This window comes from Tachyglossus aculeatus, unplaced genomic scaffold (genome assembly GCF_015852505.1).
Source record: "Tachyglossus aculeatus isolate mTacAcu1 unplaced genomic scaffold, mTacAcu1.pri scaffold_168_arrow_ctg1, whole genome shotgun sequence".
Classification (NCBI taxonomy): domain Eukaryota; kingdom Metazoa; phylum Chordata; class Mammalia; order Monotremata; family Tachyglossidae; genus Tachyglossus; species Tachyglossus aculeatus.
This window is the reverse complement of record NW_024044890.1, coordinates 57,798-129,886: the sequence shown is the minus strand read 5'-3', so window position 1 is coordinate 129,886 and position 72,089 is coordinate 57,798. Positions and strand designations below refer to the sequence as shown.

At 47.4% G+C, this 72,089-nt stretch overlaps 4 protein-coding genes and 1 non-coding gene across 5 annotated transcripts; all 5 read right to left on the bottom strand.

The window, feature by feature from the left end:
* Nucleotides 1–17,502: 17,502 nt before the first annotated feature.
* LOC119923279 (olfactory receptor 14A2-like) lies at nucleotides 17,503–18,435 on the bottom strand (the record flags this gene model as incomplete). Its single annotated transcript, XM_038742735.1, has 1 exon — nucleotides 17,503–18,435. A coding segment is annotated over one exon (933 nt), but the record flags the coding sequence as incomplete, so codon positions are not given.
* Nucleotides 18,436–21,312: 2,877 nt separating this feature from the next.
* Nucleotides 21,313–36,028, bottom strand: LOC119923277 (olfactory receptor 14A16-like). The gene is given in 5 exon segments (XM_038742734.1): nucleotides 21,313–21,383; nucleotides 28,953–29,030; nucleotides 32,446–32,608; nucleotides 32,610–33,537; nucleotides 36,003–36,028. Coding segments are annotated over 5 exon segments (1,266 nt in total).
* LOC119923288 lies at nucleotides 21,567–21,704 on the bottom strand. Its single transcript, XR_005448807.1, has one exon. It is a non-coding gene; the product is annotated as a small nucleolar RNA SNORA7 (small nucleolar RNA).
* Nucleotides 36,029–43,708: 7,680 nt separating the features above from the next.
* Nucleotides 43,709–46,393, bottom strand: LOC119923276 (olfactory receptor 14A2-like). Its single transcript, XM_038742733.1, has 4 exons — nucleotides 46,136–46,393; nucleotides 45,752–45,994; nucleotides 45,472–45,565; nucleotides 43,709–43,818 (listed from the first exon to the last, which is right to left on the bottom strand). Exons 1-4 carry the CDS (start codon nucleotides 46,391–46,393, stop codon nucleotides 43,709–43,711), a joined length of 705 nt encoding a protein of 234 aa, XP_038598661.1.
* Nucleotides 46,394–60,550: 14,157 nt separating this feature from the next.
* LOC119923287 (olfactory receptor class A-like protein 1) lies at nucleotides 60,551–61,480 on the bottom strand. Its single transcript, XM_038742740.1, has one exon. It carries the CDS (start codon nucleotides 61,478–61,480, stop codon nucleotides 60,551–60,553), a length of 930 nt encoding a protein of 309 aa, XP_038598668.1.
* Between the last annotated feature and the right edge of the window lie 10,609 nt (nucleotides 61,481–72,089).

Sequence of the window (72,089 nt, the reverse complement as noted above, 5' to 3'; positions counted from 1 at the left end):
TTGCCTTCCCTCTTCACCAACTCCATTCCAGCCTTTGGAAACAGATCTGCTCCCTGTGCCTTGCCAAGGACATTCCCTTCTCCAACAAATGGCTCAGATCCTTCGTTCTGCCCGAATCTCCCTCTTCCTCCAAACTTGCCCAGATTAATGTTTCTTCTCTCCATGCTGAATCAGCCCAGATGCCACCTCTGCATTTACACTTTAACAGCTGCTCATACCTCTTCCCTACGGATAGATTCGCATTACTATGGAAGAGGTAATTAAGCTGTGCATTCACATTTTCATGCGTATTTCCCCCAGCTGTAAATTAGTTTGCCTCAGTCTAGCCCAGCAGACTGGTAAGTCCAAGGTGGGGAAGGGAATGAATCACTTACCTCCATTGTGTTCACCTGACATTTCTGTATGGAGGAGTTGATGATAGTGCTGGTGGTCTAGAATCAATCAAACTCTCTCATTCCCTCCCTATCGTTTCCCAACAGAAACATTTTCTGACATCCAGGATCCACTTCTGGCTGATGTGACCACAGCATAATGCTGACGCTATGGCTGCAGGGCCCCAGCCAGCTGCTCAGACACACACACACACACACACACACACACACGCACGTGCACATACACACACACACACACGCTTCAACTGACTGTGGTTACTTACACATAAAAAACACACAGTCACACAAACCCACACCTATTTAGCCACTCTTTTATTTATTTAACTATTTGCTAAAACATCACTCCCCTAAATTAGTATCGTATCTGGAGGGTATCCAGTACTCTACCAGTCTCAGCTACCAGATGGCCCGTTAAGCAGAGGCATACCTTTTCCATTCCCAGCTTGGACAGTGGCTAGCGGGTGGAAGGTAATCTGCTGCAATTCAAAACTCACCTCCACCAGGGAGCAGTGTCATGGGAAAGAGTTGAGGAGGAGACTCAAGCTTACTGCAGGGAAGAAGGCAATGGTAAACCACTTCTGTATTTTTACCGAGAAAACTCTATGGATAATCTACCAGAACATTTGCAGTTGGAGAATGGGGCGTTCCAAGAGAGATGTGTCCATTCATTTGCTGCGGGTCAGAGACAACACAATAGCCTAAGAAAAGATGAAGAAGTGCAAAAACATCTCTCCTCCAAACCCTTCACTGGCACCATGTATCTTTTCACATGAAACAAAACACCTCACAATTATCTTTAAGGCTTTCTACCATGTGAGACTCACTCTTAGTGCCCATTGTACAGATGCAGTATCCGAGACACAGAGAAGCAAAATGACTTGCCCGACATCACACAGCAGACAAGAAGCAGAGCCAGGATTAGAAACTAGGTCCCCGAGCCGGTTGTTGGGTAGGGATTGTCCCGATCTGTTGCCAAATGGTACTTTCCAAGTGCTTAGTACAGTGCTCTGCACACAGGAAGTTCTCAATCAATACAACTGTAAGAATGAATGAAAGAATGAATGGCAGAGTCAGGATTAGAACCCAGGTCCCCTTACTATTACCACTACCATTTGCCTCTCCCTGGGCCCAGACTCACTTTTTCCCTGCAAGGTGATGGGAGAAGATTCCCTTCTCCTCCTCCCTTCCAGACTTTTTCCAGCCAAGGTTTGTTCACTGCCTCCCCTGCCCCACCTTGGATACACATACAGCCGCCGACACAACCAATCTGATTGTGGTTTTCAGAGGAAAATGAAACAGACTGAAGTCTGGTTGACTCCAATCAATTTCTTGCCACTAGCTTCAAGGCTTTTGACCGGTGTTCTCCTCTGTGTTTCCCTTTCCCTCTTTACCAACTACCCTGCAGCCCTTGGAAATAGATCTCCCTTTTCCTCTCCTCTTCTCCCCACTCCCCCATCCTCCCCCTGCCCTATCCCCCTCCCTTCACGGCAGCATTTGTGTATGTTTATACGTATTTATTACTCTATTTATTTTATTATTGATGTGTACATAGCTATAATTCTACTTATTCTGATGGTATTTTCACCTGTCTACTTGTTTTGTTTTGTCTGTCTCTCCCTTCTAGACTGTGAGCCCATATTTGGGTAGGAACCCTCTCATATAGAGGGTACATATAGTTGCCAATGTGTACTTCCCAAGCGCTTAGTACACTGCTCTGAACACAGTAAGCGCTCAATAAAGACAACTGAATGAATGAATGAATAAATGAATGAAAAAGGACATTCCCTTCTCCAACACATGGCTTAGATCCTTCTTTATTCCCGAATCTCACTCTCCCTTCAAATTTGCCCAGATTGATGTTTCTTCCCCCCATGTCGAATCAGGCCAGATACCACCTCTGCATTTACACATTCACAACTGGTCATTGCACTTCCCTACCAATAGGTTCACATTACTAAGCACTTCTTAAGCTGTGCATCCACCTTTCCATTCTTATTTCCCCCTAGCTGTAAATTCTTTTGGATCAGTCTAGGCCAGCAGATTGGTAAGTCCAGGAGGGAAGGGATTGAATCTCTTACCTCCATTGTGTTCACCTAACATTCCAGCATGGAGGAGTTGATGATAATGCTCGTGGTCTAGAACCAATCACACTCTCTCATTCCCTTCTTGTCATTTCTCACCAGCAACATTTTTCGACGTTCAGGACACACTCTTGGCCGAAGTGACCACGGCATAATGCTTATGCTGTACAGTGGGGCCCCAGGTGGACATGTTAGCTGGATGGAGGTGGATGAGGAAGGGGAGATGAGTGATGGTTGGGGCCACGGCACTGTTAAATACTTACCCTCCTAATAGCCCACCTGCCCCTCTGAGGATGTAGCCATGACCCAACGTCTGACACTGGACCCATGTGTGAGCATTTCCCCTAAATGGCTCCATCTCTTGCATCCCCATCATGGTCTCTCCCTCTCCCTCCAACACCCCCCGGTCACACTCACTGGGGCAGCGTAAGACTGCAGGGCTCTGACCTTTGTAGGGGTGGGATTGTCCTCTCTCCACTCCAGTTCTTGGGGGCAGCTGGCTATGAAGGAAGGGACAGCATGGCCCCCTCAGCCCCTCTCTGATCTCCTCTGGGCAGGGAGATGTTCTTCAGAGAGTTCCTACATCCCTAACGATAAAGCAGCTATTGCTCTGTGGGGAACCCTTGGAGGATCAACTCAGGTGGGACCTCGTGTCCCGGCCGATGCCAAGATCCTCTGCCTGTGAGGTCCCTGAGGTCCAGTAGAGATGAAGGCTCAGTCCCTAAAGCTACAGCAATGGTGTTGCACCCCAGGGTTCCCATGGTAACAACAGCACGTGCATCCCAACATCCCAACTGTTTCTAATGTTACTGACAATCTACATCAACTGTGGGTGGTTTCAGCTTCATCTCATATACCACCTTAGACAATCAGCTTCTCATTCAATCAGTCAATTGACAGATTTCATTATCTGACACCTTCTGATTTCAAGGCTCGAGAGAGCAAAAGATTCCTCTGAATCCATCCTCTGATCTTCCCCCAGGCTGAGAGGGTTGGGGCAGGGGATGGAGGTTTTCAGAATGGGATGATGGGAAGGAGAAATCCCTGGCCTGAGGAAGAATAAGATGGAAATGGCTCCTCCTGTTGTGATGATTTGCTAACCTGGGTTCCGGAAACTAGAGTTCCAAACCGCTCCCTTGCTGGTTCAATGTCTCATCCTATCCCGACTGGATTACTGCACCAGCCTCCTCTTTTCAAACACTATTATTATTATTATTTTTATTATTCAGTGTTAACAATTTCTGTGTCAACGTCTGTGCCACGTGATGATAAATAATTTAATCGTTGATGGTATTTGTTGAGTGTTTACTGTGTGCATGACATTGTACTAAGCGCTTTGAGGAGTACAATGCAATGGAGTTGATAGATACAATCAGTGCCCACAGTGAGCTTACAGTCCAATGATGAAATTGCAGTCCAAAGAGACACATTTCCTGTCCCACAGGGGATCAGAGTGTAAGAGGAAGTAAGAGCCCAGGAATGGTAGGACACTAATGCCAGGTCACACAGCAGACCAGTGGCTGAGCTGGGATTAGAACTCAGGTCATGTGACACCCATTCACATGCCATTGAGCCATGAGGCCTCCTAGGGAATGCAATGCCACTCATGATTTAGTCTTATCAGCTAACCTCCCAGACCTTGACAAATACTGAATATCCAGACTTGTTCTTTGGGACTCTGGGTCAGTGATATGTATGCATATGTCTAAGGGCAATTCCTCTTTCAAAGAGGTGGTAGGGGATTATTAGTACACGGACACAGACATTTTGTCGCAGAATGGATGCTGGGGGAATGTTCCCTTTAGGATCCTGACCAGGGCAGCCTTCAGGTCCCTGTTCCTCAGGCTATAGATAAGGGGGTTCACATTGGGGGGCACCACAGTGTAGGACATGGAAACCAGCAGATCCAGAGCCGAGGGCGAGTCTGAAGGTGGCTTGAGATAGCAAATGCTCCGGTAAAGAGAAAAATGATGATGACAGTGATATGGGGCAGGCAGGTGGAGAAGGCTTAGGCCCAGCCCTCGGAGGACGGCATCCTCAGCACGGCTAAGAAGATGCGGACATAGGAGAAGATGATGAAAAAGAAACAGATGCCATCTAAGACTATCACACTAACCACACTTACATCTATGGCAATGTGGTCCTCAGGGCAGGAGATCTTCAGCATAGGGGACATGTCACAGAAGAACTGCTGGACAGCATTGGACCCATAAAGGTTCAGGGAGAATGTAGAAGCTGAAAGCCTTACTCAAAACAGACCCACAGTGAGCCATGATGCTGCTACTAAGCGCACATAGGCTGTTTTGTTCATGATGAGCTCATAACGCAAAGGGGAGCAGATGGTGGCATAGTGGTCAAAGGATATTACAGTGAGGACAAATAGCTCTGAAGCACCAAAGAAGATCAGTAGGAAGAGCTGTGAGACACAACCCAGAATGGAGATGGAGCTGTCACTGGTCAAGGAGTTGACAATGGATTTGGGTACTGTTGTAGAAATGTAGAAGAGGTCTATGATGGACAGGTTCTTGAGAAAGAAGTACATGGGGGTGTGGACACGCTGGTTAAGGGTGGTGACAGCAACAGTGAGGAGATTCCCCAGAAGGACCATTAGGTAGACAAAGAGGAACAGCGTGGCATGGAGCATCTGCAGCTCCCGAATGTCAGAGAACCCCTGGAGGAGGAACTCAGTCACAGCGGAGATGTTGGTCATTTCTGGGAGTTGACGGTGACTCCCTGCAAAGGAAGAGGGACACTTCAATTTAGAAACATTGGCATACCCACTGAACTGTCAGTTCCTTGACTTCAGGTAACATGTCTACCAACCATATCAAATTGTACTCTCTCAAGCAGTTAGTACAGTGCGCCTCGTATGATAAATGCTTAATAAATACGATAGATTGGTAGCATCGATGAAGGAATCAACACAACTTCCCTTTGGAGTAAATCAATCCATTGTATTTATTTACCACCTATAGTGTTTCATATGATTAATATGTGCAGGGGTCTAGCACGTCTTGTCTTATGTCGTCGAGTCGTCTCCGACCCGTAGCAACTCCATAGATGCATCTCTCCCAGAATGCCCCACCTCCATCTGCAAGCATTCTGTTAGTGGATCCATAGAGTTTTCTTGGTAAAAATAGAGAAGTGGTTTACCACTGCCTTCTTCCACACAGTAAACCTGAGTCTCCACCTTCAACTCTCTCCCCTGACACTGCTGCCCAGAACGGGTGTGCTTTGACTTGCCTTCCTCTCGCTAGCCAATGCCCCAGCCAGGAATGGAATAGGTATGCCTCTGCTGGATTCTCCCTCCCTTGGCCGAGACTGGTAAGGTACTGGAAATTCTCCAGCTGTGATCCTGAGAGGGGGCAGGAGTGTGTACCAATCAATTAATCAAGCAATGGTATGTACTGAACACTTACCATTTGCAGAGCACTGTACTAAGCACTTGGGAGAGTACATTCCAACAGAGTTGGCAGACACATTCCCTGAAAACCAGGAGCTTACAGTCTAGAGGGGGAACTAATAAGACTGTTGATTATATGGTGCATAAAAAGGGGGCTTAGAGAAATGGCAACAGTAATAAAATATAGAAGATAATATGTGGCATAGTGCATACTCACAAGGCTTGCAAGTTTATGTTGCACAACACTATATAGAATGTAACTAAACATAACTGACTGTGGTATGCTTCATAATTTATAACTGTATGTCGTGCTTTACGGGAAGGTGCTACTTAGACAGCTGGAGTCCTTTGAGGTCCTAGATTAGAGTGACATTTATAGCATGACAGAGAGATGGAGGGGGAGGAAGGTTTGCTTGAAGTCTACATGTAGTGACAACAGAGAAGTAATTGTGTTGACGTACAGAGGCCAGCTTGAGGAGATATCACTTGCCACATTGCAATAGTGGCATGAGGGCTATGTGACGTCATAACAGCCAAGGTGGGACAAGGGTAACACAGACGTCCAACACGGATTGGACATCCAGTGTTAATAATGGAGACCAATGGATATGAGGGTGGTGGTATTGTTGCGGGTTTATTCTCTAGTAGTTCTGGTGAGTGTGTTCATGGATGTGTCTTTTTTGATGTGTGACAATAACCCTGCTTTTAGGAACTTCTGAGTGCCTCCTTGTTGTGGTTTTGTGACATGATCACCAGAGCTAATAGTTCATATGATCCCTTCCCTCACAGTGCTTCCATTCCATTGTGGAGGGGTCTAGTGGAAAAATCCCAAGCCCGAGAGTCAGAGGATCTGGTGTGTAATCCTGGTTCCGCCACTTTCCTGCTGTCACCATAGGCATATAGCTTTTCTCTACTTCAGTTTCCTCCTCTGTAAAATGGGGATTTGATACTTCTCCTTCCAACTTAGACCCTGAATCCCACGTGAGATGGACACTGTGTCTGACTCGATTATCATGATTTGAACCCGGCCCTCAATATTTTGATTAGTCTATTGTAAGGTCTTGATAAATACCACAATTAGGATTATTCGTGGAGAAGGCAGAAACTAAAATAAGATAGGAGAAGGCCAGAGAGGATCAAGAGATGCACATGATGGCTATGAATTGCTCTCGATTCGTTCATTCATTCAGTCGTATTTATTGAGCACTTACTGTGTGCAGAGAACTGCATTAAGTGCTTGGGAAGTACAAGTTGGTAACATATAAAGATGGTCCCTACCAAACAATGAGCTCACAGTCTAGAAGGGGGAGACAAACAACACCCTCATATGTAAACGTACTTATCATGGAGCTATACACGAGCACACACACACAGCCACTCACACACACACACACACACACACACACACACACACAAGCTCACACACAAGCTTCAACTGACTGTGATTACTTACACATCAACACCCACAACCACACAAACCTACACCTATTTAGCCACTCCTTTACTCATTTAACAATTTGCTAAAGCATCGCTCCCCGGACGCAGAATTGTACCTGGTGAGTTTCCAGTACTCTACCAGTTTTGGCTATGGGAAGGAGAGTCAAGCAGAAGCATACCCATTCCATTCCTTGCTTGTGCAGTGGCTAGTGAGTGGAAGGGAAACTGCTCTAAGTCTAAACTCACTGGGCAGCAGCAGCAAGGGAGGGAGCCGAGGGTGGAGATTTAGGTTTACTGCAGGGAAGAAGACAATGGAATACCACTTCTGTATTTTTACCAAGAAAAATTTTGGATAAACTTACAGATGGAGAATGGGGTGCTCTGGGAGACATGTGCCCACTGATAGGTAGGAGATGACTCAACAGCATAAGAAAAGACAAAGCATCGCCAAGGCAGTATCTCTCCTCTCCTTCAAACCCTTCACCTGCATGCATCATGTATATTTTCACTTGAAACAAAAACACCTCACAATCAACTTCCAGGCATTCTAACATGTGAGGCCGCCCCCCCCCCCCCCAGGCCTTGTCCATCTCCTCTATTCAGTTCCTCTTCATTGCTCCCAAGCCAAATTTCAAGCTGTAACTCACTCTTGATTCTCCCTTCTCCATCCTTTGACTCGCTGTTCCCCTGGCCTGGGCCTGGAATTCTTCTTTTTTTAATAGTATTTAGTAAGAACTTACTATGTACCAGGCACTGTACTAGTCACTGGGGTAGAGACAAGTTAATCAGGTTGGACACAGTCCATGTTCCACATGGGGCTCATGGTCTTAATCCCCATTTTACAGATGAGATAACTGAGGTACAGGGAATTGAAGTGACTTACCCAAGTGACTTCCCTCCTCCTTTCCATATCAGACAGATCACAGTTTTCCCCACATTCAGAGTCCTGTTAAATCTTACCTTCCCTAACCGGCTTCCCCGATTAATTTCCCGGCACACTAACCCATATCATTCCTACAGAAAACTCTGGCTTGACTGTGGTGACTTGCAAGCTCCTTACACTCATCTACAATCAATCGATCAATGACTCAATCAATCATATTTATTGAGCGCTTACTGTGTGCAGAGCACTATACTAAGCGCTTGGTAAGTACAAGTTGGCAACATATAGAGATGGTCCCTACCCAACAGTGGGCTCACAGTCTAGAAGGGGGAGACAGAGAACAAAACCAAACATATTAACAAAATAAAATAAATAAAATAGATATGTACAAGTAAAATGAATAAATAAATAGAGTAATAAATATATACAAACATATACACATATATACAGGTGCTGTGTGGAAGGGAAGGAGGTAAGGTGGGGGGGATGGAGAGGGGGAGAAGGGGGAGAGGAAGGAGGGGGCTCAGTCTGGGAAGGCCTCCTCGAGAAGGTGAGCTCTCAGTAGGGCCTTGAAGGGAGGAAGAGAGCTAGCTTGGAGGAATTGGGGATGGAGGGCATTCCAGGCCAGGGGGATGATGAGGGCCGGGGGTCGACGGTGGGACAGGCAAGAACGAGGCATGGTGAGGAGATTATCGGCAGAAGAGCAGAAGGTGCAGGCTGGGATGAACTGTCAGTGCTGTAAGTCTTTTTATTTTCATCTCCATGTAGACAAGCAATGGGTCACTTGCTTTCAAACCTTGCCAAAACCTAGTCCTATACACCGCATCAAGTGGGTGCTCAATAAATACTTTTCTAAAAAAAAATGGTGTTTGCTAAGTGCTTACTAGGTGCCAGGTACTACACTGAACCCTAGGGAAGGTACAGGAAAATTGGGTAGACACAGTCCCTATCTCCTCTAGGGCTCAATCTGAATTCCCATTTTACAGATGTGGTATTCTGAGGCACAGAGAAGCAAAGTGACTTGCCCAACGTCACCCAACCGACAAGGGGAAGAGCCAGGATTAGAATCCCGGTCCCAGAGCCCTTTGTTGGGTAGGGATTGTCTCTCTCTATTGCCGAATTGTACTTTCCAATACGATTGAATGAATTAATTAATTAATAGCAGAGTCAGAATTAGAACCCAGGTCCCCTTACTACTACCACTACTATTTGCCTCTCCCTGGGCCCAGACACACTTTTTCCCTGGAAGGTGATGGGAGAAGATTCCCTTCTCCTCCTCCCCTCCAGGCCTCCACCGCCAAGATTTGTTCACTGCCTCCCCTGCCCCACCCAGGGCACACAAACAGCTGCCAACACAACAAATCCGATTGTGGTTCTCAGAGGAAAATGAAAAAGACAGAAGATTCATTGACTCAAATCAACTCCTTGCCATTAGCTTCAAGGCTTTTTACCGGTGTTCTCCTCTGTGCTTCCCTTCCCTCTTCACCAATTCCCCTCCAGCCCTTGGAAACAGATATTCTCCCTGTGCCTCTCCAAGGACATTCCCTTCTCCAACACATGGCTTAGATCCTTCCTTCTGCCCGAATCTCCCTCTCCCTTCAAACTTGCCCAGAGTAATGTTTCTCCTCCCCATGCCACATCAGGCCAGATACCACCTCTGCATTTACACATTCGCAACTGCTCACAGCTCTTCCATACCGATAGATTCACATTACTATGTAAGCACTTATTAAGCTGTGCATCCACCTTTCCATTCTCATTTCCCCCAGCTGTAAATTCTTTTGGATCAGTCTAGCCTCCATTGCGTTCACCCAACGTTCCTGCATGGAGGAGTTGATGATAGCGCTGCTGGTCTAGAACCAATCACACTCTCTCATTCCCTCCCTGTCATTTCTCACCAGAAACATTTTCTGATCTCCAGGACAAACTCCTGGCCGATGCTGTGCTGCAGGGCCCCAGCCAGGCAAGTGGCTTCCATGTTAGCTGGTTGGAGGTGGATGAAGAAGGGGAGAGGAGTGATGGTTGGGGCTATTGCACTGTCAAATACATACCTTCCTGAAAGCCCACCTGCCCCTCTGGGGATGTAGCCCTTCCCCAAAGTCCGACACTTGCCCCATGTCTGAGCATTTCCCCTGAATGGCTCCATCTCTTGCATCCTCATCATGGTCTATGCCTCCTCTTCCACCACCCCCTGGGGCACACTAACTGGGGCAGCGTAGAGCTGGAGGACTCTGACCTCTGCTGGGTTGGGATGGACCTCTCTCCACTCCAGTTCTTGGGTGCAGCTGACTAGTCTTATCAGCCAACCTCCCTGACCTTGACAAATCCTGGATATCCCGACTTGTTGTTTGGGCCTCTGGGTCAGTGGTATATATCATTATGTCTAAGGGTAATTCCTATTTTAACGGGTGATAGGGGATTATTCGTGCATGGACACAGACATTTTGTCCCAGAATGGATGCTGGGGGAAGGTCCCCTTGAGGAACCTGCCCAGGGCAGCCTTCAAGTCCCTGTTCCTCAGGCTGTAGATAAGGGGGTTCACAGTGGGGGGCACCACAGTGTAGAACATGGAAACCAGCAGATCCAGAGCCGAGGGCGAGGCTGCAGGTGGTTTGAGATATGCAAATGCTCCGGTGAAGAGAAAAATGATGATGACAGTGAGATGGGGCAGGCAGGTGGAGAAGACTTTGTTTCAGCCCTCGGAGGACGGGATCCTCAGCACAGCTGAGGAGAGGAAGACGTAGGAGAGAATGATGCAAATGAAACATACAGCATCTAAGAAGAATCTTAGTACAGTGCTCTGCACATAGTAAGCGCTCAATAAATACGATTGATGATGATGATGAAGAATCCAGCAGCCACACTCACGTTAATGGCAATGTGGGCTTCAGAGCAGGAGATCTTCAGCAGAGGGGGGACGTCACAGAAGAACTGCTGGATGGCATTGGACCTACAGAAGGTCAGGGAGAAGGTAGAAGCTGAAAACAAGACCCCAAGCAGACCCCCACTGAGCCATGATGCTGCTGCCATGTGCATACAGGCTGTTTGGTTCATGATGAGCTCATAGCGGAGGGGGGAGCAGATGGCAGCATAGCGGTCATAAGACATTGTGGTGAGGACATAAAACTCTGAACTGGCAAACAAGACCACTAGGAAGAGCTGCGAGACACAACCCAGAACGGAGATGGAGCTGTCACCGGTCAAGGAGTTGACAATGGATTTGGGTACCGTAGTAGAAATGTAGCAGAGGTCTATGAAGGACAAGTTCTTGACAAAGATGTACATGGGGGTGTGGAGACGCTGGTCGAGGGTGGTGACAGCAACAATGAGGAGATTCCCCAGAAGGGCCGCTAGGTAGACAAGGAGGAACAGTGTGGCATGGAGCAGCTGCAGCTCCCGGATGTCAGAGAACCCCTGGAGGAGGAATTCAGCCACCGTGGAGATGTTCGTCATTTCTGGGCGTTGATGCTGACTCCCTGGAAAGGAAGAGGGGAACTTCAATTTAGAATCATTGGCATTCCCTCCAGACTGTAAGTTCCTTTTGGGCCGGTAACACTTCTACAAATTATGTCATATTGTAGTCTTTCAAGCACTTAGTACAGTGCTCTACACACTGTAAGTGATCAGTAAATATGAGTGATTCCCATTTTAATAAATAAATCAGTTGTATTTATTGATCACCTATAGAGTTCAATAATATTGATGCAATGAGTGGTATGAACACATCAATTAATAGCTCAATGGTATTTACTGAATACTCACTGTGTGCGGAACACTGTACTAAGTGCTTGGGATAGTTCAATCCAATGGAGTTGGCAGATATGTTCCTGCCCACCAGGAGGTAACAGTCTAGTGGGTAGACTCTGCATACCGTAAATGCTTAATAAATACGATGGAAGGACAGCATCGATGAAGTAATAAACACTAATTCCTTTTGGAGTTTGCCAGAGTGCTTAACAAATGTCATCGTCATTATTATTAAATCAATCTGTTGCATTTATTTGTCACGGATTGTGTTCCATAGTATTAATATTTACAGGGATATAGCATGCCTTGTCTTATGCTGTCGAGTCTTCTCCAACCCCTAGTGAGTCCATGGAATCATCTCTCCCAGAATGCCCCAACTCCATCTGCAAGAGTTCTGGTAGTGGATCCATAGACTATTCTTGGTAAAAATAGAGAAGTGGTTTACCATTGCCCTCTTCCACCCAGGAAACCTCAGTCTACACCCACGACTCTCTCCTCTGCCACTGCTGCCCAGAACAGGTGCATTTTGACTTAGAGAGGACTGCCTTCCACTTCCTAGCCATTGTCCAAGCTAGGAATGGAATGGGCATTCCTCTGCTTGACTCTTCCTCCCTTGGCTAAGACTGGTAGGGAATTGGAAACTCTCCAGGTGTGATCCTGAGAGGAGGTAGGGGTATTTACCCATCAATTAATCAAACAATGGTATTTACTGAGCACTTAGGGCTCCATCTTAATTCCCATTTTAGAGATGGGGTATTTAAGGCACAGGGAAGCAAAATGCCTTGCCCAACGTCACCCAGCCGACACAGGGCAGAGCCAGAATTAGAACCCAGGTCTCCGAGCTCGTTGTTGGGTAGGAATTGTCTCTCTCTATTGCCGAATTTTACTTTCCAAGTGCTTAGTACAGTTCTCTGAACATGGTAAGCACTCAATAAAAACGATTGAATGAATGAATTAATAGCAAAGTAAGGATTAGAACCTAGGTCCAATTACTACTACCACCTCCCTGGGCCCAGACACCCTTTTTCCCTGGGAAGTGTTGGGAGAAGATTCCCTTCTCCTCCTCCCCTCCAGACCTCTGCCAGTCAAGGTTTGTTCACTGTCTCCCCTGCCCCACCTTGGATACACACGCAGCCGCAGTCACAACCAATCTGACTGTGGTTCTCAGAGGAAAATGTAACAGACTGAAGTCTGGTTGACTCCCATCAACTCCTTGCCATTAGCTTCAAGGCTTTTTACCGGTGTTATCCTCTGTGTTTCCCTTCCCTCCTCACCAACTCCCCTCCAGCCCTTGGAGACAGATCTGCTCCCTGTGCCTCTCCAAGAACATTCCTTTCTCCAACACAAGGTTTAGATCCTTCCTTCTGCCCGAATCTCCCTCTCCCTCCAAATTTGCCCAGATTAATGTTTCTTCTCCCCATGCCAATCAGCCCAGATGCCACCTCTGCATTTACACATTCAGAACTGCTCATAGCTCTTCCCTAAGTATAGATTCACATTACTATGGAAGAACTTATTAAGCTGTACATTCACATTTTCATCCTTATTTCCCCCTACCTGTTAATTATTTCGGATCAGTCTAGCCCAGCAGACTGGCAAGTCCAGGAGGGAAGGGATTGAATCTCTTACCTCCATTGTGTTCACCTGACATTTCTGCATGGAGGAGTTGGTGAGAGTGCTCATGTTCCAGAACGAATCACACTCTCTAATTCCATCCCTGTCATTTCCCACCAGAAACATTTTCTGACGTCCAGAACCCACTTCTGGACAAAGTGACCACAGCATAATGCTGACGCTGTGCTGCAGGGTACCAGCCAGCCACTCACACACACACACACACACACACACACACACACACACACACACACGTGCTTCAACTGACTGTGGTTACTTATACATCAGTACACACAGTCACACAAACCGACACCTATTTAGCCACTCATTTATTCATTTAACTATTTGCTAAAGCATCACTCCCCCCCTACTCAGAAACAAACCTGGAGAGTTTCCAGTACTCTACCAGTCTCAGCTAACAGACGGATGGTTAAGCAGAGGCATACGTGTTCCATTCCTAGCTTGGGTAGTGCCTAGTGGGTGGAAGGCAAACTGCTACAAGTCAAAACTCCCCTGTGCTGGGCAGCAATGTCGTGGGAGAGAGTCATGGAGGAGACTCACATTTACTGCAGGGAAGAAGGCGATGGTACACTACTTCTGTATTTTTACCAAAAAAAGCTCTATGGATAAACTACCAGAACATTTACAGTTGGAGAATGGGGCATTCCTGGAGAGATGTGTCCATTCATTCGTTATGGGTCAGAGAGGACACGATAGCGTAAGAAAAGACAAAGAAGCGCTCAAACATCTCTCCTCTAAACCCTTCACTGGCACCACGTACCTTTTCACGGGAAACAAGAACACCTCACAATTATTTTCAAGGCTTTCTAGCATATGAGACTCACTCTTAATTCCCATTTTACGGATGTGGTATCTTAGGCACAGAGAAGCAAAGCGACTTTCCCGACGTCACACAGCAGACAAGGGGCAGTCGGGATTAGAACCTGGGTCCCCGAACTGGTTGTTGGGTAGGGATTGTCCCTAACTGTTGCCAAAGTGTACTTTCCAAGTGCTTAGTACAGTGCTGTATACACAGTAAGCACTCAATCAATATGATTGAATAAATGAATGAATGAATGGTAGCAGGATTAGAACCCCGGTCCCTTTACTACTACCACTACTCTTGGCCTCTCCCTGGGCCCAGACTCATTTTTTCCCTGGAAGGTGATGGGAGAAGATTCCCTTCTCCTCCTCCCCTCCAGCCCTTTTCCAGCCAAGGTTTGTTCACTGGCTCCCCTGCCCCACCTTGGATACACACTCAGCCACTGACACAACCAATCTGACTGTGGTTCTCAGAGGAAAATGAAACAGACTGAAGTCTGGTTGACTCCAATCAACTCCTTGCTACTAGCTTCAAGGCTTTTGACCTGTGTTCTCCTCCGTGTTTCCCTTGCCTCTTCACCAACTATCCTCCAGCACTTGGAAATAGATCTCCCCTCTTTCCCCTCCTCCTCCTCCTCCCCCCAACCACCTTATTCCCTTCCCCTCCCCACAGCACTTGTGTATATTTGTACATATTTATTGCTCAATTAATTTTATTAATGATGTGTACATAGCTATAATTCTATTTATTCTGATGTTATTGTCACCTGTCTACTTGTTTTGTTTTGTTGTCTGTCTCCCTTTTCTAGATTGTGAGCCCTTTATTGGGTAGGGTCCTTCTCTATATGTTGCCAATTTGCATTTCCCAAGCACTTAGTACACTGCTCTGCACACAGTAAGTGCTCAATAAATACAATTGAATGAATGAGTGATTGAAAAAGGACAGTCCCTTCTCCAGCACATGGCTTAGATCCTTCTTTCTTCCCGAATCTCTGTCTCCCTTCAATTTTGCCCAGATTGATGTTTCTTCTCCCCATGCCGAATCAGGCCAGATACCACTTCGGCATTTACACATTCACAACTGCTCATTGCACTTCCCTACCCATAGATTCAGATTACTAAGCACGTTTTAAGCTGTATATCCACATTTCCATTCTTATTTACCCATAGCTGTAAATTCTTCTGGACCAGTCTAGCCCAGCAGACCAGTAAGTCCAGGAGGGAAGGGAATGACTATCTTACCTCCATTGTGTTCACCCAACATTCCAGCACGGAGGAGTTGATGATAGTGCTGGTGGTCTAGAGCCAATCACACTCTCTCATTCCCTCTCTGTCATTTCTAACCAGAAACATTTTCTGACATCCAGGACCCACTCCTGGCCGAAGTGGTGATGCTGTGCTTCAGGGCCCGAGCCAGGCAAGTGGCTTCCACGTTAGCTGGATGGACATGGATGAAGAAGGGGAGAGGAGTGATGGTTGGGGCTATTGCACTGTCAAATACATACCTTCCTGAAAGCCCACTTGCCCCTCTGGGGATGAAGCCTTGCCCCAAAGTCCGAAACTGGCTCCATGTGGGAGTACCTCCACAGAATGGCTCCATCTTTTGCATCCCCATCAAGGTTTCTCCCTCCTGCTTCACTCCTCCACCCCCCCGCCAGTTACACTCACCGGGGCAGCATAGGGCTGGAGGGCTCTGGCCTCAGCTGGATTGGGATGGTCGTCTCTCCAGTCCAGTTCTTGGGAGCAGCTGGCTATGAAGGAAGGGACACCATGGTACACTCAGCCCCTCTCTGGGCACGGAGAAGTTCTCCAGCGAGTCCCGCTCTCCAAAGAAAAAGCTGCCACTGCACCATGGGGAATCCCTGGAGGATCAACTCAGGTGGGACCTCTTGTCCTGGCCGATGCCAAAAACCTCTGCCTGTGAAGTCCTTGAGGTCCTGCGGAGATAAAGGCCCAGTCCCTAAACCTGCAGCAGTGGTGCTGCACTCCAGGGTTTCCATGGAAACAACAGCATCTGCATCCCAACATCTCAACTGTTTCTAACGTTACTGACAATCTACAACAACTGTGGGTGGTTTCAGCTTCATCTCATATACAACCTTAGTCAATCAGCTCTCATTCAATCAGTCAATTGAACAATTTCATTTTCTGACACCTTCTGATTACAAAGCTAGACAGAGCAAGACATTCCTCTGAATCCATCCTATGATGCTTCCCCAGGCTGAGTGGGGTGGGGCAAGGAACTGGGGTTTTGGGAATGGGATGATGGGAAGGAGAAATTCCTGGCTTGAGGAAGAATAGGATGGAAATGGCTCCTCCTGATGTGATGATTTAATAACCTGGGATCTGCAAACTAGAGTTCCAACAGTGAATGTCTCTGTCCCATTTCAAACACCATTATTATGATTCTTATCATTTTTATTATCAGGTGTCAACAATTTCTGTGTCCACATCTATTCCACATGATGAAGCAGAAATAAAATAATTGTATCGATCAAATGTATTTGTTGTGTGCTTACTTTGGGCAGAACATTGTAGTAAGCACTTTGAAGAGTACAATACAACGGAGTTGGTAGATTCAATCCATGCCCACAATGGGCTCACAGGCCAAAAATGAAATTACAATCCAATCAGACACGTTTCCTGTCCCACAACGGCTCAGAGTGTAAGAGGAAGTGAGAGCCCTGGAATGGTAAGACACTGATGTCAGATCACACAGCAGGACAGTGGACGAGCTGGGATTAGAACTCATCTGTAAAATGGGGATTAAGACTGTGAGCCCCACATGGGACAACCTAATCACCTTGGAACCTCCCCAGCGCTTAGAGCAGTGCTTTGCACATAGTATGTGCTTAATAAATGTCATCATAATTATTATTATTAACTCAGGTCATCATGTGACACCCATTCACATGCCATTTAGCCATGAGGCCTCCTAGGGAACGCATTGTCACTCATGACCTAATCTTATCAACCAACCTCCCAGACCTTAACAAATCCTGAATATCCAGACCTGTTCTTTGGGACTCTGGTACAGTGGGCTATATATGGATATGTCCAGTGGCAATTCCTCCTTTAAGTGTGGGTAGGGGATTACTGGTAAATGGACACAGGTATTTTGTCTCAGCACGGATGCTGGGGTAATGTCCCCTTTAGGATCCTGCCCAGGGCAGCCTTCAGGTCCCTGTTCCTCAGGCTGTAGACAAGGGGGTTCACAGTGAGGGGTACCACAGTGTAGAACACAGAAACCAGCAGATCCAGAGCCGAGGGCGAGTCTGAAGGTGGTTTGAGATAGGTAAATGCAGCGGTAAAGACAAAAATGATGAAGACAGTGAGATGGGGCAGGCAGGTGGAGAAGGCTTTGGTTCGGCCCTCGGAGGACGGCATCCTCAGCACGGCTGAGAAGATGAAGACGTAGGAGAGGGTGATGCAAGTGAAGCAGACGGCATCCAAGATGAACGCAGCAGCCACACTCACGTCAATGGCAATGTGGGCTTCAGAGCAGGAGATCTTCAGCAGAGGGGGGACGTCACAGAAGAACTGCTCGACTGCATTGGATCCACAGAAGGTCAGGGAGAAAGTAAAAGCTGAAAACAAGACTCCAAGCAGACCCCTACTGAGCCATAATCCTGCTGCCATGCGCATACAGGCCGTCTTGTTCATGATGAGCACATAACGCAGGGGGGAGCAAATGGCGGCATAGCGGTCATAAGACATTGCAGTGAGGACACATAGCTCTGAACCGGCAAGCAAGTCCACTAGGAAGAGCTGTGAGACACAACCCAGAAAGGAGATGGAGCTGTCACCAGTTAAGGAGTTGACAATGGATTTGGGTACCGTGATAGAAATGTAGCAGAGATCAATGAAGGACAAGTTCTTAAGAAAGAAGTACATGGGGGTGTGGAGACGCGGGTCAAGGGTGGTGACGGCAATAATTAGGAGATTCCCCAGAAGGGCCACAAGGTAGATAAGGACGAACAGCGTGGCATGGAGCAGCTGCAGCTCCCGGATGTCAGAGAACCCCAGGAGGAGGAATTCAGTGACCTTGGAGATGTTGGTCACTTCTGGGAGATGATGCTGACTCCCTGGAAAGGAAGAGGGGAACTTCAATTTAGAATCATTGGCATTCCCTCCGGGCTGTAAGCTCCTTTTGGGCAGGTAACACTTCTACAAATGATGTCATATTGTACTCTCTCAAGCACTTACTACAGCGCTCTACACACTGTAAACGATCAAGAAATATGACTGATTCCCATTTTAATAAATGAAGCGGTTGTTTTCATTGATCATCTATAGAATTCAATAGCATTGATACATGTAGGGGTATGATCACATCAGCAATAGCTCAATGGGTATTTACTGAATACTCACTGTGTGCAGAGCACTGTACTAAGTGATCCTACTCTATCCTAATCCTCCTCGACCTCTCACCTGCCTTTGACACCTTGGACCACACCCTTCTTCTCCACACCCTACCCAACCTCGGCTTCATAGACTCCGTCCTCTCCTGGTTCTCCTCTTATCTATCCGGCTGTTCATTCTCAGTCTCCTTTGCGGGCTCCTCCTCCCCCTCCCATCCCCTTACTGTAGGGGTTCCTCAAGGGTCAGTTCTTGGTCCCCTTCTGTTCTCTATCTACACTCACTCCCTTGGTGAACTCATCCGCTCCCACGGCTTCAACCATCATCTCTACGCTGATGATGCCCAAATCCACATCTCTGCCCCCGCTTTCTCTCCCTCCTTTCAGGCTCGTGTCTCCTCCTGCCTTCAGGCCATCTCCATCTGGATGTCAGCCCGCCATATAAAACACAATATATTCAAGACTGAACTCCTTATCTTCCCTCCCAAACCCTGCCCTCTCCCTGAATTTCCCATCACTGTAGACAGCACTACCACCCTTCCATTCTCACAAGTCCGCAACCTTGGTGTTATTCTCGACACGGCTCTCTCGTTCACCCCACATAACCCAATCTGTCCCCAAAACTTGCCAGTCTCACCTCCGCAACATCGCCAAGATCGTCCTTTCCTCTCCATCCAACCCGCTACCTTACTGGTTCGATCTCTCATCCTATCCTGACTGGATAACCGCATCAGCCTCTTCTCTGATCTTCCGTCCTCCTGTCTCTCCCCACTTCAGCCTATACTTCACTCTGCTAGCTTGATTATCTTTGTACAGAAACTCCCTGGGTGTGTTACTCCCCTCCTCAAAAATCTCCAGCATGGCTGCCTGTCAACCTACACAACAAGCGAAAACTCCTCACTCTCGGCTTCAAGGCTCTCCATTACCTCGCCCGCTCTTACCTCTTGTCCCTTCTCTCCTGCAGCCCAGCCTGAACCCTCTGCTCCTCTGCCACTAACCTTCTCACTGTACCTCATTCTCGCCTGTCCCACCGTTGAACCCCGGCCCACGTCCTCCCCCTGGGCTGGAATGGAATTGGTAGCCTCCAGTGGCTACCAATCAATCTGCGCATCAGGCAGAAACTCCTCACCCTGGGCTTCAAGGCTCTCCATCACCTCGCCCCCTCCTACCTCACCTCCCTTCTCTCCTTCTACAGCCCAGCCCGCACTCTCCACTCCTCTGCCGCTAATCTCCTCACCGTACCTCGTTCTCGCCTGTCCCGCCATCGACCCCCGACCCACATCATCCCCGGGCCTGGAATGCCCTCCCTCTGCCCATCCGCCAAGCTAGCTCTCTTCCTCCCTTCAAGGCCCTATTGAGAGCTCACCTCCTCCAGGAGGCCTTCCCAGACTGAGCCCCTTCCTTCCTCTCCCCCTCGCCCCTCTCCATCCCCCCCTTCTTACCTCCTTCCCTTCTCCACAGCACCTGCATATATGTATATATGTTTGTACATATTTATTACTCTATTTATTTATTTGTTTATTTTGCTTGTACATATCTATTCTATTTATTTTATTTTGTTAGTATGTTAGATTTTGTTCTCTGTCTTCCCCTTTTAGACTGTGAGCCCACTGTTGGGTACGGACTGTCTTTATATGTTGCCAGTTTGTACTTCCCAAGCGCTTAGTACAGTGCTCTGCACATAGTAAGCCCTCAATAAATATGATTGATGATGATGATGATGATGAATGCCCTCCCTCCGCACATCTGCCAAGCGAGTTCTCTTCCTCCCTTCAAAGCCCTACTGAGAGCTCACCTCCTCCAGGAGGCCTTCCCAGACTGAGCCCCCTTTTTCCTCTCATTCTCCCCATCCCCCTGCCCTACCTCCTTCCCCTCCCCACAACACCTGTATATATATATATATATACATATATTTGTATAGATTTATTACTCTATTTATTTACCTTGTATGCATTTACTATTCTATTTATTTTGTTAAAGATGTGCCTATATCTTTAATTCCTTTTATTCTGACAATTTTGACACCTGTCTACATGTTTTATTTTGTTGTCTGTCTCCCCCTTTTAGACTGTGAGCCCATTTTTGGGGATGGACCATCTCTATATGTTGCCGACTTGTACTTCCCAAGCGCTTAGTACAGTGCTCTGCACACAGTCAGCGCTCAATAAACATGATTGAATGAATGAATAATAATAATAACAATGATGGTATCTTTTAAGCGCTTACTATGTGCAAAGCACTGTTCTAAGCGCTGGGGGGATACAAGGTGATCAGACTGTCTCATGTGGGGCTCACAGTCTTAATCCCCATTTTACAGATGAGGGAACTGAGGTCCAGAGAAATGAAGTGACTTGCCCAAAGTCACACGGCTGACAATTGGTGGAGCCGGGACTTGAACCCGTAACCTCTGACTCCAAAGGCCGGGCTCTTTCCACTGAGCCACAGAACACACTGCACAGGGGCCGTGGAGCCTGGGGCTTATTAAAACAATTGCATGCCCCATTGGAGAAGGATAATGGATGAGGGGGTCAAGAGCTCTGTGTCCAAGGGAGGTGGCCACTTAATTGTCTCCAAGTCAGGGAGGGTCAAACGGTAAATGGGTGTCCACCATGTCTGCCAGGCCCTCGTAGCAATGAACTGGTGAGACTGTCAAGAGGTATGATGTCATCACCAAACTCGGAATGCTTGGGAGAGTTCAATCCAACGGAGTTGGCAGATATTTTTCTGCCCACTAGGAGGTAACAGTCCAGTGGGTAGACTCTGCTTACCATCACTGCTTAATAAATACGATGGACTGATAGCATCGATGCCCAGAACAGGTGCGTTTTGACTTGTAGCAGATCGCCTTCCACTCGCTAGCCACTGCCCAAGCTAGGAATGGAATGGGTATCCCTCTGCTTGACTCTCCCTCCCTTAGCTGAGAACGGTAGAGTCCTGGAAACTCTCCAGGTGTGATCCTGAGAGGGGGCAGGGATATGTACCCATCAATTAATCAAACAGTGGTATTTACTGAGCATTTAGGGCTCAGGCTTAATTCCCATTTTACAGATGAGGTATTTCATTCATTCATTCATTCAATCATATTTATTGAGCACTTACTGTGTGCAGAGCACTGTACTAAGCACTTGGGAAGTACAAGTTGGCAACATACACAGATGGTCCCTACCCAACAGCGGACTTATAGTCTAGAAGGGGGAGACAGACAACAAACCAAAACATATAAACCAAATAAAATAAATTGAATAAATATGTACAAGTAAAATAAATAGAGTAATAAATATGTTCAAACACACACATATATATATATATATACAGGTGCTGTGGGGAGGGGAAGGAGGTAAGGTGGGGGGTTGGGGAGGGGGAGTAGGGGAAGAGGAAGGAGGGTGTTCAGTTTGGGAAGGACTCCTGGAGGAGGTGAGCTCTCAGTAGGGCTTTGAAGGGAGGAAGAGAGCTAGCTTGGCGGATGTGCAGAGGGAGGGCATTCCAGGCGATGGGAGGATGTGGGCCAGGGGTCGATGGCGGGATGGGCGAGAACGAGGCACAGTGAGGAGGTTTGCGGCAGAGGAGTGGATCTTGCGGGCTGGGCTGTAGAAGGAGAGAAGGGAGGTGAGATAGGAGGGGGCGAGGTGATGGACAGCCTTGAAGCCGAGGGTGAGGAGTTTTTGCCTGATGCATAGGTTGAGTGGCAGCCACTGGAGATTTTTGAGGAGGAGAGTAACATGCCCAGAGCGTTTCTGCACAAAGCCGATCCGGGCAGTGGCGTGAAGTATGGATTGAAGTGGGGAGAGACAGGAGGATGGGAGATCAGAGAGGAGGCTGATGCAGTAGTCCAGACGGGATAGGATGAGAGCTTGAACGAGCAGGGTAGTGGTTTGGATGAAGAGGAAAGTGCGGATCTTGGCGATGTTGCGGAGGTGAGACCGGCAGGATTTGGTGACGAATTGGATGTGAGGGGTGAACGAGAGAGCAGAGTCGAGGATGACACCAAGGTTGCGGGCTTGTGAGACGGGAAGGATAGTAGTGCCATCAACAGTGATGGAAAAGTCAGGGAGAGGGCAGGGTTTGGAAGGGAAGATAAGGAGTTCAGTCTTGGACATGTTGAGTTTTAGATGGCGGGCAGACATCCAGGCACAGAGAAGGAAAGTGCCTTGCCCAACATCACCCAGCAGTCAAGGGGCTGAGCCAGGATTAGAAACCAGGTCCCCGAGCTCCTGGTTGGGTAGGGATTGTGTCTGTCTGTTGCCGAATTGTACTTTCCAAGCATTTAGTATAGTGCACATAGTAATCAATTAATCAATCAATCAGTCATATTTATTGAGCACTTACTGTGTGCAGAGCACTATACTAATCACTTGGGAAGTACAAGTTGACAACATATAGAGACGGTCCCTACCCAACAGTGGGCTCACAGTGGAGAAGGGGGAGACAGAGAACAAAACCAAGCATATTAACAAAATAAAATAAATAGAATAGATATGTACAAGTAAAATAAATAAATGGAGCAATAAATATGTACAAACATATATACATACATACAGGTGCTGTGGGGAAGGGAAGGAGGTAAGATGGGGGGATGGAGAGGGGCATGAGGGGGAGAGGAAGGAGGGGGCTCAGTCTGGGAAGGCCTCCTGGAGGAGGTGAGCTCTCAGTAAGGCCTTGAAGGGAGGAAGAGAGCTAGCTTGTCAGATGTGTGGAGGGAGGGCGTTCCAGGCCAGGGGGATGACGTGGGCCGGGGGTCGACGGCGCGACAGGTGAGAACAAGGCCCGGTGAGGAGATTAGCGGTAGAGGAGCGGAGGGTGCGGGCTGGGCTGTAGAAGGAGAGAAGGGAGGTGAGGTAGGAGGGGACGAGGTGATGGAGAGCCTTGAAGGCGAGGGTGGGGAGTTTCTGCCTGATGTGCAGATTGATTGGTAGCCACTAGAGATTTTTGAGGAGGGGAGTAACGTGCCCAGAGCATTTCTGGACAGACAATCCGGCAGCGGTGTGAAGTATGGCTTGAAGTGGGGAAAGACACGAGGATGGGAGATCAGAGAGGAGGCTGTTACAGTAATCCAGACTGGATAGGATGAGAGCTTGAACGAGCAGGGTAGCGGTTTGGATGGAGAGGAAAGGGTGGATCTTGGCAATGTTACAGAGCTGAGACCGGCAGGTTTTAGTGACGGCTTGGATGTGAGGGGTGAACAAGAGAGCGGAGTTGAGGATGACACCAAGGTTGCGGGCTTGTGAGATGGGAAGAATCGTAGTGCCGTCAAAAGTGATGGGAAAGTCAGGGAGAGGGCAGGGTTTGGGAGGGATAAATACAATCTAATGAATACATGAATGAATAGCAGAGTCAGGATTAGAACCCAGATCCCCTTACTACTACCACTACTCTTTGCCTCTCCCTAGGCCCAGGTATACTTTTTACCTGGAAGATGATGAGAGAAGATTCCCTTCTCCTCCTCCCCTCCAGACTTCCGCCTGCCAACGTTTGCTCACTGCTTCCCCTGCCCCACCCTGGGCACACACACAGCCGCCGACACAACCAATCTGACTGTGGTTCTCAGAGGAAAATTAAACAGACTGAAGTCTGGTTGATTCCAATCCACTCCTTGCCATTAGCTTCAAGGCTTTTGACCGGTGTTCTCCTCCGTGTTTCCCTTCCCTCTTCACCAACTCCCCTCCAGCCCTTGGAAACAGATCTGCTCCCTGTGCCCCTCCAAGGACATTCCCTACACCCTTTAACTATACCCTGTGATGCCATCGCCTACTTATATCATTGCTACTGTTTTATTGCTTCTGCATCTCAATTGTTAACCTCTCACCATACGGTCACTTGCCCTGCTGACCTCACCATGAACTTTCAATTCCCTAGCTCGCAACTGCCATACCCATTCCTCACCTTCCCCTTCCCCTCTCCCACCCAGCTTTTTCCCTCCCTCTCCCCCACCAAGACCACTCCCCCTCACCCCCTAACAAGGATTCCCCTGTATCAGCGCAGGTCCTCCGCTCCTCGCTCCCGGCCCCCTCCCTCCCCTTCTCCCCGCCCCCACCCCATCCCAGTTCTCCTTTTCCATCGCCACCCCCTTCCCACTCTCCCTGCCCAGGCCCCCGCAAACCCATCCCAATCCAAACCCTCCCCACCCCTCGCACCCTTCACCCTCCCACCCCTCCCTCGACAGCTGCTGCCAAGTGTGGCCTCTGGAACCCCCACTCCATTTTAAGTAAGATCCCTTTCATCCTGGACCTATTCCTTTCCAGCTCTCTACTCCTCCTCGCCCTAACTGAAACTTGGCTGTCTCCAGACGACACGGTCTCTTCTGCTTCTCTCTGCAGTGCAGGCCTCTTCTTCTTCCATTCCCCCAGACTCACCGGAAAAGGAGGAGGTGTCGGTTTCCTTTTCGCCCCCCAATGTCGCTTTCGCACTATCCCTCCTCCCCTTTCCCTTTCCTTCCCCTCCTTTGAAGCCCACATTATTCGCCTCTACCACCCCCTCCAGATTCTTGCAGCCGTCATCTACCGCCCTTCCAGCCCCACTTCCAACTTCTTTAACGACTTTGACCCTTTCCTCACCTTCCTTCTCTCCTTCCCCATGCCCACTCTGATCCTCCGAGACTTCAATATCCACATGGATATCCCTAACGACTCCTCTGCCGCCCGCCTTCTATCTATCCTTGACGCTGCCAACCTCTTCCTCCACCCCACCTCACCCACTCACCAACTTGGTCATACCCTCGACATCATCATCTCCTACCGCTGCACTGTGTCCACCCTCACCAACTCTGAAATCCCTCTCTCTGATCATAATCTTCTCACCTGCATCCACACTCACACTCCTTTCCCCTGTAAATCCGTATTACTCCCTCACAAAGATCTCCGCTCTCTGGACCCCACCCATCTTTCGGAGCGCCTCACACCCCACCTCGCCGCCCTCTCCTCTCTACCCAGTCTGATGATCAGATTACTGCTCTCAACTCTACCCTTTCTACTCAGCTAGACTCACTCGCTCCCCTTTCCCTTCGCTGCTCTCGTACCACTAACCCACAGCCCTGGATTACTGCCACTGTCCGCCTCCTTCGCTCTTATGCTCGAGCTGTCGAACGCTGCTGGCGAAAGTCTAAACACCATGCCAACCTCGTTCACTTCAGCTTTATCATTTCCTGCCTTAACTCAGCCCTCTCCTCTGCCAGACAAAGCTATTTCTCCTCCCTTATTGACACCCATGCCCATCACCCCCGCCAGCTCTTCCATACACTCAACTCCCTTCTCAGGCCCCCGGTTCTTCCCCCTCCTCCTTCCCTCACCCCCAACGATCTGGCCCCCTACTTCATTAACAAAATTAAATCCATCAGGTCCCAACTCCCCAAAGTCTCTTCCCCCCCTTCTCCAACCCCCCGGCTCTCAACACTCTCTGCTACTCTCCCATCCTTCCCAGCAGTGTCCTCAGAGGAGCTCTCCTCCCTCCTCTCAAGTGCTATTCCGGCCACCTGTGCTTCTGACCCCATTCCCTCTCATCTCATGAAATCTCTCGCTCCATCCCTTCTCCCCTCCTTAACTTCCATCTTCAACCGCTCACTCTCCACTGGTTCCTTCCCCTCTGCCTTCAAACATGCCCATGTCTCTCCCATCCTAAAAAAACCTTCTCTTGACCCCACCTCACCTTCTAGTAATCGTTCCATATCCCTCCTACCATTCCTTTCCAAACTCCTTGAACGAGTTGTCTACACTAGCTGCCTAGAATTCCTCAATAACAACTCTCTCCTCGACCCCCTCCAGTCTGGCTTCCGTCCCCTACATTCCACGGAAACTGCCCTCTCAAAGGTCACCAATGACCTCCAGCTTGCCAAATCCAACGGCTCCTACTCTGTGCTAATCCTCCTCGACCTCTCAGCTGCCTTCGACTGTGGACCACCCCCTTCTTCTCAACACGCTATCTGACCTTGGCTTCAAAAACTCTGTCCTCTCCTGGTTCTCCTCTTACCTCACCGGTCGTTCTTTCTCAGTCTCTTTTGCAGGCTCCTCCTCCCCCTCCCATTCTCTCACTGTGGGGGTTCCCCAAGGTTCAGTGCTTGATCCCCTTCTGTTCTCAATCTACACGCACTCCCTTGGTGACCTCATTCGCTCCCACGGCTTCAACTATCATCTCTACGCTGATGACACCCAGATCTACATCTCTGCCCCTGCTCTCTCCCCCTCCCTCCAGGCTCGCATCTCCTCCTGCCTTCAGGACATCTCCATTTGGATGTCTGCCCGCCACCTAAAGCTCAACATGTCGAAGACTGAACTCCTTGTCTTCCCTCCCAAACCTTGCCCTCTCCCTGACTTTCCCATCTCTGTTGACGGCACTACCATCCTTCCCGTCTCACAAGCCCGCAACCTTGGTGTCATCCTCGAGTCTGCTCTCTCATTCACCCCTCACATCCAAGCCGTGACCAAAACCTGCCGGTCTCAGCTCCACAACATTGCCAAGATCCGCCCTTTCCTCTCCATCCATACTGCTACCCTGCTCATTCAAGCACTCATCCTATCCCGTCTGGACTACTGCATCAGCCTTCTCTCTGATCTCCCATCCTCGTGTCTCTCTTCACTTCAATCCATACTTCATGCTGCTGCCGTATTACCTTTGTCCAGAAATGCTCTGGGCATATCACTCCCCTCCTCAGAAATCTCCAGTGGCTACCAATCAATCTGCGCATCAGGCAGAAACTCCTCACCCTGGGCTTCAAGGCTTTCCATCACCTTGCCCCCTCCTACCTCACCTCCCTTCTCTCCTTCTACAGCCCAGTCCGCACCTTCTGCTCCTCCACCGCTGATCTCTTCACCGTACCTCGCTCTCGCCTGTCCCACCATCGACCCCCGGCCCACGTCATCCCCCGGGACTGGAATGCCCTCCCTCTGCCCATCCACCAAACTAGCTCTCTTCCTCCCTTCAAGGCTCTGCCGAGAGCTCACCTCCTCCAGGAGGCCTTCCCAGACTGAGCCCCTTCCTTCCTCTGCCCCTCGTCTCCCTCTCCATCCCCCCCATCTGACCTCCTTCCCTTCCCCACAGCACCTGCATATATGTATATATGTTTGTACATATTTATTACTCTATTTATTTATTTATTTTATTTGTACATATCTATTCTATTTATTTTATTTTGTTAGTATGTTTGGTTTTGTTCTCTGCCTCCCCCTTTTAGACTGTGAGTCCACTGTTGGGTAGGGACTGTCTCTATATGTTGCCAATTTGTACTTCCCAAGCGCTTAGTACAGTGCTCTGCCCATAGTAAGCGCTCAATAAATACGATTGATGATGATGATGATGATGACGATTCCCTTCTCCAACATACGGCTCAGAGGCTTCCTTCTGCCCGAATCTCCCTCTCCCTCCAAATTTGCCCAGATTGATGTTTCTTCTCCCCATGCCGAATCAGCCCAGATGCCACCTCTGCATTTACGCATTCACAACTGCTCATAGCTCTTCCCTACATATAGATTCACATTACTATGGAAGAAGGTATAAGGCTGTGCATTCAAATCTTCATGCTTATTTCCCCCTAGTAGTAAGTTATTTTGGATCAGTCACACCCAGCAGACTGGCGAGTCCAGGAGGGAAGGGACTGAATCTCTTACCTCTACTGTGTTCACCTGACATTTCTGTATGGAGGATTTGATGATAGTGCTGGTGGTCTAGAACCAATCACACTCTTTCATTCCCTTCCTGTCATTTCCCAGCAGAAACCTTTTCTGACGTCCAAGACCGATGTAACCACAGCATAATGCTGATGCTCTGCTGCAGGGCTCCAGTCAGCCATTCAGACACACACACACACACACACACACACACACACACACGCGCGCACGCGCACACGCACGCACACACACGCACACACACACACACATGCTTCAACTGACTGTGGTTACTTACACATACCTACACACAGTCACACAAACCCACACCTATTTAGCCACTCATTTATTCATTTAACTATTTGCTAAAGCAATCACTCCCCGAAATCAATATCATACCTGGAGAGTTTCCAGTACTCTACCAGTCTCGGCTACCAGACAGCTAGTTAAGCAGAGGCATACCTGTTCCATTCTTAGATTGGGCAGTGGCTAGTGGGTGGAAGGCAATCTGCGGCCATTCAAACCTCACCTGCGTCGGGCCGCAGTGTCATGGGAGAGAGTCGAGGAGGAGACTCAAGCTTTCTGCAGGGAAGAAGACAATGGTAAACCACTTCCATATTCTTACCGAGGAAACTCTGTGGATGAACTACCAGAACATTTCCAGTTGGAGAATGGGACGTTCCTGGAGAGATGTGTCCATTCACTAGGGGTCAGAGACGACACGATAGCATAAGAAAAGACAAAGAAGCATTCAAACACCTCTCCTCCAAACCCTTCACTGGCACCATGTATCTTTTCACATGAAACAAAAATGCCTCACAATTATCTTCAAGGCTTTCTAACATGTGAGACTCACTCAATTCCTATTTTACAGATGCGGTATCTGAGGCACAGAGAAGCCAAGTGACTTGTCCGACATAACACAGCAGACAACGGGCAGAGATAGGATTAGAACCTACGTCCCCAAACCAGTCGTTAGGTAGGGATTGTCCCTATCTGTTGCCAAATTGTACTTTCCAAGCGCTTAGTACAGTGCTCTGCACACAGTAAGCGCTCAATAAATATGACTGAAAGAAAGAAAGAATGAATGAATGAATGAATGAATGAATGGTAGAGTTAGGATAAGAACCCAGGTCCCCTAACTACTACCACTACTATTTGCCTCTCCCTGGGCCCAGGCACACTTTTCCCCTGGACTTTGATGGTAAAAGATCCCTTCTCCTCCTCCCCTCCAGACCTCTGCCAGCCAAGGTTTGTTCACTGCCTCCCCTGCACCCCCTTGGATACACACACAGCCACTAACACAGCAAATCTGATACAGTGCTCTGCATACAGTAAGCGCTCAATAAATATGGTTGAATGAATGAATGAATGATTGAAAAAGGACATTCCCTTCTCCAACACATGGCTCAGATCCTTTTTTCTTCCTGAATCTCCTTCTCCCTTCAAATTTGCCCAAATTGATATTTCTTCTACCCATGCCGAATCAGGCCAGGTACCACCTCTGCATTTACACATTCACAATTGCACATTGCACTTCCCTACCTATAGGTTCACATTACTAAGCACTTATTAGGCTGTGCATCCACCTTTCCATTCTTATTTCCCCCTAGCTGCAAATTCTTTTGGATCAGTCTAGCCCAGCAGACCACTAGGTCCAGGAGGGAAGGAATTGAATCTCTTACCTCCACTGTGTTCACCCAACATTCCTGCATGGAGGAGTTGATGATAGTGCTGGTGGTCTAGAACCAATCACGCTCTCTCATTCTCTCCTTGTCATTTCTCACCGGAAACATTTTCTGACATTGAGGACCCAGTCCTGTCCGAAGTGAACACAGCATAATGCTGATGCTGTGCTGCAGGGCCCCAGCTTGGCATGCTGGATGGATGGAGGTGGATGAGGAAAGGGAGACGAGTGATGGTTCAGGCCACTGCACTGTCAAATACGTACCCTCCTGAAAGCCCACCTGCTCCACTGGGGATGTAGCCTGGCCCCAAAGTCCGACACTTGCCCCATGTATGAGCATTTCCCCTGAATGGCTCCATCTCTTGTATCCCCATCATGGCCTCTCCCTCCCCCTCCAACACCCCTGGGTCAGACTCACTGGGGAAGCTAGGGCTGGAGGGCTCTGACCTCTGCTGGGTAGAGATGGGCTTCTCTCCACTCCAGTTCCTGGGTGCAGCTGGCTATGAAGGAAGGGACAGCATGGCAATCTCAGCTCCTCTTTTATCTCCTGTGGGCAAGGAGAAGTTCTTCGGAGAGTCCCCCCTCCCCAAAGATAAAGCAGCCACTGCTCTGTGGGGAACCCCTGGAGGGTCAACTCAGGTGGGACCTCGTGTCCTGGCCGATGCCACAATCCTCTGCCTCTGAGGTCCCTGAGGTTCTATAGAGATAAAGGCCCAGTCCCTAAAGCTGCAGCAATGGGGCTGCACCCCAGGGTTCCCATGGAAACAGCATCTGCATCCCAACATCCCAACGGTTTCTAATGTTACTGACAAAGTACATCAACTGTGGGTGGTTGAAGCTTCATCTCATATACCACCTCAGACAATCAGCTTTTCATTCAGTCAGTCAATTGTTCGATTTCATTTTCTGACACCTGATTTCAAAGCTCGAGAGAGCAAGAGATTCCTCTGGATCCATCCCCTGATCCTCCCCCAGGCTGAGTGGGGTCGGGCAGGGGACTGAGGGTTGGAGAATGGGATGATGGGAAGGAGAACTTGCTGGGTTGAGGACGAATAGGATGGAAATGGCTCCTCCTGTTGTGATGATTTACTAACCTGGGTTCTGGAAACTAGAGCTCCAAACCGCTACCCTGCTGGTTCAGTCTCCATCCTATCCTGACTGGATTACTGTACCAGCCTCCTCTCTGATCTCCCATCCTCCTGTCTCTCCCCACTTCAGTCTATACTTCACTCTGCTACCTGCATTATCTTTGTACAGAAACATTCTGGGCGTGTCACTCCCCACCTCAAAAATCTCCAGTGGCTGCCTCTCAACCTAAGAATCATGCAAAAACTACTCCTCTCAGCTTCCAGGCTCTCCATCCCCTCGCACCCTCCTACCTCACCTCCCTTTTCTCCTACTCCAGCCCAGCCTGCACCCTCCGCTCCTCTCCCGCTAACCTCCTCACTGTGCCTCATTCTCGCCTGTCCCACCGCCGACCCCCGGCCCACGTCCTTCCCCTGGCCTGGAATACCCTCCCTCAACACATCTACCAAACTAGCTCTCCTCCTCTCCTCAAAGCCCTACTGAGAGCTCACCTCCTCCAGGAGGCCTTCCCAGACTGAGCCCCGTTTTTCCTTTCCTCCTCCCCATCACTCCCCCTCTGCCCTACCTCCTTCTCCTCCCCACAGGACCTGTGTACATTTGTACAGATGTATTACTCTATTCATTGTACTTGTGTATATTTACTTCTCTATTTATTTTGTTAATGGTGTGCGTATAGGTATAGTTCTATTTATTCTGACACTTTTGATACCTGTCTACATGTTTTATTTTGTTGTCTGTCTCCCCCTTCTAGACTGTGAGCCTGATGTTGGGTAGGAACCATCTCTTTATGTTGCCGACTTGTACTCCCCAAGCACTTAGTGCAGTGCTCTGCACACAGTAGCGCTTAATAAATTCGATGGAATGAATAGAATTCCATCAGTGAATGTCTCTATCTCTTTTCAAACACCGTTATTATTATTATTTTTATTATTCAGTGTTAAAAATTTCTGTGTCAAAGTCTGTGCCACATGATGATAAATAATTCAATCGATCAATGGTATTTGTTGAGTGTTTATTGTGTGCATTACATTGTATTAAGCGCTTTGAAGAGTACAATACAATGGAGTTGGTAGATACAATCCATGCCCACAATGAGCTTACAGTCCAAAGATGAAATTGCAATCCAAGCGGACAAGTTTCCTGTCCCACAGGGACTCAGAGAGTAAGGGGAAGTAAGAGCCCAGGAATGGTAAGACAGTAATGCCAGGTCACACAGCAGGCCACTGACTGAGCTGGGATTAGAACTCAGATCATGTGACCCTCGTTCACATGCCATTGAGCCATGAGGCCTCCTAGGGAATGCATCGCCACTCGTGACCTAGTCTTATCAACCAACTTCCCAGACCTTGACAATCCTGAATATCCGGACTTCTTCTCTGGGACTCTGGTTCAGTGGGATATATATGGATAAGTCCAATGGCAATTCCTCCTTTAAAGGCGGGTAGGGGATTATCGGTACATGGACACAGGCATTTTGTTGCAGCATGGATGCTGGGGAAATGTCCCCTTTAGGATCTTGCCCAGGGCAGTCTTCAGGTCCCTGTTCCTCAGGATGTAGATAAGGGGGTTCACAGTGGGGGGCACCACAGAGTATAACATGGAAACCATCAGATCCAGAGCCGAGGGCGAGTCTGAAAGTGGTTTGAGATAGGCAAATGCTGCGGTAAAGACAAAAATGATGAAGACAGTGAGATGGGGCAGGCAGGTGGAGAAGGCTTTGGTTCGGCCCTCGGAGGATGGGATCCTCAGTACGGCTGAGAAGATGAAGACATAAGAGAGGGTGACGTAAGTGAAGCAGACAGCATCCAAGACGAATGCAGCAGCCACACTCACATCAATGGCAATGTGGACTTCAGAGCAGGAGATCTTCAGCGGAGGGGGGACATCACAGAAGAACTGCTGGACAGCATTGGATCCACAAAAGTTCAAGGAGAAAGTAGAAGCTGAAAACAAGACTCCAAACAGACCTCCACTGAGCCAAGATGCTGCTGCCATGTGCATACAGGCTGTTTTGTTCATGATGAGCACATAACGCAGTGGGGAGCAGATGGCGGCATAGCGGTCATAAGACATTGCAGTGAGGACACAAAGCTCTGAAGCACCAAACAAGACCAGTAGGAAGAGCTGTGAGGCACAACCCAGAAAGGAGATGGAGCTGTCACTGCTCAAGGAGTTGACGATGGATTTGGGTACCGTGGTAGAAATGTAGCAGAGATCAATGAAGGACAAGTTCTTAAGAAAGAAGTACATGGGGGTGTGGAGACGCTGGTCGAGGGTGGTGACAGCAATAATGAGGAGATTCCCCAGAAGGGCCACTAGGTAGATAAGGACGAACAGCGTGGCATGGAGCAGCTGCAGCTCCCGGATGTCAGAGAACCCCTGGAGGAGGAATTCAGCCACCGTGGAGATGTTGGTCATTTTGGGGAGATGATGCTGACTCCCTGGAAAGGAAGAGGGGAACTTCAATTTAGAATCATTGGCATTCCCTCCAGATTGTATGTTCGTTTTGGGCAGGTAACACTTCTACAAATGATGTCATATTTTACTCTCTCAAGCACTTAGTATAGTGCTCTACACACTGTAAGTGATCAGTAAATATGATTGATTCCCATTTTAATAAATAATGCAGTTGTATTCATTGATCACCTATTAAGTTCAATAATATTGATACATGTAGCGGTATGGACACATCAATCTATAGCTCAATGGTTTTTACTGAATACTCACTGTGTGCAGAGCACTGTACTAAGTGCTTGGGAGAGTTCAATCCAACAGAGTTGGCAGATACTTTCCTGCCCACCAGGAGGTAACAGTCTAGTGGGTAGACTCTGCATACCATAAACGCTTAATAAATACGATCGATTGATAGCACCAATGAAGTCTTCAACACTAATTCCTTTCAGAGTTTGCGAGCACTTAGAAGTGCTTCACACATAGTGAGCGCTTAACAAATACCATCATCATTATTATTAAATCAATCTGTTGTATTTATTTGTCACCTGTAGTGTTCACAGTATTAATATGTGCAATGGTCTGGCACGTCTTGACTTATGTCGTTATTTCTGCTCCGACCCATAGCGACTCCATGGACACATCTCTCCCAGAGTGCCCCAGCTCAATCTGCAAGCATTGTGGTACTGTATCCATAGAGTTTTCTTGGTAAAAAATAGAGAAGTGGTTTACCATTGCCTTCTTCCGCCCAGTAAACCTGAGTCTCCACCCTCGACTCTCTCCCCTGCCATTGCTGCCCAGAACAGGTGCGTTTTGACTTGGAGCAGATTGCCTTCCACTCGCTAGCCACTGCCCAAGCTAGGAATACAATGGATATCTCTCTGGTTGACTCTCCCTCCCTTGGCTGAGACTGGTAGGGAACTGGAAAGTCTTCAGGTGTGATCCTGAGAGGGGATAGGGGTATTTACCCATCAATTAATCAACAATGGTATTTACTGAGCACTTAGGGCTCAGTCCTAATTCCCATTTTACAGATGCGGTATTTAAGGCACAAGGAAGCCAAGTGCCTTGCCCAACATCACCCAGACGAAAGGGGGCAGAGCCACGATTAGAACCCAGGTCCCGGAGCTCGCTGTTGGGAAGGGATTGTCTCTGTCTGTTGCCGAATTTTATTTTCCAAGTGCTTAGTACAGTTCTCTGCACATGGTAAGTGCTCAATAAAAACGATTGAATGAATGAATTAATTAATAGCACAGGCAGGATTAGAACCAAAGTCCCGTTACTACTACCACTACTCTTTGCCTCTCCCTGGGCCCAGACACCTTTTTTCCCTGGAAAGTGATGGGAGAAGATTCCCTTCTCCTCTTCCCCTCCAGACCTCTGCCGGCCAAGGTTTGTTCACTGGCTCCCCTGCCCCACCCTGGGTTCACACACAGCCGCCGACACAACAAATCTGCTCGTGGTTCTCAGATGAAAATGAATCAGACTAAAGTCTGGTTGACTCCAATTAACTCCTTGCCATTAGCTTCAAAGCTTTTGACTGGTGTTCTCCTCTGTGTTTCCCTTCCCTCTTCACTAACTCCCCTCCAGCCCTTGGAAACAGATCTGCTCCCTGTGCCTCTCCAAGGACATCCCTTTCTCCAACACATGGCTCAGATCCTTCCTTCTGCCCAAATCTCCCTCTCCCTCCAAATTTACCGACATTGCTATTTCTTCTCCCCATGCCGAATCAGCCCAGATGCCACCTCTGCGTTTACACGTTCACAACTACTCATTACTCTTCCCTATGTATAGATTCACATTACTATGGAAGAAGTAATTAAGCTGTGCATTCACATTTTCATGCTTATTTCCCCCTACCTGTAGATTAGTTTGGATCAGTCTAGCCTAGCAGACTGGCAAGTCCAGGAGGGAGGGATCGAATCTCTTACCTGTATTGTGTTCACCTAACATTTCTGCATGGAGGAGTTGATGATTGTGCTGGTGGTCTAGAACCAACCACACTCTCTCATTCCCTCCCTGTCATTTCCCGCCAGAAACATTTTCTGACAACCAGGACCCAATTCTGGCCAAAATGACTGCACAATAATGCTGATGCTGTGTTGCAGGGCCCCAGCCAGCTACTCAAACACACACACACACACACACACACACACACACACATACGCACGCACACACACGCGCGCACACACACACACAAGCTTCAACTGACTGTGGTTACTTAAACATAAATACACACAGTCACACAAACCCACACCTATGAAGCAACTCATTCATTAATTTAACTATTTGCTAAAGCATCACTCCCCCGACTCAGAATCGTACCTGGAGAGTTTCCACTACTCTACCAGTCTCAGCTACCAGATAGATCGTTAAGCAGAGGCATACCCATTCCTTTCCCACCATGGGCAGTGGCTAGCAGGTGAGAGGCAATCTGCTACAAGTCAAAACTCGCCTGTGCTGTGCTGCAGTGTCATGGGAGAGAGTTGAGGAGGAGACTCAGGTTTACTGCAGGGAAGAAGACAATGGTATACCACTTCTGTAGTTTTACCAAAAAACTCAACGGATAAACTGCAAGAACATTTGCAGTTGGAGAATGGGGCGTTCCTGGAGAGATGTGTCCATTCATTCACTATGGGTCAGAGATGACACGATAGCATAAGAAAAGACAAAGAAGCGCTCAAACATCTCTCTTCCCAACCCTTCACTGGCACCATGTATCTCTTCACATGAAACAAAAACACCTCACAATTATCTTCAAGGCTTGCAACCATGTGAGACTCACTCTAAATTCCCATTTTACAGATGTGGTATCTGAGGCACAGCGAAGCAAAATGACTTGTCCGACATCACACAGCAGACAAGGGGCAGAGCCAGGATTAGAAGGTAGGTCCCCGAGCCGGTTGTTGGGTAGGGATTGTCCCGATCTGTTGCCAAATTGTACTTTCCAAGTGCTTAGTACTGTGCTCTACACACAGTAAGTGCTCAATCAACACAATTAAATGAAGGAATGAATGAAGAGTCAGGATTAGAACCCAGGTTCCCATACTAGTACCACTACTATTTTCCTCTCCTTGGGCCCAGACACACTCTTTCCCTGGAAGGTGATGGGAGAAATTCCTTTCTCCTCCTTCCCTCCATACCTCCACCAGCCAAGGCTTGTTCACTGCCTCCTCTGCCCCACCTTGGATACACAAACAGCCGCCGACACAACAAATCTGATTGTGGTTCTCGAGGAAAATGAAATAGATTGAAGTCTGGTTGACTCCAATCAACTCCTTGGCACTAGCTTCAAGGTTTTTGACCAGTGTTCTCCTCTGTGTTTCCCTTCCCTCTTCACCAACTACCCTCTACCCCTTGGAAATAGATCTCCTCCCTTTTCCTCTCCTTCTCTTCCCTGCCCCATAGCCCCTCACCCTATCCCCTTCTCCTCCCCACAGCAATTGTGTATGTTTGTACATATTTATTACTCAATTTATTTCATTAATGACATGTACATAGTTATAATTCTATTTATTCTGATGGTGTTGTCACCTCTCTACTTGTTTTGTTTTGTTGTCCATCTCCCCTTTCTAAACAGGGAGCCCGTTATTGGTTAGGGTCCTTCTCTATATGTTGCCGATTTGTACTTCCCAAGCACTTAGAACACTGCTGTGCACACAGTAAGCGCTTAATAAATGCAACTGAATGAATGAATGATTGAATGAAAAAGGAGATTCCCTTCTACAACACAAGGCTTAGATCCTTCTTTCTTCCCGAATCTCCCTCTCCCTTCAAATTTGCCCAGATTGATGTTTCTTCTCCCCATGCCGATTCAGGCCAATCAATCAATCAATCGTATTTATTGAGCGCGTACTGTGTGCAGAGCACTGTACTAAGCGCTTGGGAAATACAAGTTGGCAACATATGGAGACAGTCCCTACCCAACAGTGCGCTCACAGTCTAAAAGGGGGAGACAGAGAACAAAACCAAACATACTAACAAAATAAAATAGAACAGATATGTACAAATAAATAGAGTAATAAATATGTACAAACATATATACATATATACAGGTGCTGTGGGGAAGGGAAGAAGGTAAGATGGGGGGATGGAGAGGGGGACGAGGGGGAGAGGAAGGAAGGGGCTCAGTCTGGGAAGGCCTCCTGGAGGAGGTGAGCTCTCAGTAGGGTCTTGAAGGGAGGAAGAGAGCTAGCTTGGCGGATGTGGGGAGGGAGGGCATTCCAGGCCCCGGGGGATGACGTGAGCCGGGGGTCAATGGCGGGACAGGCGAGAACTAGGCATGGTGAGGAGATTAGCGGCAGAGGAGCGGAGGGTGCGGGGTGGGCTGTAGAAGGAGAGAAGGGAGGTGAGGTAGGAGGGGGCGAGGTGATGGAGAGCCTTGAAGCAGAGGGTGAGGAGTTTCTGCCTGATGCGCAGATTGATTGGTAGCCACTGGAGATTTTTGAGGAGGGGAGTAACATGCCCAGAGCGTTCTGTACAAAGACAATCCAGGCAGCAGCATGAAGTATGGATTGAAGTGGGGAGAGACACGAGGTTGGGAGATCAGAGAGAAGGCTAATGCAGTAGTCCAGACGGGATAGGATGAGAGCTTGAATGAGCAGGGTAGTGGTTTGGATGGAGAGGAAAGGGTGGATCTTGGCAATGTTGCGGAGCTGAGACCGGCAGGTTTTGGTGACAGATACCACCTCTGCCAGATACCACCTCTGCATTTACACATTCACAACTGCTCATTGCACTTCCCTACCTATAGATTCACATTACTAAGCACTTTTTAAGCTGTGCATCCAGCTTTCCATTCTTATTTCCCCCTAGCTGTAAATTATTTTAGATCAGGCTAGCCCAGTAGACTGGTAAGTCCGGGAGGGAAAGGATTGAACCTCTTACCTCCATTGTGTTCACCCAACATTGCTGCATGGAGGAGTTGATGATAGTGCTCCTGGTCTAGAACCAATCACACTCTCTCCTTCCCTCCCTGTCATTTCTCACCAGAAACATTTTCTGACCTCCAGGACCCACTCCTGTCCGAAGTGACCAGAGCATAATGCTGATGCTCTGCTGCAGGGCCCCAGCCACGAAACAACTTCCATGTTAGCTGGATGGAGGTGGGTGAGGAGAGGGAGATGAGTGATGGTTGGGGCCACTGCACTGTCAAGTACGTACCCTCCTGAAAGCCCACCTGCCCCCTCTGGGGATGTAGCCCTGCCCCAAAGCCCGAAATTGGTTCTGCGTGTGAGCACTTCCCCAGAATGGCTCCATCTCTTGCATCCCCATCATGGTTTCTCCCTCCCACTCCACCACCCCCTGGTCACACTCACTGAGACAGTGTAGGGTTGGAGGGCTCTGACCTCGGCTGGCTTGGGATGGTCCTCTCTCCACTCCAGTTCTTGGGTGCAGCTGGCTATGAAGGAAGGGACAGCATGGCACTCTCAGCCCCTCTCTGATCTCCTCTGGGTAGGGAGATGTTCTCCAGAGAGTTCCCCATCCCCAAAGATAAAGCAGCCACTGCTTCACAGGGAACCCCCAGAGGATCAACTCAGGTGGGACCTCATGTATTGGCCGATGCCAAAAGCCTCTGCCTGTGAGGTCCCTGAGGTCCTCCGGAGATAAAGGCCCAGTCCCTAAAGCTGCAGCAATGGTGGTGCACATCAGGGTTCCCGTGGAAACAATAGCATCTGCATCCCAACGGTTTCTAGTGTTACTGACAATCTACAACAATTGTGGGTGATTTCAGCTTCATCTCATATACAACCTTAGACAATCAGCTTTATATTCAATCAGTCAATTGAATGATTTCTAATTGCAAACCTAGACAGAGCAAGACATTCCTCTGAATCCATCCTATGATTCTCCCGCAGGGTGAGTGGGGTAAGACAGGAGATTGAGGTTTTGAGAATGGGATGATGGGAAGGAGAGGTTCCCGGCTTGAGGAAGAATAGGATGGAAATGGCTCCTCCTGTTGTGATGATTTACCAACCTGGGTTCTGGAAACTAGAGTTCCGTCAGTGAATTTCTCTGTCCCCTTTCAAGCACCATTATTAAGATTATTATCATTTTTATTATCATCATCATCAATCGTATTTATTGAGCGCTTACTATGTGCAGAGCACTGTACTAAGCGCTTGGGAAGTACAAATTGGCAACATATAGAGACAGTCCGTACCCAACAGTGGGCTGGTGTTAACAATTTCTGTTTCCACATCTGTCACATGATGAAGCTGAAACAAAATAATTCAATTGATCGATGGTATTTGTTGTATGTTTACTGTGTGCAGAACATTGTAGTAAGCACTTTGAAGAGTACAATACAACGGAGTTGGTAGATTCAATCCATGCCCACAATGGGCCAGCATCCCAAATATTAAATTACAATCCAACCAGACACGTTTCCTGTCCCACAGGGGCTCAGAGTGTAAGAGGAAGTGAGAGTCCAGGAATGGTAAGACACTAACAACAGGTCACATAGCAGGCCAGTGGCCGAGCTGGGATTAGAACTCAGGTCATGTGACACCCATTCACATGCCATTTATCCATGAAGCCTCCTAGGAAATGCATTTTCACTCACTACCTAGTATTATCAGCCAACCTCCTAGACCTTGACAAATCCTGAATATCCAGCCTTGTTCTTTGGGCCTCTGGTTCAGTGGTATATATCTGGATATGCCTAAGGGCAATTCCTTTTATAAGGGGTGGCAGGGGATTATTGGTACGTGGACAGAGACATTTTGTCCCAGAATCGATACTGGGGCAATGTCCCCTTTAGGATCCTGCCCAGGGCAGCCTTCAGGTCCCTGTTCCTCAGGCTGTAGATAAGGGGGTTCACAGTGGGGGGTACCACAGTGTACAACATGGAAACCAGCAGATCCAGAGCCGAGGGCGAGTCTGAAGGTTTGAGATAGACAAATGCTCCGGTAAATAGAAAAATGATGATGACAGTGAGATGGGGCAGGCAGGTGGAGAAAGCTTTGGTTCGGCCCTCAGAAGACGGCATCCTCAGCACGGCTGAGAAGATGAAGATGTAGGAGAGGATGATGTAAATGAAGCAGGCAGCAGACAAGATAAACCCAGCAGCCACACTCACATCAATGGCAATGTGGACTTCAGAGCAGGAGATCTTCAGTAGAGGGGGGACGTCACAGAAGAACTGCTCCACAGTATTGGACCCACAAAAAGTCAGTGAGAAGGTAGAGGCTGAAAGCAAGACTCCAAACAGACCCCCAATAAGCCATGATGCTGCTACCACGCACATACAAACTGTTTTGTTCATGATGAGCTCATAACGCAGGGGGGAGCAGATGGAGGCATAGCAGTCATAAGACATTGCAGTTAGGATAAAAGACTCTGAAGCAGCAAACAAGACCACTAGGAAGAGCTGTGAGGCACAACCCAGAAAGGAGATGAAGCTGTCAACGGTCAAGGAGTTGACAATGGATTTGGGGACCGTTGTAGAAATGTAGCAGAGGTCTATGAAGGACAAGTTCTTGAGAAAGAAGTACATAGGAGTGTGGAGACGCTGGTCTACGATGGTGACAGCAACAATGAGGAGATTCCCCAGAAGGGCCACTAAATAGACAAGGAGGAACAATATAGCATAAACCAGCTGCAGCTCTCGGATGTCAGAGAACCCCTGGAGGAGGAATTCAGCCACCGTGGTGATGTTGGTCATTTCTGGGAGACGATGCTGACTCCCTGGAAATAAAGAGGGGAACTTCAGTGTAGAGACACTGACATTCCCTCCAGAGTGTAAGTTTCTTTAGGGCAACTATCACTTCTACCAATTGTATCATATTGTACACTCTCGTTCACTTAGTACAGCGCTCTGCACACTGTAAGTGATCAATAAGTACGATTGATTCTCATTGAAATAAATAAAGCTGTTGTATTTATTAATCACCTTTACAGTTCAATAGTATTGATACATGTTGGGGCATGAAGACATCAATCAATAAATCAGTGGTATTTATTGAGTACTCACTGTGTTCAGAGCACTATACTAAGTGCTTGGGAGAGTTCAATCCAACATAGTTGGCATACATTTTCCTGCCCACCAGGAGGTAACTGTATAGTGGGTAATTTTATACTTTGTATAAAACGTTGCCTAGAGAAACAACAATGATAAAATAGACCACAGCACTCCCATTATTTGGAGCCCTGCTACAATCCCACTTCCTTTAACAAGCTTTCCCATCACCCTAAGTCATATCATTCCTGAATGAAGTGGTGTACAGCCTCCTTAGCACTTAGGTGCAGGTGTCCACTCAGTGCTTTTTTTTTAAAAGTATTTTCATGTTTGCCTCTTTTTGGGCGGGGGATCATTCACTTATTTTTCAGAACTTCTTAAGCACCTAGTACAGTGCACTGCCTCAAGTAGGCACTCAATAAATCATCTAACCTTTACTACTACTATTTACCTCTCCCTGGGTCCAAAGACACTTCTTTCTTTGGATGTGATGGGAGAAGATTCCTTTCTCCCCTCCCCTCCAGAGTACTACCAGACTAGGTTTCTTCACCACCACGCCCACACCACTCTGGGCACAAACACAGCTTCTTACACAAGTAGACAGATTATGGCTCTCCCTGTTTGGAGGAAAATGAATCAGGGATTGAATAATAATTATAATGCTGGCGTTTGTTAAGCGCTTACTATGCGCCAAGCACTGTTCTAAGTGCTGAAGTTTGGTTGTCTCCAATCAACTCCTGACTATTGGCTCCAGGGTTCTCCACTGTCTCTCTACTCTCTGCTTCCCTCCCCTCTTCACTTAGTCTGCTGCAGCCCTTGGAAATTGACCTTCCCTCTGTCCCTCTCTCGACTCTTTGGTTTCAGATGTGTCTTTCTGCCTGGAATTCCCTCTCTTTTCATATAATAATAATGATGATGATGGCAGTTATTAAGCACTTACTATGTGCCAAGCACTGTTCTAAGCGCTGGGGAGTTACAAGGTGATCAGGTTGTCCCGAGGGGGGCTCACAGCCTTCATCCCCATTTTACAGATGAGGGAACTGAGGCACAGAGAAGTGAAGTGACTTGCCCAAAGTCACACAGCTGGCAATTGGTGGAGCTAGGATTTGAACCCATGACATCTGGATCCCCAGCCCGGGCTCTTTCCAATGAGCCACTCTGCTTCTCATATCATTCAAACCACAGCTCTCACCATCTGCTGAATCCTTCTGAAATCCCACATTCTCCAGGAGAACTTCCCAGGTTAATGTTTTTTCTCACCAGACCCTATCAGCCCAACTACCACCTCTGAACCTGTACATTCACAACCACTCAAAGCACTTCCTTACCTAGAGATTTATATTCTTATGTAAGCACTTATTAATCTGCATACCCATTTTTCCATTCTTCGTCTCCCCAACTGTAATTAGTTTTTTAATCGGTTTCACTCAGGAAATCCATGGGGTCAGGAATTACATCTCCTACCTGTATTGTGCTCTCCCAACATTTGGGAAGACCTCCTGCATGGAGGACTTGATGATAGGGCTAGTCGTTGTCCAGAACCAGTCAAAACTTCTCTTCCCTGTCTGTCATTTCCCCAGCAGAAATATTTTTGATGTCCGGGACCCACTTCTGGCCAAAACAACCACAGCATAATACTGACTCTGTGCTGCAGTGTCACAGCCAGGCTGGTATTTGTCATGGTAGCGGGAATGGAGATGGGTGAGAAAGGGGAATTGTGTGATGGTCGGGGCCACTGTATTGACAAACACTTGCCCTCCTGCCAGCCCGTCTGCCCCTCTGGGGATGCAGCTCTGCTGTGAGCTCCAACTTTGGCGCCGTGTATGAAAGTCTCCTCAAAATCCACCATCTCTCGAATCCCCAATCTAGTCCTTTCCTGCCGCTCTACCCTGCTGATCCCACTCACCAGGGCAGCGTGGGACTTGGGGGCAATGACCTCTGCTGGGATGATCCCCTCTCCCTTCCAGTTCCTGGGTGCAACTGGCTTTGAAGGGACAGTGTGGTGGTCTCAAATCAAATCAATCAAATCAATCAAATACGATCAAATACGATTGATTGATCTCAGCCCCTCACTGCTCTCCCGTTGGTGCTGAGATGTCCTCCAGATGGTCCCCCATCCCCATAGATAAAGCAGCCTCTGCTCTATGGGGAGCCCCTGGAGGACTGGCTCGAGTGGGACCTTGTAGCCTGGGCAATGCTAGAACCCTCTGCTCATGATGTCCCCGAGGCCCCATAGAGGTGAGAGTACGATCTCTGAATCTATAGCAGTGGCGCTGAACCGCGGCGTTCCCATAGAAACAAAGGCATCTGCAACCCAATACTGCAACAGTTTCTGATGTCTACCAACCATCTATATCAACTGTGGGTGAATTCAGCTTCGTCTCATTTACAACCTCAGACTATCAGTCTGTCATTCAATCATCCAGGGGGGGAAATTCGATACTTTCTGACTGCAAATCTAGAGAGAGCGAGAGATGTCTCTGAATCCATCCTAAGGTCCTCTCCCAGGCTGAGTGGGGGTGGGGCATAGGACTGAGGCTTTGAGATTGAAGCGATTGGGCTTAAGAAGGAATAGGACAGAGGCTATGCTTTGTCCTCCCTTGAATTCAGTATCAAAAACGGCTCCTCCTACTGGGATGCTTTTCTAACCTGGGCTGTGGAAACAATTGAGTTCCTTCCGGTGAATGACCCTGTCCCTTTTCAAAGTATCTCAATGACCCTCAAGGAAAATGAAGAAATAATCTGTCGGTCTCAGAGCCTCCTCCGATCCCTGGCTCATTCATTCATTCAATCATATTTATTGAGCACTTACTGTGTGCAGGGCACTGTACTAAGCGCTTGAGAAGTACAAGTTGGCAACATATAGAGACGGTCCCTCATGCTACTTTACCTGACTGGAACTCCTTTACCCTTCCAGGACATCAGACCACGACTCTACCCATCTTCAAAGTCCTTCTGAAATCACCACCTCCTAGAGAATACCTTCCCCGATCAATTTTTCATCTCTTTAAGCTACTTCCTCCCAACACTAATTGGCATTTTGGACCAGTTATGGACTTAGTCACTCACTCCCACCGCTTGAAGCTCTCTTCATAGTGACTATACAAACTGTAGTCTCAAAACTCACCTGTTCTGAGCAGCAGCAGCATGGGAGAGAGTTGAGGGTGTAGAGTTAGGATTACTGCATGGAAGGAGGCAGTGGTACACCACCTCCTTATTTTTACCAAGAAAACTCTATGGATATGCTACCAGAGTGATTGCAGATGGAGGTGGGGCGTTCTGGAAGAGATATGTCCATGGCAGCTAGGTCAGAGACAACTAAACAGCATAAGACATCTTGATGCAAACATCTATCTCCTTTTCTATTTTTCCCTCCATTCCTTCCTATTCTAGGCAATTTATTCTGTATCTATCTCCCTCATTATATTGTAGTCTCCTAGATAGCAGGGACAATGCATTTTTTTTTACTCTCCTTTACAGTGCTTTGCACCCAGAATGTGATCGGCAATTATAATTGATTGATTGATTGATGGAAGGATGGATGGAGGGATAAGAGGATGAATTGATAAGACAGATGGAGCTGAAACCATACTGTCTCCATTCTCCCGTATTGTCCCCCATTTTCCAACTTTCATACCCACTCCGAGTAATCTTAACGTGCATATTAGCACAATAATTATTAATAACGTTTTCATTAAGAGCTTAGATGCCAAAAAACTGTTCCAAGTGCTTGAATGAAAACAAAATAATCAAAGCAGACACATTCCCTAGCCCACAGAGTCTGTATCGAATTCCCACTTTACAGAGAATTCTAGAGATGTTAATTCCTTGATTCAAGGTCACACAGCTGTTCAGCGTCAGAGTCGGGATTGGTACTTTCGTCTCATCACTCCCAGTCACACGTTCGTTCCATTAGTACATAATGCCTCCCAAAGAATGAATGGATTGTCAGTCACACACTAGATTCATCAACCAGCCTCCGAGACTTGGACAAATCCTCACTCTCAGGACTATCTCTTTGGAGTTGTAGGACACATTTGTATGTGGATAAGTCCTTGAGCGGGTATCGTGTTGAGGGATGGGATCATCAGCACAAGGAAAGACACAGTTTATCCCACAGGAGCCACCAGGCATTTCCCCCTTTTAGGGTCCTCCCCAGGGTGGCCTTCATGTCCCTGTTTCTTAGGCTGTAGATAAGAGGGTTCAGGGTAGGAGGCACCACGGCATAGAACACAGATACTAGCAGGTCAAGGGCCGAGGAAGAGTATGAGGGAGGCTTGATATAGGCAAATATTGTGAAGAGGAAAACTGTGACAACGGTGAAGTGGGACATACAGGTGGAAAAGGCCTTGTTCCGTCCCTCAGAGGATGGAGTCCTCAGCGCGGCTGAGAAGATGCAGACATAGGAAATGATGATGGAAGTGAAACCGACGACAACTAAGACTACTGCAACAGCCACGATCACATCAATAGCAACGTGGTCCTCGGAGCAGGAGATCTTCAGCAGTGAGGGGACATCACAGAAGAACTGCTGGACAGTGTTGGACCCACAGAAGGGCAAGGAGAACGTTGAAACTGAAAACAAGACTCCAAACAGACTTCCGCTGAGCCAAGAGGCAGCCACCTTCTGCACACAAGCCCATCTATCCATGACGAACTCATAGCGCAGGGGGCGGCAGATGGCAGCAGAGCGGTCGTATGACATCGCCGTGAGAACAAAAAACTCTGAACCAGCAAACCAGATGACCAGTAAGACTTGAGAAGCACAGCCCAGGAAAGAAATGGAATTGTTATTAGTCAGGGAGACGGCGATGGATTTGGGGATGGTGATGGAGGTAAGACACAAGTCATTGAAAGACAAGTTCTTAAGGAAGAAGTACATGGGCTTGTGAAGGTGGTGGTCCAGGGTTGTGATAGTGATAATGAGGAGATTCCCCAACAAGGCCGCCACATAGACAAGGAGGAACAGCACAGCGTGGACCAGCTGCAGCTCTCGGGCATCGGAGAACCCCAGGAGGAGGAATTTGGTCACCGTGGAAATGTTGGCCATTTCTGGGATATGAGGTTGTCTCCCTGCACAGGACAATAGAAATCTTAAATTTAGAGACACCGGTAGCATGGATGAAGGGATTGGCATTCATCTCAATAGGAGTAAATTAATCAGTTGTATATGAGCACTTCAGGAGTTCAGTAATATTAGAGCATATGAGCCCTGCTTTCAGTGAGTTTCCATATTATTGGAATCTCTAAGTTTCCAGTCCTGTAGAAACAATATGGCCTAGTGGAAAGAGCACAGCCTTGGGACTCAAAGTTTCTGGCTTCTAACCTCAGCTCTAGAATATGCCTGCTCTGTGACCTTCAGAAATTCACTTAACTTTTCTATGCCTCAGTTTTCTTATTTATAATTTGAGGGTTCAATACCTGTTCTCCCTTCGACAGAGACTCTGTTCTCTCCAGATTCCATGTTGTACTCCAGCATTTAGTTCAGTGCTTGACACATAACAAGATCTTAAAAAATGTCACAATATTATTATTAGTGGAGGAGAACAAAACTAAAATAGATTACAGCTAGGAGAAGGTTAGAGAGTGTAAAGAGATGCATATAACACCTATGAAATGTCAATGATTTAATTTTGTCTTGTCTTATGCCATAGAGTCATCTCTGACCCATAGCGACGCCTTGGACACTTCTCTCCCAGAAGGCCTCACCTCCATTTGCAGTCGTTTTGGTAGTGGATCCAGAGAATTTTCTTGGTAAAAATACAGAAGTGGTTTACCACTGTCTCCTTCCACATGGAGAACTTGAGTCTCTGCCCTCGACTCTCTCCCATGCTGCTGCTGCCCAGCACAGCTGAATATGGACTTGTAGCAGATTGCCTTCCACTCGCTAGCCACTGCCCAAGCCAGGAATGGAATGGATATGCCTCTGCTTGATTCTCATTCATCCAACCACATTTATTGAGCGCTTACTGTGTGCAGAGCACTGTACTAAGCGCTTGGGAAGTACAATTCAGCAATTCTCACGTAGTCGAGATTGGTAGGGTACTTGATTTAATATTTAACTTGATTTAATATTCAGACAAAAATGTCCTTATATATAAGCATACTCATTCTTACAGTGACCCATACGTTGTTAGCACACACACATACACACACGTACATGCACACATGCTTCCAACGGACTCGTTGCTTACACATACATACTGAAAATCGTAAAAACACACACGCATATATATATATACACACAGAGAGAGAGATAGTAACTTATTTAACTATTTCCTAAAGCATCTTTCAGACTACATCTCTCCTCTCCGCAAAACCCTCCACTGACTATACGTGTCTTTTCAGATGAAACAAAAACTCCCCACAATTGGCTTCAAGGCTCTCTACCTCCTAGCCTCACTACACTTTTACGGAGCTTAGTACGGTGCCCGGCACATAGTAAGTGCTTAATAAATACCACAGTCATCATCATCATCATCCTCTATTCAATCCATCTTCAGAGCTCCCAAGCCATCCTTCTAGTTGTAACTCACTCTTGACTTTCCTGTTTCCACGCTTTGCTCGGCCACCTCCCTTCCCAATCAGATAAACCACAGCTCTCCACACATTCAGAGCCCTGCTGAAATTCCTACGAGCTTCTCTAGATTAATTTCCCAGCACTCAAAACCATACGATCACTTCAGATAATTCTGGCATGAATAAGCTTATTAAAACCTCCGTAGCACCCATATAACACATATGTACTTATTTAGATAGTTATGTAACTACTTAAATGCTAAAATACTTGTGGGCTGAGAATACGTCAATTTGGAATTTGGTTGGTTAATCTCCTTATGGGCAGGGAACATGTCAACAAACTCTGTTGTATCTTGTTCCTTGTTCAGTGCTTGCCACACAGTAATCACTCAATAAATCCTGTTGATTGATTGATAGAGTGCACTGTTCTACGTGGGCATGCAGTAAATGTTATTACTCCTACCACAACTATTTATCTCTCCTTATGCTGAGATGCACTTCTTCCCTTGGAGCTGATGGGAGAAGATTCTCATCTATCTTCCCCTCCAGACTACCTCCCAAGATACAAGAAGGAGAAATTCAGTTAGCCAAGTTCTGCAGAATTCTTTGCCTGTTAAGACGAAGAGAAAGGCAAAATTAGGAAGAGTTGATCAGGACACTCCCTTGAAAGGCAGGTTCCCCACCATTTAGCGCAGTGCTTGGCATGTAGGAAGTACTTAAAAATACCATAACTAGATAACCATGTCTTTCCCTGACACCAACTCTTCTTTCTGCATTTTGAAAATTCCAACAAATAAATAATAAATAAAGCAGATGTGAGTGTGTCCCAACAACCACTTACAGACTGGTTGAGGATACGACAGGGCCTGTTATTGAGAGGATGATCCTGCTTTTCTGTGCCACCCCACTCTGCTGCCATCTTTATCAACTGTCTTGCAGGGTGTGCTGTTGGCTACAGCAGGGCTAGACTGGAGAGCGAGAATAGTTCACTGCAAACCATCACTGCTACTTCATAAGCAATTCAAGAGCAAGTCTTACTGATTGAGGGATACCTCATTCTTGCACCCACTGGGGAATTCAAATGTCAGTGGATCCTCCTCCAACTTAAAGAAGCCTCCTCTCTTAGATTCACCCCAAAGCCCTCCATACAACTCGGTTTTGGACTGAATAAAAAAATAAAATAAATAATGGTACTTGTTAAGCACTTACTATGTGCCAAACACTGCTCTAAGCACTGGGGTATATATAAATTAATCAGTTTGGACACAGTCCCCATCCCACATGGGGCTCAGAGTTTAAGTAGGAGGGAGTAAGACTTAATCCCCATTTTACAGGTTAAGTAACTGAGGCAGAGAGAAGTTAAGTGACTTGTCCAAGGTCGTACAGCAGACATGTGACAGAGCCAGGATCAGAATCCAGGTCCAGCCGTTATAAATGGAGCAAGACCTAGGGGCACCATGGTGCCCCAAGGCGGGCAGGGGGTGGGGAGGGCTCCTTTTCAATTTGCTCCATGGTGACATAGGACACAAAGTCTGTGATAGAATGGGATGACTTGCAATGCTGACTGGGATATTTTGACAAGCAGAGTGAGTCGTGGAAGGCCCAGTGGAAATCACAACTACTCAAGTTGTGAGTAGTTCTGGACTGTGAGCCCGTTGTTGGGTAGGGACCGTCTCTATGTGTTGCCAACTTGTACTTCCCAAGCGCATAGTACAGTGCTCTGCACACAGTAAGCGCTCAATAAATACAATTGAATGAATGAAAAGTAAACTCATGCAATGGGAATTCCACATGCACCCACTCCCCCAAACATACAGAACTAGGACCCCTACCCCCACCCAAAACACCTATAACACACCCACATAAACCGTTAGCTCCAACAGAGGCTTCCGCTCTAGTCCATAGGCTCTTTATGGACAGGTACCATATCAATCTACACTACTGTACTGTATTCTCCCAAGAACTTAGTGTGGGGCTATGCCTGAACTAAGCACACAATGCATACCAGTGATTGATTTTTTTCACACCTACACAAACAATCTGATTGAGAATCCACGCACTCCCTTACCCCAAAAAGGACAATATTTGCTGCTGCTGCTGCTGCTGATAATGCTAAGCGCTTAGTACAGTGCTCTGCACATAGTAAGTGCTCAATAAATACTATTGATGATAATGATGACGGCTATGAAGAAGTGTTCCATGGAAATGTCAGGCAGATCTCACTCTGTAGACTTCGAGCCTGAGATTTTGCATGTGGGAATCCGTTATAGTGTGAGTGGCATCTGCAATGTGACTCACACACCTTCATCCTTAGCCACCTTGTGCCCCCTGGGTAAGGAGTGCAATAAGCAAAATGTGGGTCAGGAGTGCAGCACAATACCAAGGGAGACAGTGCCCCAGCCCAAACTAAAACCTCATGTGCTTCTGTCTCCCCGGAGTGGCCCTTCTCTCACATTGAATTCCTGGTCCCTTCCCACTCTGGTTACAGTCACCTGGGCAGTGTGGGGTTGTCAGTCCAGGATGGTCCCTGTACCCCTCGGGCTCCTTGGTGGTACTGACCATGAAGGGAAAGTGTGGCTCTCAGCCCTTCTCTGCTCTCCTGCTGATACTGAGATGCTCTTTAGATGGTTCCCCATCCCTGTAGATAAAGCAACTGCTGCTCTGAGGGGAATCCCTAGAGGACAAGCTCAGAGCTCCACAGACGGACCTCATGGATCTGGATGATGTGAGCACTCTCCCTTCACATGGTTCCTGAGTCCCCGTGGACATGAGGTCCATGTAGCTGTTGGGCTGCTGATCTGCAAGGTTCCCATGTTCCATCATCTATGTTCCAACATCTCAGAGGCCCTCTTTGTTAATGATATTCTCGTCAACTGTGGTTTTAGCTTCATCTCATTCACAACCTCAGACAATCAATCTGTTGATAAAATAATAGCAATAATAACAATAATAATAATGGTATTTGTTAATCACTTACTATGTACCAAGCACTGGGGTAGATACAAGGTGAGTAGACTGTCCCACCTGGGGATTCCAGTCTTAATCCACATTTTATAGAAGAGGTAACTGAGGCACAGAGAGTTTAAGTGGCTTGCCCAAGGTCACACAGCAGACAAGTGGCAGAGCCAGGATTAGAACCCATGTCCTCTGACTCCCAAGCCCATGCTCTTTCCACTCAGCCAAGAATCAATCAATTGTATTTTCTGATGCCTATGCAGTGCAAATCTAATGAGAGTTAGGAATGTCTGGGTATTCCCCCTAAGAACCCTCCTCCCCAAGCAGTGTGGGTGGATAAATACGGGCAGGGCAGGAGGTTGAGGGGTTCTGAGATAGGGGTGATGGGAAGGAACTACAGGGACCAGAAATCCCCAGCTTGAGGAGGAGTAGGGTGCAGCCTTTGCTTTGTCATCTTGTAACTCGGTTTTGTAACCAGGTCCTCCTGACGGGACACTTTATCAAACTGGGGTGCGGAAACAACTGGCTTCCTTCCAATCAATGACCCTGTCCCTTTTCAAAGTATATGACTCTTCCTCCTGAGGAAGGAGAAATAATCTGTGGAGCTGGGCCTTTGGGCTCCAACTCACGCTTGCTAAAATTGTGCTCTCCTTACAGGCTCACCACAGACTTTCACACTCAGTCGAAGTGCAACCAATGCAAGTTATTGATCTGCTGTTAGGTTGCCCAGATCTTCACTGGTTTGAAAGCTCCTTGAAGGCAGTGACCACTTGTCTTGTTCTGTTGCACTATTCCCATTTCTTCAATTAGTTTCCCACTCTCAGCAGGGACTCAATACACATCAGCATTTAATTAACTGATACCAAATAAACACCAATGTTGACCGACAGCTATAAGACATGTTGACCCCCAGAAATGCCCTGCAGAATCTGGAGTTGGCAAACCCCACCTGAAGCGCTGAATTGTGGAGAGCTGTTCTCTGCCAGAGAAGCAGTGTTCCATAAGGGTGAAGAGCCAGGGAAGACCATTGTGGGGTTAAACCACGCAGGGGATTCTAAGGGAAATATAATGGGTTAGGGTTAGGGTTAGGGTTAGGGTTCAGGTTTGGGTTAAGTTTTTAGTTAGGATTAGGGTAAGGGGTAATATAAGGATGTGGGTTGTGGTTAAAGTTAAGTTAAGGGTTAATATCTTAATTCAAAGAGTTAATTAAGGATTATGCCGAAACAAAACCCTGCACTAGCCCAGATAACATCTATGTTGAACCTAAATTCTGCCAAGGTCATATGGCAATACACAGCACTTCCTATATCTGCACAAATTGTCCGAAGTGGACCAAAGAGCTGTGCCTTCCGCTGGCAAGATATACAGTTCCGGGAATGACTCCCAGCCCTTGACTGAGCTTGGAAATTTGTGTCTGCCCTTTAAGGGACTGGTCACTTAGCAGGTGAAAGAGGCACCAGAATGAACCCAGGGGTCGGGGAAGATCTGGAAAGTCACGGTCAGTGAGTTGGGGTAAGTGAAGTCTGGATTTCTCTGAGGCACACACTCTCCCAAGTTATTTTTACAGAGTAGGTAGTAAATCAATACTATTGATTGATTGAATATCTGTCCCGGTGATAGTTATGCTTGCCTGAGCCATAGCACTTAATCAATTAGTGATATTCATCGTGCACTTACTGTGTGCAGAGCACTGTACAGAGTGCTTGGAAGAGAACAACAGAGTTTGTAGACATGTCGCCTGCCCACAATTGGGCCACAGTCTAGGGTCGGGGGATTGGTCAGACATTGATATAAATATAAATAAAGTATGGGTATGCAAATAAGTTCTGTAAGGCTGTGTACCCACCCCTCCTTAAGAAGAGTTTGTTCGTTACTCTTGCACACATTGAAATCCCTCACTGTCGAGATTTCAGACAAGAAGGACAGCTATGCCACTGGAGATTCCCTCTGATTAAGGAGGGGAATACGAGAAAAAGGAAGCAGACATTTTAATCCAGAAGGGAGAGCGAAGGAGTCTTCCCTTTAGGGTCCTTCTCAGGGCAGCCTTCATGTCCCTGTTCCTCAGGCTGTAGATGAGAGGTTTCAGGGCTGGGGCACCATGGTGTACAACATGGACACGAGCAGGTCCAGCACTGAGGGGGAGCCTGAGGGTGGTTTGAGATAGGCAAAGGCACCATTCCCTATGAACAAGGTCACCACCATGAGGTGCGGCAGACAGGTGGAGAAGGCTTTGGCCCGGTCCTCCGTGGACGGCATCTTCAGCACGGCGGAGAAGATGCGCACATAGGAGAGGGTAATATAAATGAAGCATATGACAGCTAACACTACCAGCAGTCACACTCACATCGATGGCACTGTGGTCCTCAGAGCAGGAAATCTGCAGCAGGGAGGGGACATCGCAGAAGAACTGTGGGACAGCATTGGACCCATAGAAAGGCAGGGAGAAAGTGGAAGCCAAAAGCATGAAGCCAAACACGCTCCCTATGAGCCAGGAAGCTGCCACCATTTTCACACAGACCCCTCTGCTCATCATGACCTCATAGCGCAGGGGATAGCAGATAGCAGCATAGCGGTCATAGGACATCGCCGTGAGGACACAAATCTCTGAACTGGCAAACAGGACCCACAGCAAGAGTTGTGCGGCACAGCCAAGGAAGGAGATGGAGCTGTTGTCGGTCAGGGAGTTGTGGACGGACTTGGGGACGGTGGTGGAGATGAGGCAGAGGTCGAGGATGGACAGTTTCTTAAGAAAGAAGTACATGGGGGTGTGGAGCTGCCGGTCAAGGGTGGTGACGGTGATGATGAGGAGATTCCCTGTCAGGGTTGCCAAGTAGACCAGGAGGAACAGCACGGCATGGACCACGTGCAGCTCCCAGACATCGGAGAACCTCCGGAGAAGAAATTCAGTCACCATGGAGAAGTTTGTCATTGGGAAATGATGTTGAATCTCTGCATGGGACAAAGGAAGGATCAAATTTAAAGATACTGATGGGGCTGATGGCACATTGACAGTTGTTGATTACAAAATGACCTAGAAAATTGGGAAAATTGCTTCCACATAATTACAGGGGACTCCCAAAGAAGTGTTAGCAAAATAATGCTGCAAGTGGGGACAAAATGATAAGGATGTAAGACAGAAAAGTAGTTGTAGAAATAATAACAGTAATAGCAGCAAAAGCAGTGGTTCAAGCAAGTAGTAGTAATAGTAGTTGTGGAAATAGTAGTAGCGGTAGTAATAATGGTATTTATTGAGCACCCAATGGTCAGAGTCCCCTTCTCTGCAACACTAATTCTGAGTGATGGAGAATGGTGTGTTGTCCAGGAGAATAATGAGAAGTGGAGGAGGTTTTTATTCACAATTACCCCTACCCCTGATTTTAGGAGTGGACAAAAAGGAGTCTCTTCAAGATTTCCAATGGCTAAACAGGAAATAGTCTGGCTTGGGAAGTCCAGCAGTATGAGGCCTCTGGCCTGACAGAGGCATGGGGGAGATCAGACGATGAATCGGTGTTGTTTATAGAGCACTTACTGTGTGCAGAGCACTGCATTCAGCGCTTGGAAGAATATAATACAACAGAGGTGGTATATTAAGCCCATAATGAGCTTACAGTCTAGAGGAGGAGACAGACATTAAGATAAATGCATAGTTTATGGGTATAATTTATGGACATAATCCCAAAATGGGGAAGAGAGTGTTCTAGCATGAACAGTGGATGAACAAAGACCCTGTGACTGAGAAGCTGAGCAGAGGAATTGATTCCAGTAGTAGTAGCTTGTGCTGCAGCATTTCACACCCTCTTGTAACTTCCAGTCCTGCTGAGGCCTGGTTTCTGCTCCTGCAAATCCGCCTGCCCCATGGCCCTGCCCTGAACCCCAAGCAGAGACTGAAGTGAGCATCTCCCCAGAATGGCTCCATCTCTCACATCGACCTGCTGGCCCCTCTGTGCCCTTCCCAGCCCCAGTCACACTCACCAAGGCAGCGTGGGGCGGGGGGACTGACCTCTGCTGGGTTGGGATGGTCCCCCCTTCCCTCAGACTCCTGGGTGCGGCCGGCCATGAAGGGACAGTGCGGCACCTTGAGCCTCTCTCTGCTCTTCCCTGGACGCTGAGATGCTCTCCAGAGCCTCTCCCTGTAGATAAAGCAGCTGCTGCTCTGTGGGATATCCTTGGAGGACTGGCTCGGGTGTTGCCGAGGGACCCCGTAGCCTGGGTGACATGAGAACCTATTGGCCGTGTCGTCCCTGAGGCCCTTCAAGACAAGGGTCTGGTCCCTGAAACTGCAGCAATGGCTCTGGCTCGTGGGATTTCCATGACAACAGCAGCATCTACTTCCCAGTGTCCTAAAAGTTCCCATCACTAGCGATGATTTGGGTTACTTGTGGACAGATTTAGCTTTGTCTCTTTGATGACCTCGCACAGTTAATCATTCAATCAATGAAGTACATTTGCTGACCTCTACAGAGTGTGACACTCTAGGCTTATTATAGGCAGAGGACATGTCCGCCGACTCTGTTATAATGTACTCTCACAAACATTTAGTATAGTGCTCTGCACACAGCATTCAATAAATACCTTTGAAATTAGAGTGAGAGATGCCTTTGAATCCATCTTAAGACCCTCTCGCAGGCTGAGAGGGGAGGGTCCAGTGTGGGCGGGACAGGGGGCTGAGAGATTCTGAGATTGGGTTCATTCATTCATTCAATCATATTTATTGAGCACTTACTGCGTGAAGAGCACTGTACTAAGTGCTTGAGAAGTACAAGTTGGGAAGGAACCACTGATAGAGACCACGTGCACATGAGGGGGAAATCCCTGGTTTGAGGAGGAATAGGACAGAGCCTACCCTTTGTCTTCTTGTATCTTGGGATTGGAATCAGCCCTTTCTGATGGGAAGCTGTATCATCCTGGGGAGTGGAAATCACTGAATTCAATCGAATCCTTTTCAAAGCATCTGTCTGTCGCTCATGGAGAATGGAGAAATAATACATGGGCTGGGCCTCTGGGTTTAAGGTCAAGCTTGCCAATGTTGTGCTCTCCTCCTGTGATCAAAACAGAACTCTACACTTAGTAGATGCGTAACAGTTGATCGGTCAGTCAGTCGATCGTATTTATTGAGCACTTACTGTGTACTTGGGAAAGTACAATATAACAGACACATTGCCTGCCCACAATGAGCTCACAGTCTTTGTTACTGTAGAGTTGGTGTTAGGCTTGGAGTTAGGGATGAGGTTGATGTTAGAGTTAAGGTAAGGACAAGCAGTAAGGTTATAGGGGTAGAGTCAGGGATAGTACCAGGGTTAGGGAAAGTGACAATTCAAAGGGATAAATTAAGATTCTGTTAAAACAAACTGTGTTTTCCTCGATATAGCTAGTGTCCTTTATAATTGAAGTAGACACAACTGACAGTGAAGTTCAAGTATGGATGTGTGAGAGAATGAAAATGCTAATGTGGGATTGTTAAGTGCCAGGGCACTGTACCAAATGCTGGGGTAGATAATGATGATAATGGCATTTATTAAGCGCTATGTACAAAGCACTGTTCTAAACGCTGGGGAGGTTACAAGGTGATCAGGTTGTTCCACGGGGGACTCACAGTCTTAATCCCCATTTTACAGATGAGGTAACTGAGGCCCAAAGGAGTTAAGTGACTTGCCCAAAGTCACACAGCTGACAATTGGCGGAGCTGGGATTTGAACCCATGACCTCTGCCTCCAAAGCCCGTGCTCTTTCTACTGAGCCACGCTGCTTAAGATTATTCTAAAGACAAGATTGTTCTAGATACAAGATAATCAGGTTGGACATAGTCCCGGTACCACATGGGGATCACAGTTTAAGTTGGAGGGAGAGGATTTAATCTCCATTTTACAGATGATATAATTAAGACAAAGAGACTTGGCAAAGGTCACACAGCAGACAAGTGATAGATCTAGGGTAAGAACCCAGGTCCTCCAGATTCATTCAATCGTATTTATTGAGTGCTTACCGTGTGCAGAGCACTGTACTAAGTGCTTACCTAACTCTGTCCACTAGGCCATGATGCAGCTCAGGGACTAACTCCCCACTGAGGACACTATTCTCCTGGGAAAATCAATTCCAAATGACAATGCTATGACTTAAGTGGCATTTTCCAGGAAGGCTGGTGCTATTCATTCATTCATTCATTCATTCATTCAGTTGTATTCATTGAGCACTTACTGTGTGCAGAGCACTGTACTAAGCGCTTGGGAAGTACAAGTTGACAACATATAGACAATAGGGAGGCAGCGTGGCTTAGTGGAAAGAGCACGGGCTTGGGAGTCAGAGGTCGTGAATTCTAATCGTGGCTCTGCCACTTCTCAGCTGTGTGACTTTGGGCAAGTCACTTCACTTTTCTGGACCTCAGTTCCCTCATCTGTAAAATGAGAATGAAGACTGTAAACCCCATGTGAGACAACCTGATTACCTTGTATCTACTCCAGTGCTTAGAACAGTGCTTGGCACATAGCAAGAGCTTAAGAAATACCAGCATTATTATTATTATATTCACGGTCCCTAGCCAAAAGTCTAGCAGGTTTAAGCTCATAAGGCAGAAGATATACCTAGTCTGACCTATTCTGTCTACGGAAATGAGGAGATTGTTCTAAACAAGTGTCACCAACGAGTGACACACGCTTAGGTGCAAAGATCTGGTCACTGACGAGTGCTGGGGTCATTCACTTGGTCCACACTAAGTCCAGCGGGGAAGGGATGTTGACATCACATCCCCAAGATGGAAGACATTTCCCACCCAGAATCTTCCCCAGGGAGGCTTTTATGCCTCTTCCTCAAGTTGTAGATGAGGGGATTCAGGGCAGAGTTCACCACAGCATAGAATACCAGTAGGTCCAGTATTGAGGGGGAATCAGAGGACAGCTTCACTTAAGCACAGAAAAAAATCATGGCAAAGAGAGTGACCACCACGAGTCGGGGCAAGAAAGTGGAGAAAACCTGGGTCCAACCCTCTGTGAATAATAATCGTAGTAATAATAATGATATTATAATTTTCTTCTCTGCTGAACTGGTATCTGCAGCACGGCAGAGAAGATGCAGATATAGGAGCAGAAATGGAAATGGAGCAGAAGACACGTAAGACTACCACAAAAATCACACCAACATCAATAGCGACATGGTCCTCAGAGCAGGGGATATTCAGGAGGGAGAGAGCACCACAGAAGTACTGCTGGACAGCGTTAGGCCCATAGAAGGATAAGGAAAATGTTGAAGCTAAAATCAAGATTACAAACAGAATCCTTCTGAACCAAGAAGCTGCCACCATCTGCACATAGGCTTTTTTACTCTCCGTGACCTCATAGCACAGGGGGCAGTAGATGGTGGCATAACAGCTTTAGGACATCACCATGAGAACAAATTATTCTGCATCTAGGAAGAAAATCACCAGCCAGACTTGTACTGCACAGCTCAGGAAGGAGAGGGAGCTGCACTGTCAGAGGTATGAGAATGGATTTAGGGATGGTGACGGAGATGTAGCAGAGAACTAGGACAGATGTATTCTTGAGGCTCTTCCACACCTGGGGTTGTGGAAGTGCTGGTCGAGGGAGGTGATAGCAACAATGAAGAGATTGCCTCTCAGGCAGGGCCACCGAGTAGACCAGGATAAATAGTGTGGTATGGACAAGCTGCAGCTCCTGGATGTCTGAGAACCCCAAGAGGAGGAATTTGATTACCATTGTAATGCTGGCCACATCCTGCAAATTGCCTCTGGGCATCATGGGATAGGATCTGATTTCAGACAAGGATGACAACACTCCAAGAGAGTTTCATACAGCAAGGTAATCCCCCTGTCCTGGAATGAATCTCAATCAGTAGTTTTTAATTGAGTGATTACTGTGCGCAAAGCACTGTACTAAGCACTTGGGAGAGTTCAATACAACAGAATTGGTAGAAACTCAGTAGCTCTCACCTCACCCAATATCGATCCATTGTTCACATCCTCCCTTCTGCTTGGAACTCCCTCTCTCTCCAAATCCAAAACATCACTACTCTCCCCACGTTCAAACACTTACTGAAATCATATCTCCTTCAAGAAGCCTTCCTGGACTAAGCTCTCAAAACCCCTGACACTATTTTCCCTTCCTTCTGCCTCTCCTGCACACTTAGTCCCATGCACAAGGACTTAGATATTACCCCCCCCACCCATCCCCTTTACTCAGTATCTATGTTCATATCCTTACACTCTGCTCCCCCTAATCTCCAGGAAGTCAGAGAGCATATCTACCAATTCTATCAATTGATGACATGTAGTGAGGGCTTACTGCTTGGAGTGATGCACACATCTCGGATGTTCACACTAACCTTCTGTGTATTCCATGAGATCCAGCAGTTCTTCTGCAATGGCCCCTCCCTGCTGAACATCTCTTGCATTGAAACACATATTGTTTCTGATGCTGGCATGGCCTTTGGGATTGGATTCACTTTAACGTCTTTCCTTTCCATCATCATCTCCTATGTCCACATCTTCTCTGCTGCTCTGAAAATGCCATTCAGCGAGGGCTGGACCAAATCCTTGTCCACCTGCCTGTCCCACCTCACTCTCATCACGGTTTTCCTCTCTACGGCCACCATTGCCATTGCTTAAGATAAGCTCTCCTGAGACTCCTCCTCAATGCTGGACCATGAGGTACACTTCTACACGCTGATCCCCATCATATACAGACAGGAATAGGGTCATGAAGGCCACTCTGGAGAAGGTTTAGGAATGAAAGCCATTTCTCCATGATCAAAAACTGTTTTCTGCATCTGTCACTGTCCTCATTTCAGGACCAGTTTCATGCCGGGACCGAAGTCACCACGATGATGTGATTCTTCCACCCGTGGTGCTCCGATGTCCAGGAGCTGCAGCACTCTCTATCAGCGGCCATGATGTGGAATCTCCTCATTTTCACTGTCACCAACCTCTACCAGAACCTCCACACCCCATGTGCTACTTCTTCAGACTCCTGTCTGTCCTTGACCTCTGCTTCATTCCTGTCACCATCCCCTAATCCATCCTCAACTGCCTCAAATATCCATTCAATATCTCTTCTAGGAGGTGCCTCTCAAGTCTTTTGGGTGATTTTGTTTTCTGCTCCAGGGATGTTCGTCCTCATGGTGACCTCTTATGACCCCTATGCCGCCAACTGCTGTCCCCTCCACTATGAGATCACAGTGAACCGAGTGGCCTGTGCACAGGTGGCAGCTTCCTCTTGGTTCATTGGAGACTTGTTTGGGGTGTTACTGACATCGGCTCCTTTCTCCCCGTCTTTCAAGAGACCCAACACGATCCAGTAGCTCTTCCGTGATGACTCCCCCTTCCTAGAGACCTCTTGCTCTGAAATCCATGTTTCTCTGAATTTGGTATTATTCTGCTGTCTCTCCTTCGCTGCCTTTTATTTCCAGATGTTCTTCCATGCCTCAGTATGCTTAATTGTGTAGAGCTGGGCCCAGGTAAAAAGCCTCCACAACCTTGGCATGTCATGAACTGGATCGAGATACTGGTCTCTTTGTCTGCGTGGAACTCAAAGGGAGGGCAGGCAGCTTCCCTAGGAATCTATGGAAAATCTTCATCGGAAGCAGGTGATTCCTTTTTCCAGAATGCCTTTATTCTCCTATCACCATGAATGATCAAAAATGGACAAATGACTGGAAAAGCGAATCCTAATATCATTTGGCAATTCACCAGCAGAGACAAATTTTCCTTCACGCTGAATATAACACTCAGCATGACTGACTGTCGCACATAAAAGAGGACGTAGAGTGCGACGAGGGTTATGACCCTCTTGGCTGCTCTGACCTCGGGCATCTCCCCAGAAGAGCGGCCGGGTCCGTGGAGATGCAGGACTCGTTGGTGGTGCCTGTACAGGATAAACAACACGTAGCCACTGGCCACACTCATGAGCAGTACGAAGAACAGATCCCTCAGGGAGAGCACGACCGTGATTACCAGAGCGGATTCTGCACTGACACCTACTTTTGTGCAATATTTGAGGTCTAACATGATTTGGACAAGGCTACTGTTCTGGGGGCCTTTCATGTGCATTAGTGTACTCAAGTCTATTAGCATACTGAAAATCCAGGACAGGAGGCAGGAGGGGATGATGCATCTAGGTAATTTGGCTTTAATTCGTATCCAGCGGGAGGTGACGGGGCTGATGGTGACGGCCTGGAACATGCTTAGGAGGCAGGTGGTACAGATGGCGAAACCTCGGGTCGTTCGGTAAAGATACATAAGGATTTTACATGCAACGTCATCTAGGAACTTTCTCTGTCCCCAGGCTGACATGGTCTCTGGGATTCCAATGGAAAGGAGAATTATGGTGTTGGCCAAAGTCAGGTGACTGAAAATCAAATCCAAGGAGCGGATCATGGGGCTTTTGGACATTGTGCGGATATAAAATAGGAGGAGAATCACATTCACTAGGATCCCAATGGTGACCTGTAATAGCATCACAACCCCAAAGGAGATGGCAGTACCATCCATTCCCTTTAGTTTTTCATCAAAACCGGAGGAAGTCTCCTTCAGAGAAACCTGCGATGAAGGAGAGAGGAAGGGAAATGGAAATCTGCTCCAGTGGTTCAATCTAATTTAATCAAACAATCAATCATGTGTATTGAGTGCTTACCGTATGCAGACCACTGTACTAAGTGCTTGGGGGAGTACAGCATAACGGAGTTGGTAGATACATTCCCTGCCCACAACAAACTTACAAGCCTCGAGATGGATACAGATATTAATATAAATAAATAAATTACAGATATTTACATAAGTGCTGTGGAGCAGGATTAGAACCCATGGCCTTCTGCCTCTTAGGCCTGTGCTCTATCCACTAAACCTTGCTGCTTCATGCCATGCTGCATCAATAACAATAATAATAATAATAATGGCATTTATTAAGCACTTAGTTGACCTCCTGCTTGTCAAATCCAACGGCTCCTACTCTGTCCTAATCCTCCTCGACCTCTCAGCTGCCTTCGACACTGTGGACCACCCCCTTCTCCTCAACACGCTATCTGACCTTGGCTTCACAGACTCCATCCTCTCCTGGTTCTCCTCTTATCTCTCCGGTCGTTCTTTCTCAGTCTCTTTTGAAAGTTTCTCCTCCCCCTCTCATCCTCTTACTGTGGGGGTTCCCCAAGGTTCAGTGCTTGGTCCCCTTCTGTTCCCGATCTACACACACTCCCTTGGTGACCTCATTAGCTCCCACGGCTTTAACTATCATCTCTACGCTGATGACACCCAGATCTACGTCTCTGCCCCTGCTCTCTCCCCCTCTCTCCGGGCTCGCATCTCCTCCTGCCTTCAGGACATCTCCATCTGGTTGTCTGCCCGCCACCTAAAGCTCAACATGTCGAAGACAGAACTCCTTGTCTTCCTTCCCAAACCTTGCCCTCTCCCTGACTTTCCCATCTCTGTTGACGGCACTACCATCCTTTCCATCTCACAAACCCGCAACCTTGGTGTCATCCTCGACTCCGCTCTTTCATTCACCCCTCACATCCAAGCCGTCACCAAAACCTGCCGGTCTCAGCTCCACAACATTGCCAAGATCCGCCCTTTCCTCTCCATCCATACTGCTACCCTGCTCATTCAAGCTCTCATCCTATCCCATCTGGACTACTACATCAGCCTTCTCTCTGATCTCCCATCCTCGTGTCTCTCTCCACTTCAATCCATACTTCATGCTGCTGCCTGGATTATCTTTGTCCAGAAACGCTCTGGGCATATTACTCCCCTCCTCAAAAATCTCCAGTGGCTATCAATCAATCTGCGCATCAGGCAGAAACTCCTCACCCTGGGCTTCAAGGCTCTCCATCACCTCGCCCCCACCTACCTCACCTCCCTTCTCTCCTTCTACAGCCCACCCCGCACCATCCGCTCCTCCACCGCTAATCTCCTCACCGTACCTCGTTCTAGCCTGTCCCACCATCGACCCCCGGCCCACGTTATCCCCCGGGCCTGGAATGCCCTCCCTCTGCCCATCCGCAAAGCTAGCTCTCTTCCTCCCTTCAAGGCCCTGCTGAGAGCTCACCTCCTCCAGGAGGCCTTCCCAGACTGAGCCCCTTCCTTCCTCTCCCCCTCGTCACCCTCTCCATCCCCCCATCTTACCTCCTTCCCTTCCCCACAGCACCTGTATATATGTATATATGTTTGTACATATTTATTACTCTATTTATTTATTTTACTTCTACATATCTATTCTATTTATTTTATTTTGTTCGTATGTTTGGTTTTGTTCTCTGTCTCCCCCTTTTAGACTGTGAGCCCACTGTTGGGTAGGGACTGTCTCTATATGCTGCCAATTTGTACTTCCCAAGCGGTTAGTACAGTGCTCTGCACATAGTAAACGCTCAATAAATACGATTGATGATGATGATGATGAACAGGCATTGAATCCTCATTTTACTGTTGAGGAAACTGAGGCACAGACAAGTTAAGTGACTTGCCCAAGGTCACACAGCAGGTATGTGGGGAACTGGGCTAACACCTCTTTGTGGATGATCCTGAAATCTTCCTTTCCAGCCCAGATCTCTCATCCAAACTACAGTTCCACATCCCCTCTTGTCATCAGGCAATTTCCACTGCCCCTGTCCTGGAACTCCTTTCTCCATCCTCTAGGAGAGACTACCACTCTCCATGTCTAATTGTCATCTGTGTACCTTTTCCCAGAGCTTAGGACACTGTTGATACTCAATCAATTGTATTCAATCAATCATATTTCTGGAGCACTTACTGTGTGCTGAGCACTGTAGTAAGGTCTTACAAGAGTTCAATACAACAAATTTTGGAGTCACACTCCCTGACCACAGTGAGTTTACAGCCTAGAGGTGGAGACAGACATGAATATAAATAACTTATGGATATGTACTTAGGTGCTATGGGGCTGAGGATGGGATGAATGCCAAGTTTTCACAGGTTATAGATCCAAGTGCATAGATGATGCAGAAAGGAGAGAGAATAGGGAAGAGAGGGTTTAATTGGCGAAGGACTCTTGAAGGAGATGTGATTTTAATAAGGCTATTAGAGTGGGATAAGGAATTGTAACCACCCGAAATCCACCACTAGCACTTAAGTATACCATTAGCATGTATGTATGATCATATACCATATACATGCTATATATATTATATATTATCTATGTAATGATACATTAAATTATTGTTTGTTTTATGGTACTTGTTAAGGGCTTACTACGTGTCAAAAACTGTTCTAAGCACTTGGGTAGGTACAAGTTAATTATGCCAGAGACAGTCCTTGTCCCACATGGGTTTCACAGTCTTAAGTGGAAGGGAGAATAGGTATTATGCAGTTGAGAAAACCTAGGCACAAAGAAGTTAAGTGACTTGTCCAAAGTCACACAGCTAGCAATTGACAGAGCTGGGATGAAAACCCTGGTCTTCTGACTCCCAAGCCTGGGCTCTTTCCACTAGGCCACGCTGCTTCCTGATCATTCTATTTGTCCATATTTTTATGTGTGTTTCCCACATTAAAGTACAAAGTCACTGTGGACAGGAAACTTGTCACGTGCTTCTATTGGACTGTCCCTAGCTAAGCTTGGTATACAGTGCATTACATGACATGATTTCTAGCCCTTTAAATCCACTAAAAAAGAGCCCAGATCTGAGACCTGAAAGTTATGCACACTGGGACATGGTGCTATGCAGATTAAATCATCTGCTGTTGTGTCAAACGTATCTCCTCTCCACATCTCCCTCCCAACTTATCCCTCCTTCTCCCTTATGTCACTTACCTTTATTAGACTGCTCCAGGCTGCGTCCACCTCCACCAGGCCTGAAATGGAGAGCAGAAGTGAATGCTCAAGAAGATGTATGCTCTGTGGGCACCTCTCTCTCTGCCCCAATCCTCCCTGCCAGTCGCCACTAGAAGACACCTGGAAGCCTTTCTGAAATACCAGCGGTCACCTGTAAGGCGACATACTGCCTTTTACATATCAAGACTAAAGTGGATTCTTTTCTGAAACCTCTAATGCCATAAAGTCACTTGTCCAAAGGTTCGAGGAGCCCTGGGAGAAGGCTCCCAGAGGGTGACCAACCGTGGCTCCAGTGGGAAGCCACAGATTTGCTATTGAAAGCCTTGAAAACACAGTATTGGAGAGATGGTTTTATCCTATTCACTCTTCTCCATCACTCGTGCTGGCTCTAGAAGACAGCTCTCAGGTAAACCCTGCATTTATTAGCCAGTTTCCATTTCTCTCTCCCCTTTGGGAATGATTGTGTGGGTATGTATGTAAACATCATTAATCCACCCTGACACTCCAATTGGTATCTCTTTGGAAGTGCCGACCCACCCCTCCCTGATGGCACTGAAGCCTGGGACAAGATTAATTCCAGAGTTCTCCCTGCAATTATCCACTCATCATCGACCCATCAGAGATGACACTGGCAAGGCATGGCAACATCACAGGGCCAGCCTGCAGATTCATTCAATTCATTCAATCGTATTTATTGAGTGCTTATTATGTGCAGAGCACTGTACTAAGCGCTTGCATCATCATCATCATCAATCATATTTATTGAGAGCTTACTGAGCGCTTACTGTGTGCAGAGCACTGTACTGAGCGCTTGGGAAGTACAAATTGGCAACATATATATAAATATACAAATAAATATAAATATATATGTATATATAAATATATACAAATTAGCAACATATATATATATGTGTATATATATATATATATATATATATATATATATATATATATATATATAACAAATTGGTTTGTTAACAAATATGTTAACAAATTTGTTAACATATATAACAAATTGGATTGCACTGTGCAGATCTCAGGAAAGTCCCAGCTCAGCTCTAGCAGGATTCAAGCCTGCATCTCAAATGCATGACTGACCCCTTTAGCGTGGTCAAAATCATGTTTGACAAAACCTGTTCCTTTTTTATTGTTTTTATACTATTTGTTCAGCACTTACTAAGTAATGGACATTGTTCTAAGTGCTGGGGGAGATACCAGTTAATCAGGTCAGACATAGTCCCTGTCCCACACAGGACTCAAAGTCTAAAAAGGAAGGAAACCGAGGCACAGAAAAGTTAAATGACTTCTCTGAGGTCACACAGGAGTCAAGTGGTGGAGCCCAGATGAGGACTCAGGTATTCTTACTCCTAGGCCTGTGCTCTTTCCACTAGGCCACGTTGTTTCCCACAGCCTTCTACTATAGTCGCAGCTCAACTTTAACAGGATTCAAGACTGCATCTCTAATGTGTGAATGATCCCTGCAGGATGGCCAGAATGGCCAGAATCATGTTTCCCAACAGAATTTCTGCTGCCACAGCCTCAGGTCAGCCTCCTCCTTCTCTGTTGGTCTAGTCTCCCTAACTGGTCGGCAAGGAGGTGATTAATAGGGTAGAAGGAGATTATACTGTTGGCTTGTACTGACTCCCTACAGAAACCTGTCCTTCCCACAGCCTGCCCACGAGCTGGCGGCCTCATTGAGGAGTGATCACTGACCATGGCAGGAATGTCAAAAGCAGCATAACCTAATGGAAAAAGCATAGGCGTGGGAGTCAGAAGGACCTGTGTTCTAATCCCGGCTCTGCCACTTGTCTTCTGTGTGACCTTGGGCAAGTCACTTCACTTCTCTGTACCTCAGTTACCTCATCTGTAAAATGGGGATTAAGACTGGGAGCCCCACATCGAATATGCTTGCATCTACCTGTGTGCATAGAAAAGTATCTGGCACATAGTAAGTGCTTAACAAATATCATTAAAATTTGGAGGAAACTAAGGCCCAGAGAGGTTAGGTGGCTTGTCCAAAGTGATGCAGCAGGGCAAATATTCCTGACCTCCAATGCCGTGACTTTTCCACTAAGCTATATTGGGAAAGAAGGGAAATGATGATGAAAGTGCCTACTCTAGCTTTCCCAGAGAAGCAGCATGGGCTAATGGAAAGAGGACAGACTTGGAGTCTAAACCCAGTTCCACCATTGTCTATCCACTACACCACGATGCTTCTCCAGGTTTCAGGTTTCAGCTGCAGGTTGTCACTCTGCAGCTCTCAGTGATCAGATGAAAATTCTCCAAGGAGTATTTTGTGGGTAGGGTGTCCTATCGATGCTTGAAGAGCCCATGGGACAAAGGGACAAGAACCACCCATACATCCCCCTCCCCGCCCCCCCGCCCCCAGTCCGACCCATGGCAGCTTTACCCCACTCAAGGCCAGCGACATGATCTTGCAGAACCGGATTGAGGGCTGGGTGGGTGGAATTCTTGGAAACCGGTGGGAATGAGTTGCCAGTGTTGCCTGCCAGATGGGAATGTGGTCAGAGTCTGCAATGGGCTTCAGGATGCCAGGGAGGGCAGAGAATGGAAATAATAGATATGGTATTTTTTAAGTGCTTACTGTGTGCCAAGCACTGTTCTAAGTGCTGGGGTAGATACAAGTTAATCAGGTTGTCCCATGTGGGGCTCACAGTCTTAATCCCCATTTTACAGATGAGGTAACTGAGGCACATAGAAGTTAAGTGACTTGCCCAAGGTCACACAGCAGACAAGTAGCGGAGCACTAGATCTGGTGGATCTGGTGACTACTGAAGGCTGATCCAGCTGGAACACCTATTTGGTGTGTACAGCACTGTTCATCATCATCAATCGTATTTATTGAGTGCTTACTATGTGCAGAGCACTGTACTAAGCGCTTGGGAAGTACAAATTGGCAACATATAGAGACAGCCCCTACCCAACAGTGGGCTCACAGTCTAAAAGGGGGAGACAGAGAACAAAACCAAACATACTAACAAAATAAAATAAATAGAATAGATATGTACAAGTAAAATAAATAAATAAATAAATAGAGTAATAAATATGTACAAACATATATACATATATACAGGTGCTGTGGGGAAGGGAAGGAGGTAAGATGGGGGGGATGGAGAGGGGGACGAGGGGGAGAGAAAGGAAGGGGCTCAGTCTGGGAAGGCCTCCTGGAGGAGGTGAGCTCTCAATAGGGCCTTGAAGGGAGGAAAAGAGCTAGCTTGGCAGATGGGCAGAGGGAGGGCATTCCAGGCCCGGGGGATGACGTGGGCCGGGGGTCGATGGCGGGACAGGCGAGAACGAGGTACGGTGAGGAGATTGGTGGCGGAGGAGCAGAGGGTGTGGGGTGGGCTGTAGAAGGAGAGAAGGGAGGTGAGGTAGGAGGGGGCGAGGTGATGGAGAGCCTTGAAGCCCAGGGTAAGGAGTTTCAGCCTGATGCACAGATTGATTGGTAGCCACTGGAGATTTTTAAGGAGGGGAGTAATATGCCCAGAGCATTTCTGAACAATTTCTGTTCTAAGCACTTGGGAGAGTACAGAGTGACAGAGCTGGTAGATACAATGACTGCCCAGAAGGAGCTTACAATCACTGGGCCAATGGGGAGAGAGAGGGGTCCAGGGAGCAGCACAGAAAGGGACATCCAGACACAATCCTCTAGATTGTAAGCTCCTTTGTAATGAAAATGATAATTATGGTACTTTTTAAGTGCTTACTATGTGCCAAGCACTATCCTAAGCACTGCAGTGGATACAAATTAATCAGGTTGAACTCACTCCATGTCCCACATGGGGCTCACTCAATCCCCATTTTACAGAAGAGATACCTGAGACCTACAGAAGTTAAGTGGGCAGGAAATATGAGAAGCAGCGTGGCTCAGTGGAAAGAACATGGGCTTTGGAGTCAGAGGTCATGGGTTCAAATCCCAGCTCCGCCAATTTTCAGCTGTGGGACTTTGGGCAAGTCACTTAACTTCTCTGGGCCTCAGTTCCCTCATCTGGAAAATAGGGATTAAGACTGTGAGCCCCCCGTGGGACAACCTGATCACCTTATAACCTCTCCAGCACTTAGAACAGTGCTTTGCACATAGTAAGTGCTTAATAAATGCCATCATCATCGTTATTATTATTATTATGTCCTCCTATTGAGTAGGGAATGTCTACCAACTCCACTGTATTGTCCTTGCCCAAGCACTTAGTACAGTGTTCAGCACACAGTAAGCACTCAATAAATATCACTGATTGATTGATAGACTGATTGTATGATCCCTCCGCTTTCCATCACTACCCCAACATTCTGCCTTTCAGTGCTGCCAAAGCACAGACAAGCCCTTCCCAAAAGCTCCCTCATTCATTCATTAATTCAATTGCATTTATTAAGCACTTACTGTGTGCAGAGCACTGTACTGGCGCTTGGGAATGTACGATATAACAATGCATAACCGCATTCCCTGCCCACAACACGCTTACAGTCTGGGAAGGTGCACGGTGGAGACAGACATCAATACAAATAAATAAATTACAGATATGTACATAAGTTCAGTGGGGCTGGGAGGGGGCAAGAATAAAAGGAGCAAGTCAGTGTGATTCAGAAGGGAGTGGGAGAAGAGGAAAGGGGGCCTTAGTCTGAGAAGGCTTCTTGGAAGAGATGTGACTTCAATAAGGCTTTGAACGCAGGGGGGAGAGTAATTGCCTGTTGGATTTGAGGAGGGAGGGAGTTCCAGGCCAGAGACAGGAAGCGGGCAGGGGGTCGGCGGCGAGACAGGCAAGACAGAGGTACAATGAGAAGGTTAGCACTACAGGAGCAAAGTGTTCAGGCTGGGTTGTAGAAGAAGAGTAGTGAGGTGATGTAGGAGGGGGAAAGGTGGTGGAGTGCCTTAAATAATATAATAATAAATAATGATGGCATTTATTAAGCACTTACTATGTGCAAAACACTGTTCTAAGCACTGGGGAGGTTACAAGGTGATAAGATTGTCCCACAGGGGTCTCACAGTCTTCATCCCCATTTTACAGATGAGGTAACTGAGGCACAGAGAAGTTAAGTGACTTGCCCAAAGTTACACAGCTGACAGTTGCTGGAGATGGGATCTGAACCCATGACCTCTGACTCCAAAGCCCGGGCTCTTTCCACTGAGCCATGCTGTGATGAGTTTTTATTTGCTATGGAGGTGGATGGGCAACCACTGGAGTTTTTTGAGAAGTGGGGGTGATACGTCCTGAACATTTTTGTAGAAAAATGATCCTGGATCAGGCCTCTCAACCACCACCTTCGTTCACCCCTCCCATCCTCCACGTCCCAAGTCACTGCTCCAGGGCAGCCCAGAGGTGGGAGTGGAGGAGTCTCAGTGAGGCTTTGGGGAGCTTCTGGTCCAGGACAGGCCATCAGATGGCTCAAGATCACCAGAGTACCAAGTGTGTCTGTTTCTGTTCTGGCTTGGAACACAACCAGGCCTGGATGGCATCAAATGGCTCAAGATCACCAGAGTGCCGAGTGTGTCTGTTTCTGTTCTGGCTTGGAACACAGCCAGGTTGTTGCCCTGGCAGGCAAGATAGAGCTCAGGCTGGCACCTACACATCACCCGGATTTTCACCGATCCAGTTCTGGCAGGGGCTGCTGTTTCACTGTGACCGGAGGGGCTTCTTCCAGGCTGCAGGGTCTAGCTCCAAACCCACCACCCAGCTGGTGTGTGTGTGTGGTGCTTTGGATGTCAGTAGGGGTGACAATGTCCTCCACACACCTGGGAAAGCCCTTTGTTATGTCTCCTGGCCCAGATTCCTCATTGGGAAACCTAGTTTACAAGGCAGACCCTAAAACAGTGAGTATCCTCATACAGTTATTACAGTAAGTGGCTCCTCCCTCAACTCTGGGGAAAGAGCCCGGGCTTTGGAGTCAGAGATCATGGGTTCAAATCCCAGCTCCAGCAATTGTCAGCTGTGTGACCTTGGGCAAGTCACTTCACTTCTCTGGGCCTCAGTTGCCTCATCTGTAAAATGGGGATTAAGATTGTGAGCCCCATGTGGGACAACCTGAACACCTTGTAACCTCCCCAGTGCTTAGAACAGTGCTTTGCACATAGTAAGCGCTTAATAAATGTCATCATCATCATCATCATCAACTCTCTGCATTGGCTGTAGTTTAGTAACATGACAAAGGGTGGCTTGCCCTGAAGGAGGCCTTCCCAGACCTCGCCCCTCCTTCCTCTCCCCCTCGTCCCCCTCTCCATCCCTCCGTCTTACCTCCTTCCCTTCCCCACAGCACCTGCATATATGCATATATGTTTGTACATATTTATTACTCTATTTATTTTACTTGTACATATCTATTCTATTTATTTTATTTTGTTAATATGTTTGGTTTTGTTCTCTGTCTCCCCCTTCTAGGCTGTGAGCCCACTGTTGGGTAGGGACTGTCTCTATATGTTGCCAACTTGTACTTCCCAAGTGCTTAGTATGGTGCTCTGCACACAGTAAGTGCTCAATAGATATGATTGATTGATTGAACCTATCCCCTATTTGTCAAAGCAGAGCCTAAGAATAAAAATAATAATAATAATTGCATTTATTAAGTGCTTACTATATGCAAAGCACTGTTCTAAGCGCTGGGGAGGCTACAAGGCGATCGGGTTGTCCCACAGTCACAGTCTTAATCCCCATTTTACAGATGAGGCACAGAGAAGTTAAGTGACTTGCCCAAAGTCACACAGCTGGAGAACTGTGGAACAGCATGGCCTAGTGGAAAGAACATAGGCCCGGGAGTCAAGGGACCCGTGTTCTAATTCTGGCTCTGCTATTTGTCTGCTGTGTGACCTTGGGGATGTCACTTTATTCTCTGTGTGTCAGTTCCCTCACCTGTAAACTTGGGATTCAATGAATATTCACCTTCCTACTTAGACTGTGAGCCCCATGTGGGACAGGGAATGTGTCTGACCTGATTAATTTTTATCTACACTTGCCTTTAGAACAGTTCTTGCTACATAGAGCATAATATAATAATAATCATGATAATAACAACAATAAGGAACACATCTTGTTTGTATACTGTAAGTTCCTTGTGGGCAGGAAATGTATCTAACTCCATTGTATCGTACTTTCCCAAGTCTTTAGTGTGTGTTGTTCACATAAATATGATTGATCGGAGTGATTGATTGATCTTGGTAAAACACGCTGCAAACCACTGGCTCTCCCGTTATAAGGACCCAAGAGCTCAGGCGGTAATTCTGTCAGTTGCACATTTTGGTCACTTTTCCTGGGACTGTGTGCAACCCTGATCAACTTGTATCTATTCCATTGCGTGGAACAGTGAGTG

Excerpts from the sequence above, each read along its gene's own strand:
- LOC119923276 (XM_038742733.1), bottom strand. The coding sequence starts at position 46,393 with ATGTACTTCTTCCTTAAGAACTTGTCTTTCAATGACTTGTGTCTTACC. Across the intron at positions 45,995-46,135 it reads GATGGGCTTGTGTGCAGAAG|GACCACGTTGCTATTGATGT; the intron begins GTGGCTGCCTCT and ends TCCTGCTCCGAG. Across the intron at positions 43,819-45,471 it reads GAGGCTGGTTGATGAATCTA|ATGCCTTTGTTTCTATGGGA; the intron begins GTGTGTGACTGA and ends ATTGGGTTGCAG.
- LOC119923287 (XM_038742740.1), bottom strand. The coding sequence starts at position 61,480 with ATGGATGGTACTGCCATCTCCTTTGGGGTTGTGATGCTATTACAGGTC.